This window comes from Caretta caretta, chromosome 15 (genome assembly GCF_965140235.1).
Source record: "Caretta caretta isolate rCarCar2 chromosome 15, rCarCar1.hap1, whole genome shotgun sequence".
Classification (NCBI taxonomy): domain Eukaryota; kingdom Metazoa; phylum Chordata; order Testudines; family Cheloniidae; genus Caretta; species Caretta caretta.
The window spans coordinates 14,447,946-14,508,893 of record NC_134220.1 but is presented as its reverse complement, the minus strand read 5'-3'; the positions used below and the strand labels follow the sequence as shown (position 1 = coordinate 14,508,893).

Genomic DNA, 60,948 nt, shown 5'->3' with positions numbered 1-60,948 from the left:
TGGTCAGGCAAGGGCCAGCACTGAGAGGCTGCGGGAAGGGGCCTTAGCCAAGGGAGGATGCCGTGATGCAAGCCCTGGGAGCAGAACGAGGAAGGTCTCTGCTAAGAATGCCACAAAACAGCCCCTTTGGCTTCAATCCAGAGAGCAGTCCAACGGTGCTGAGACCGCTCAAACATGTGCCATGCATGGAGCTGTGTCTGCCCCCGGTACTCAGGCTGTCCTGGTGATCTCTGTGCAGATCATGAAGCCAGCTCCAGGGACCACATGCGCCCAGTCACTTCAGTGGAGTTACAGCAGCCGTGTGTTGGATTACTGTTAACTGCAGCAGCTCATGTCACCTCCACTGGGATGGTGTAAAGACTGGAGGGGTTTTTTCAGATTGAATAACCGAATTCCCTGACAGGCCCCTGATTCCAGGGCCCTGCCACTTTCAGATGATGCGCAGATACCCACTGGCGGCAGAGAACTAAACCGACAGCACCCGTCTTGTGTGACACGTGCATTGGTGCTCACATCCCATCAGGGAATCCACGGGTGTTGACCCCTGCTGCGGTGGGAGGTTCCCCTGGCTGCATCGAGAGAGCTCCAGGCCAGCCTAGGACCTCCTCTGCTGCATCACAGAGCACAAGACTCAGCCATGCCTGTGCACAAGGGCATGCAGCCCTCAGACTGCAGTTCGGCCCGTTGGGGTGCACCAAGGAGCTGGGCCTACAAACCCCAGGCCAGCAAGCAGCTGAGGAGTGGGGGAGCCTTTTTCTGGGGCTCCCCGGGACACCAGCAGGGAGTCATGTAGCAGCAGCTCTGCTGCGAAGTGCCCCATTCCAGGGGTGGGGTGGGGTGGGCTGGGGCTGTTGTTGAGAGAAGGCTGAATGTGGGCTGGGCAGTGCTTGCTAGTGTGCTTTTTTTTTTTTTTTTTTTTTTTGGGCGGGGGGTCTGTGTCTCCTGAACAGGGGACTGTGCTGCTGGAGAAGCAGCTACCCAGTGACACATCTGTTTAGGACCAGAGACTGAAAACCCCATCCCTGGTGTGGGTGCGTCCTGCTGGCAGGCTGACCTGGAGCCAAGGCTCTGGGAGAACAGCCCGATAGGTCCAGGGCTCTGAAACTATCTCTGGGTGGACGCCTTCAGCCTGCCCGCCCCCTCCCACGAGGGTAGGCCACTTGGCATCACTGTCTCCTTGGACCAAACCTCAGTCTTCAGCAGCCCTGCGCTGTGCTGTGAGCTCCCTTTAGCGAGTTCACCTGAGTTGGACACCCGAGAGAGGCTTCTACACCCAGAGGGAGCAATGCATCCCCACTTCCCTTAACCGGGAGTGACTCTCCGCCAGCGCTGTAGAAGTGTGTGTGTGTGTGTGGGGTTATTAGAAGTCTGGAACACAGCAGAGAGAGTCTTTGGTTAGCACAGAGAACAGAAAGTTACAGCATGGGCCCTCTTGGTCAGTCCAGAGCCCTCTGACCCCTCCCTTGTCCTAATTTTCAAGAGTCTCCAGCTTCTAGCAGCCCACACTTAACACCCGTGCCTGGTCCCTCCTCTGACCTGTTCTGCAACTGGTCAAACCCAGCTGGCTTCCCGTGGAAAGTCAGCCATCCAGGGTCGTTAGTTGCTAGGTGCCAAATGTCCGGGCAATTAGAGTGGCCATTGTCTTCTTGGACTCTCTGTGGATTGGGGGCCCAGGCCCTAGACAGCTAGGCACCACTCACTCCTGAATCTCTGGGTCTCTGCAGAAACTTTTCCCACCACCTAGTTAACCAGGCAGCATGGGGGGGGGGGGAACTGAGGCACACACCATATATTCATACAAAATATTACAGAAAACTGCCCACTCCGGCCCACCAGCCTCAGTTGTTGGCTAACTGAGCGATGGCATTGCAGCATCAGGAAGTCCGAATCGCAGGCTTAAAGTGTGCTGGGACTTGGGAAAGTAGCTGTAAGGATGGCATTTGCAGGAGGCTAATTCTCTGGCTGGTGAAAGGCAGAGGGGGAGAGTCCCCCATTTGGGATGGAAGAGACAATTGCACAATCTCATGCTGGTGAGACAATAAAACCCTTTCCCTCTCTCTCTCTCTTCTATTTTGACAGCCAGCAGCAAAAATGAAAACTAACAAGAGCCAGCAGCCCTTGGGGAGGTGTATAAGCCCCTCCCTTTAAAGCCAGCTGCAGCTCCTGCATTTCCCAGGTCATTCCATGCTGGCATCGCTTCTCATCAGCCCACCAGGGAGCTGGGGTGAGCGTAACCCGCCGAGATGCTTCCTGAATGGCTGATGAACGCGGGAGGCCACTGGGGCATCGACAGGGGCGAGGTGAGCTGCTGGTGAATGTCAATCATCTCATTTGCCCTCTCTGCTGAGGACGGCTGAGCGTTGGAGTGGCACAGTCCCGGAGGGCCAGGCATGGGGCTGGTGCAAAGGGGAGGCTGAATGCTGATGAAAGGGGTCGGTCGGTCTGTCTGTCTCGGACAGCAGGTTGGGTTGTTCCAGGTCCAACCAAATAAACCTGCTTTATAGGAAAAAATCTGCCTCTTTCCCCTGACAAACAGGCGACTCTGAAGGGAGCAACGTTGGTTTAACTCCCCCCGGATCAGGGCTGCGGGCTGACGCGCAGCAGGAAGTGCGCTGTCAGTCCCAGTCAGCAGCCAGCCTCATGCTCTGCTGGGAGCATCAGGACCTTGCGTATCCCCACTGCCAGGTCAAGTCAGCTGGAGACGTTGGGGTTGGACCCCAAAGCAGGATGCTAAAGAAATGCTCTGCTCTGAGAGGCAGCTGCTGTTAGCCACGTGCTCAGATGGGACATGCTGCATGCCGCTGAAAGTGGGGGACAGACCTAAGGGGAGATTTTAAAAAACACTAACGTGGGGTGGCCAACCTGAGCCTGAAAAGGAGCCAGAATTTACCACTGTACATTGCCAAAGAGCCACAGTAATATGCCAGTAGCCCCCCCGTCAGCTTCCCCCACCCCCCTGCTTCCAGCGCCTCCCACTCACCGGCAGTCCTGCTGATCAGGGCCTCCCCTCCTTCCCTGCACCTCCCGATCAGCTGTTTCGTGGCAGGCAGGAGGCTCTGAGGGGGAGGAGCGAGGGCATGGCCGGCTCAGGGGAGGGGACTGGAAGGGGTGGAGTGGGGGCAGAGCCAGGGGTTGAGCAATGAGCATCCCTTCCCCCCCACCCCCCAGCACATTGGAAAGTTGGCACCTGTAGCTCCAGCCCCAGAGTCGGTGCCTGTACGAGGAGCCGCATATTAACTTCTGAAGAGCCGCATGGGGCTCCGGACCCACAGGTTCGCCAGCCCTGCCCTAATGGGGGTTTAGGCACCCAACCCTCCTAGACACTCACTGAAAGTTAGGCACCGTCCAGCCCTTTGTGCCACTGGAAACCTGGCCCAGCGTGACCCCCCGTGTGCCATGCAGGCCAGGTACGCTTTCCTGGGCATTTTCTGACCGAGTGGGGCTAAATGAGTCTGGCGGAAAGCCCTGAGCTGGATTTTATGGATTGCAGCTTTGGATCCCAAGCCCCAAACAGCATTGTCTGGTCATTGCAGGCTGAGCCGACCTAGGCATGCCAAGAATCCAGCAGCAATAACAAGTGCACGAAGGGCTCTCTGGAGGGGTAAATCTCCCCCTCCGAGGGTAATTTCACAGGCTTTGATGGCTTCTTCAGGCACATAAATCTCTCCCTCTCCTTGTAAAGCCTTGAATGTTTATTTCATAACTGTCCGTGGCTGTGAGTTGTGTGCGGTGGTGGTGTAGCCGTGTGAGTCCCGCGATAGGAGAGAGGCAAGGGGGGTGAGGGAATATCTTTTATTGGACCAGCTTCTGTTTGCGAGAGAGACCAGCTTTCAAGCCGCACTGAGCTCTTCAACTTCACAGCTTCTCTCTCTCACCAGTAGGAGTTGGTCCAATAAAAACTATTACCTCACCCACCTTGTCACGCTAAGTAGCCATCAGTGGCTCCTTTGCGACTGCCCCAGCAGGGTTATAGCTTCCCTGCCTTTAGACTCTCCGCTCCAGCTGAGCACACCCGTTCTTGTGAGGTGTCCAGCCACGTTTCTTGCCCACCCAGAGCAGCACCCCTAGTTCCAGCCCCTACGACGGGTGTTGTGCGGGGGCTAGGGATAGAAATGCAATTCCAGGTGTGTCTCTGGATGATGCAGGGAGGTGGGGGAGCAGATTGTCAGTCTGGGTGTTGGCAACATAAATCCATCAGCTGATTAGCTCTTGGTGGGGGTAGGGATGGACTATTCCATTTCTAGTGTGGTTGGTGAGCTGGGTTAGCAGAGTGCAGCCTCTAACTCACCACTCGCTTGTGTCTCAGCTGCAGACAGAAGAGACAAGATAATCAATGATCAGGTTTTTCTCATGCCAGGCTGGTCCCCCTCCAGGTTCCTGACCAGATGTTTTGGAGCAACTGAAGAAGATGCTGGCGGCTGTCCTGGTTGGAGACTGGGGAAGCACCAGACTGAGCAGTGATTTTCCTTGGGCTTGCTTCATTGGCTTCCAGGTCTGTGGTATGCAGGGTAGCTGTAGCTATGTCAGTCCCAGGATATTAGAGAGACAGGGGTGAGGGAATATCTTTTATTGGACCAACTTCTGTTGGGGAAACAGCCAAGCTTTCAAAGCAGAGGTGCTCTGCGGGTGTGGGAAAGGTACTCCGAGCGTCACAGCACAATGCAAGGTGGAACAGATTGTTTAGCAGAAGTAGCTAGCACGTGTTCAAAGGGCCCGTTCCCAATGGAGTGGCCCCTTGCCCCCTCTGCAGTCACAGGACAAAAACAGGGGTTACAGGTTGTTGTAATGAGCGATGAATCCAGTGTCTGCCCAGTCCAAGTGTTGGGCAGGTTTCCTCTGAGGCCTGTAGCCCCAGGGAGCATCTCTGCTATTTCATGGCTATTGTTCTCGTCCTTTCTCTTTATTTTTGGCTTCACTTGTGCCTGGACCCCTCCTAGGAATCTCCTTCCCCTCCTCCTCCTCCCCGCAAGTTTACTGGAATGAGCACAGCTTGGTTGTTCCTTTAGCACTGAAATAAACACATGCTACAGTGAAGGTGTGGGGTGGTTGCTTCTTAATGATGGCATCCTGTCTCCCTGGCCCCTAGCCCTCCTTGGCACACTGTTGCTAGGCAGGGCCAGGGCGTAACCCCCTGAGCCCATCAGGGGCGAGTGCGCCAGGCTGGGAGCGTTTTAGGTACATGGCTGTGCCTGCACCATCCATTCAGAGCCCCAGGGCGTCCGCACAGGGCTATAGATCCTTTGTTGGAGTGTGTAGATCCTCTACAGTGTGCATAGAGCCCTGAACAGCTCAAGGAGGCCCCTTATTTGCTTGTATGTGTGCGTAGGGGCCCTAAACTATTCTTGCTAGGCCCCCAGTGTGCTAATGCTGCCTCGGGGAAGGAATCGGCTTTTGCCCTCCTGTCAGGCAAACCCCTGCTCCTTGGGCACATTTATTCTCACTTGCCCATCCAAGGGCCAGAGAAATGGGGTGTCAGTCCCGGGAGCTCATGGCAATGTGCCGGCTCTAGCAGGGGCTATCCAAGCTCTGGCCTGGCCTCCAGGCAGGGCACTTGCTGGTGGGGAGGGGGTGGCGCTCTAGGCTACCCCGGCGTGCCCCCCGTTTAGCAAGAAGGGAGCCGATGCTTTGCACAGAGGCGTGGTCACCAGCATGGGGGACACGCAGCTGCCGAGGCCCTGGCCGTGCCCCTGATCAAAATAAGGCTGGTCCTCGGCACGGCTCCGGCGGCAGGGGCTCAGGAAGGGTGTAAGCCCCAGTTCCTTCAACCTCTCCCAGGGGCTGGCGGGCTAGGAGCCCTGCGGACGTAGCGGTGGTGGGCACAGGCCCCTGGCCGGCTGCAGGCGTGAGCGGCTTTGCCAGAGCCGGCGCGGGCAGGTGGGACCCAGGAGTCCTGGGGGCCAGGCTGCGGCTCTAACCACTGGGCACGGTAGCCCGGGGCCAGCAAGGAGCCGGGCTCTGGGAGGGGAGGCCTGGCCCGGGCTCCCTGCTTCCCCAGGGGCTTGCGCCCGCCCCGCCCCATCGGCCCTGGGCAGCCCCGCGGGCCAGCCGGCGGCGGGGCCAGGGGGGCAGGGCCGGGGCGCGCCGGCTGCCGCCGCAGGAGGCGAGCGAGGGGTTAAGCGCAGCCCGGCTCCCGGCGCTGAATATTTAAGAGCCGCGCGCAGGCTGCAGCGCAGCCCCGGCTCCCCTCGCGCAGCCCCGGCTCCCCTCGCGCCCCGGACCGCGGAGCCGCACAGCGCGGGGTGGCCCCGGGCAGCAGCCGGCCGGAGGATGCCGCGCCTGGCGCTAACTTTCCTGGCTCTGCCGCTGGTGCTCCGCGCCGCCCCGGGAGGTGAGCAGCCCTCGGGGACCCCCCCAGCGCGAGTGGCTCCGGGGTCCGGCCCCGCTCTCGCCGAGCGGCCGCAGCCAGGGGCGGGACCGAGCGGCTCGGGCCCCGGGGGGCTGCGGCTCTCTGGCCCCCAGCGCCCTGGGCATGGCCCCGCGCCGGAGCGGGACTCTGCCCGGCGCCCCTGCCCAGCTCGCGGCTTCCAGCCTCGGCAGCGACTTGGCCTCGCTCGCTGCTGCTTCTGCTTCCCCGGCTGGGAAAGGCCTGGGGGCCAGAGCCTGGGGCTTGGTCCCTCTCCTCCCCTCTGGCTGTGTGTGGAAGGGGGCAGGTGGGCTGGGAGGCTTTAGAGACCGTCCCGCAGAGCCGGGCTGGCTCCGTCTCCCCTCTGTCTTCGCGGGCAGGGTGGCACACGGACACCTGCATCGCCTGCCCTGCGACCTGCCTGCCAACAGCCCTGCCGGCTCAGGAGCCTTCCACCTGCTGCTCTCGGCCCCTGGCATCCCCGGCTACTCTGTGGGCTACGAACAGCCCTGCCCCTCTGACAGCCCGAGTGCCCCAGCATCCCCTGCCATTCGTAAAAGCCCCTGAGCCGGGGAGGACAGAGACGCAGCAGCTGGGGCGAGTGGCTTGCCCTCGCGTTGACGTGCTGAGCACCTACTGGCCCAGAGACTTGCCATGGAATTGCCGGCTGCAGCAGGCCGGTGGCACCCGGATAATTCCCATGGGGGGCTCATTTCCACAAAGCGGTGTACCCTTTGCTCTTGTCGGCACAGGTTGTTTCTTGCCTTAGCGAGGCTGTTTCCTGCCAAGCCGTGGAAAGGCCGTGGCTGTGTCTAAGGGTTTACTGTGGCTGGATCAAGTGCACAGCCAGTGGCCAGATCCTGCTCTCCCTGCCGTTGGTGTAAATTCACGGTAACTCCACTGATGTCGGTGAGGATCCAGGCCAGTTATGGAGTTCAGGGGTTTGGCTCCTTCTCATTATTAATTACAGCTGGCTGGAAAATGTCAGCAAAAGAGTTTCAGTTGGTCTTTCATTGAAATTTCATGGAAGGATTTGTGACCTTTTTCCATGTGCTGCCCAGCTCTGCTACTGGTAATAACAACACTCAGCAGGTGCCTGGCAGTAAGAGTGGTTACGGTGCTGGCCCGGGATGCAGGAGTTCTGGGTTCAATGCTACAGGTTTCCTTGGAGGCAGATCTTCTAAAGAGCTCTGCTTCTATTTAGACACCACAAGACACATCCAGAACTGAGTTTTCTGGCTCTCAAATTGCTGGAGACCAGGACTCCTGCCCCACCAGGTGAGGAGGCTTCCGGGGTGGACTGTGTCCTGCCAGAAGCTCCTGGTTTTCCGCCTGAAGCTCTCTTTTCCCCACGAATTGGGCGTCCTTGTGAGCACTGCTGGCTTCCCAGCTCTGGAGGCTGATTTGCTGCCCCCAAGTACCGCTTAGGCAGGGGCCTGGTGAGCCTTTTGCACTCCCACCAATGAGCCTCACAGCTGATCTGCAGGGACCATGTCTGGTGTGAGGGGGGAGAGCTGTCTCCACGGCCCAGCCAAGCTTTGGCTTCTCAGCTGGGGATGCCAATAAGTGTCTTGGTCGGTGCTGAGGTTACACAGACCTTCCTCCACTAGGAACAACCAGGCTCCCAACTCCTTTCACTTAAGCCACTGATCAGACCCCAGCTGCTAATACCTTTTGTTTATGGAACTACTGACCTGTGGGCCCTGTGCGCTCCAGGCGAGACGAGCCGTACTCGATTGCCGAGCCTCTGAGCCATTCGGTTCAAGGTCCGCTCCTTCTTCTCTTCTTCACATATGGACGCTTTAAGTGGTACAGCAGCTGCCGTTGGCCAGTCTAGCCTGAAAATCCACAAACCTTGATGTAGAGCAGGGATGGGCAAACTACAGCCCGAGGGCCATGTCTGGCCCTTCAGACATTTTAATCTGGTCCTCGAGCTCCAGCCGGGGAGCAGGGTTGGGGGCTGGCTCGGCTCTATGCATGCGAGGTCTCCACACAGCTCCTGGAAGCAGTGGCATGTCCCCCCCATGCCTCCTACGCGTAGGGACGGCCAGGGGGCTCTGCACACTGCCCCTGCAGCTCCCATTGGCTGGCAACTGTGGCCAATGGGAGCTGCAGGAGTGGCGCCTGCAGATGGGGCAGCACGCAGAGCCTGTGGGCTGCGCCTCTGCTTAGGAGCTGGAGTGGGGACATGCCGCTGCTTCTGGAAGCTGCTTGAGGTAAACTCCGCCCGGAGCCTGCACCCCAACCCCCTGCCCCAGCCCTGATCCCCCTCCAGCCCTCCAAACTCCTTGGTCCCAGCCTGGAGCACCTTCCTGCACCCCCAACCCCTCATCTCCAGCCCCACCCCAGAACTCTCACCCTCAGCCGAAGCCCTCACCCCCTCCTGCATCCCAACCCCCAATTTCGTGGGCATTCATGGCCTTACAATTTCCATACCCAGATGTGGCCCTTGGGCCAAAAAGTTTGCCCATCTCTGATGTAGAGCCTTTGCTCACCTACTCAGACTGCAAGATGGAGGGACCTTGCAGCCCATCACTGTGCACTGGGAAGGTTGCCTAGTGCAGGGTGGGGGGCTCAAGGGATCAGCAAAGAGATTTTTTGCCCCTTACTGCCAAGTGACTGGTTCCAAGCCATCCCAGGAGGTCCGTGAGCGACCGGAGCCAGGAAGCTGCTCTGTAGGCCTGTGGGAATGTATGATTGACCGCTCCAGTCCAGCTCCCTGGCTGACACTTGCTCCAGTCCAGGCAACTGCCTGTCTCCTGCATTTGGCACTTCCAGTGTAAGAGCCAAGAACTGAGTGGACATAAAGACTGAACTGCCCCTTCGGTACAGTCACTTACTGGTGGGGAATGGTGTGTGTGTGATGTAACACTGCTGCTACTCTTGCTGTGCCTGACTTGCACCCAGTTAGACAACTTCAGAGCCCCTTGAAATAGTGCCTTCAGCACCCAGCTGTGTCCTCGGTCTGTCTGGATCAGTGGCTCTTTGCACAGCACCCCTGCCGGGGGGTTCGGCCTGCTGCAGGCTCCTTGTTCCTTGCCCAAAGGATCAGCGGAAGCCCAGTGTCGCAGGATATCTGCAAACAGGGAAGCTGGCCTGCAGCACAGCTGTGCTCCAGTCAGAGCAAACTCAAGCCCCTCCAAAGCACAGGAGGTCACCCTGTCGGGATCCCGTCGGAGAACTGAAGTCACTGTTGCAGGAGCTCACAGAAGAACTTGCAAGGGCGATTGATGCTCTGCCACAGTGGGCAGCAGAAGGAACACAGTGGCCTCCCATGAATGTGCCAGCTGAATCCTCGGGTGAATTGATTGGCTAGTGAGGCTTCTGATGACCTAATCTGCAAATGCAAACGAACATTTTCATGCAGATGTGCAGGTTTCACCACATGCAAATGGAGATGCTTGGAAATGCTCTGAGTGAATTACTGGAGGTTGTTTCAGGTCCAGGTCATCTGAGTGCAGTGTGCAGAGGACCCGACTAGAATTTGAGACCCCACTGTTCTAGGATCTGCTGGAAATTGAGAATCAGATGGAGTTATAGACTAGCTCAGGCTAGGACAGGTGAGGTTAGAGGGCCTGATCCAAAGTCACTGGAAACCTTTCCATTGACTTCAATGGGTTTTGGATCACGTCCATAGAGTGTGAATATATGTGTGTGTGTGTGTGGTGGGGTGCTTGGGCCGAACGAATGAATTCTTAAGAAATTGTGAGTAACAGCACAAACGTGGGTGTTTGTAGCAATGGCAGGAGTGTGTATTGTTCAGTGCTTTGAATTCCTGACTAGACCAACCACTGTGATGAACTTGCTTTGCTGATTGAAGGTATCACAAACTGTCTACGGCCCCAAAAGCAGAAGGACTTTATCTTTTGGGTTATGGCGAGTCTTGAGACTCTCTGGCATCCCCAAGAAATGGATCAAGCTGATGAAAAACATCGACAGCAAGGTGATGAGTGTAGTGGGAGTAGACAAGAATCGGACGGAATGACTCAGGATGGCCGAGGAGAAAGGATGCATGTTATCACCAGATTTGTTCACCTTGGTACGGGAGGAGTCATGTTGTGTAGGAGGACAGTGGACTGTATTTTCGCAGATGATATGGACCAAGGAGGATTTACAGAGAACGGCTGACAAGGTGGATCAGAAAAGCAGCAAAACTCAGACTGAAGATCAGCACAGAGAAGACAAAAATTATGGCAGCTGGAAGACACGAGGGAGAGGTAAAGATAAAACCCAGAGACAAAGAACTAGAAGGAGTGGGAAAGAATGTGTGAACCTTGGAGGCGCTGAAGAATGGAAACTGTGAAGATGACATAAAAAGAAGAATTGAACTAGCTGCTACCGCATTCATAAAACTCTGACATCTGGAAGGCTAAAGATATTTCAATCAAAGCAAAAATCAGCATATATGAGACAGTTGTCCTGCCAATGCCGTTGTATGGGTTAGAATGTAGGAGAGTGAGGAAAGTCAGCGAACGAAAGGTGCTGGCTGCAGAAGGGACTGGCTGGCGGGAACACTGAGAGTTTCAAGGCAGCACAAAACAAAAGATGAAGTGAGAAGAAAACAGCTAAGCAAGGAATAACCCTGTTACAGAAGAAAGATGACTGTGGGTGGTTTGGACACATGGCCTGAATTGACCCAGTAAGTGTACTATACATGGGGAGACGCACTAGAGTGCAAGAAGCTAGATACAGGGGAAGGCTGAGGATGCGTTGGATAGACGTGGGGAAAAATGACACACAACAAAATGGTTGAAAGAGGAACAAAACTGTGAAGCTGGTACAAGACAGAATGTGGTAGAAAGACTTCATTTGGCCCCGGTGTCACTGTTGAGCTGGTGGACAGGAATGAAAGCCAAAGGCTGTCCCTAAAACACGAGTGTGCTTTCCAAATATCACATCTAGGTCTGGGACAGATGCCCTACAAGGCTCACCTGGGCTTCTCATCCTCCCGGATGTCGGTGTGGTTGGCATGTCCCATCAGAGTGCATTGGGTGGTAGGGGCAGGACTGATACTCTTAGATAACTCAGGTGTAGTTTAGTTGGCCTGTAGCTATGACTCTTTGCTCTACCTGAGCACAGCTGGAAGAGAGAGGCACAGTCAGCCCTATAGCAGGGTGCAACATTTCACGCTAATAGCCCTTAGAAGATATCGCATATTATTTATATTATCGTAGCGCCAGGAGCCTACTCATGGCCAGGACCCTGTTGCGCTAGGTGCTGTACAAACCCAGAACAAAAAGACAGTCCCTGCTCCAAAGAGCTCACAACCTAAGCAATGCCTGGGGGCTGAGGAAGGGTATTCTCTCCTGGCTTTCTTATACCCCCCGCACAGATACAGAAAACTTCACGTGCATCCTGGAGTAAATGTGCAAAGCTCTCCGATACCACGATGGGGGACATAGGATAAAATGCTGAGGTAAATGGCGGGATTCACTCCCCTTTGGTCCGACACAGCCTGAGTTTGCTGAGTTTCCAGGCCATGCTGGGGGAGGCTGAGGACAGGGTGTGGAGCATCCTTTGAGATGACTGGTGACTCATGATGTATCGCCGGGCGTGGCAGTGGGACTTTTGCCTGCATGAGGAAATGGGCCTTGAAAAAAACATGAAGGGCCTTTAGCTTTTCTCGGTGGGTAGAGCGGGGAGCAGAACCAATGGCAAAGGGTGGGGATGGAGCAGAGCCTGCACTGGGGCTCGGTGTGGGAGAGCCCTGGGGCGGGGCTCAGTCAGTGTGGGAGAGCCCTGGGGTGGGGCTCAGTGCGCTGTGCTTAGGGCGGGATAGCGCACAGCTCGGGGAAAGCGAGAGCGGGGAGCAGAAGGGGAGAGAAGAGTTCCCTGCTCAGGGTGTTTGCGGAACCTTCAGGAGCAAATTCCGCCCTGACGTACGTGGGCCTCACGCTGCCCTTGACTCGGGCTGAGTTACAGCAGCGTCTGCCAGGGCTGAGTTTGGCCGTCAGAGCTCAGAGGAGAGAAACTTCTCCGACATACACCATGGTGACCGTGTTGCCATGTGCCCTGCTCCCGCCCCCGGCTCCCGGGTGCCCCTTTCCAGGCACGTCCCGTCTCTACGTACTCACCACCCCGTGGAGCCTCTCCCTCCCCATCTGCCTCCCCATGCACCCTTCCTTGTATGCCCCCCAGCATGGGACACCTCCCCTCCAGCTTCCACCCCATACAGTCTCTCCCCACACGCCTCCCATCCTGGGTGCCTACCTAGACACAATGAACCCACCTAGGCCCCTACCTAAGCATTGAAGGGCAGGATGCAGACTGGACAGTGCTTGGTTGGGCTGCTGGTGGGGGTGAGGGGAGGGGAAGAGCTGGCTCCAGTCGCTTGCCTTCTTTTGCATTCCCGCAGCGTGAAGTGCTGGACTTCCCTGGCGCGCTGGGGCCATGCTATAAATGAAGCAAGCACTGTCGGAGCAGAGATAGGGGCCAGCGGGGCACTGACCCTTGTTCATGGCTCCGGTGTGTCTCGCTGGAGACCTGAGCAATGAAGAATGTGCCAGATGGGGTTATGTTAGTGATCTCGAGGCCTTGTCATGGCGGCTGGCTCCGGGCTTACAGGCAGGGGCCATGCTGTTGGCGAGGCGGGTGCTGCGTGCCCTGGTGCCCACCAGCTGAATGCCCTCTGCTCGGGCGCACCTAGGAACAATTGTTTCGCGGGGCTCAGCGCACGTCTCGGCCCTGTGTGCTCAGGCGTGGAAATACAAAATGAACTGTGACGGAGGGGGATTTTGACAGCTTTTGCATCCAACGGCTGATTTAACCTTTGGGAGGGGTAGTAGCATAGGCAGAGGGGAGTCTGGAGAAATGAATGGGTTGCGGGGGGTCAGCACAAATCTTACCTGGAAACATCAGCTGCAGGCAGGGCCGTCCCTAGGGGGCCCGGGACAACTCCCCGGCTCTGGCCCAGGCCCCGCCCCCACTCCACCCCTTCCCCAAAGCTCCCGCCTCACCTCTTTCCGGCTTCCGTGCCCTTCTCCGAGCGATGCCGGGAGCCGGCGTGGTGGGGTGGGCTGGGGCCGGGTCGCTCATTGCTGCTGGCCTCAGGACCCCTGCTAGCCCTCCAGGCTGCCCTGGACCCCACCTCCCGAAGCTTGGGGTCCAGGGTGGTTGCCCCGATCCGTCCTAGGGACGGCACAGTTCTGGCTGCAGCCAGGGTGAGGGAGGTGACAGCCAGCTGTGTGGAGCAGGAGGTGAGTGACCCCAGTGGGCCCTGGCAATCACACCCTGCACACTTATTAGCAACAAGCCTCCTCCATCCCGTTCTGCGGGGAGAAGCTGGAGGAGCCGTTGCTTTCCCTGGTAATTTGCCTTTGCTGGGTCTGGATGGTGATACTTTAATGGGGCAGGGTGATTTACAGACTGCTCCAGAAGGTGTGTGTGAGCCTCAGGGTGCATTGGAAAGGTTTGCTCAGTGTCCCAGTGTGCAATGTTTTTCAATGTAGGTTAAAACTATGGTCTGTCTTTGAAATTCTTGGTCTTCCTGGCCCTGCTTACAGGCTAGGGGGCTCCGTAGGGAAGCGTGCAATCAAAGTCCATTCTAGAGCAAGGTGGGGTGAGTTGAGATTCTGTTTTTAGGGAGCAGCCTATTCTAGCTCCCTCTGTTTTGGGGTTCCTGTGTGGTGGTGTTCCGAATTCTAAACAGCGTTACAGAGCGCCTTACGGCAAGCGTATTTCTGTTTTTAGCAGGCTTCTCTGAGTGTGTGCTGTAAACATAACCCAAAGCGCAGTGGGATTAGCGTCATACACCCTCTGCTGCAGGCTAGCCTGTAGCTCTGATGGGCTCTGGCCATACAGAGTTATGGGGGCAGAGAGAGAGAGAGGACTAGTAAATAATTACCTTTACAGTTCTGCAGCACAGTGCCTTCTCTTGGAAGTGATCAAAGTGATGAATGGGTTTAGCCTCACAACCTTCTGTGGAGGTAGGGAGGGATTGTTATCCTTGTTTGACAAATGGGCAAACTGAGGCACACAGCAGGGAAGCGCCACAGGGGACCTGGCCCTGTGTTCATGACATTCAGCTTTTGGAGACGGGCTGAGGTCAGATTTGTCCCTGGGTGATTGCACAGCAAGGCAGCATCAGAGATGGGAGTAGAACCCAGGAGTCCTGACTCCCAGCACCATGTGCTAACAACTAGCCAGCACAGGCTAATGCGTGAAGGCTCAGGCTGCCACTCCACTGCTGTGTGTTGAGGAGGGGAGGAGATGGCAAATCACAGGGGGCAAGGGCAGCTGTGTCTGGGAGGGGTGGGAGGAAGCAGAGCATGGGAGATGTTTGGTTTTGAGAAGGATCAGACTCAAAGCTCACACGGGCAGATGCAGAGGATCCAAAGGCAGGAGATCAACATTTCCCCAAACAGTTCCTTGCGCCCAAACTGAAATTCACCCCCACCTCTGGCTCAGGGGACAGAGGTCCGGGGAGCAGGAGAACGACTGAGTGCCAGAGAAGTTTCAGTGTGTCATCCCAGAGCTTTGGAGAGAAACAAATCAGCCGAAGTGACGCAGCTGGGGAAGGATCCATTGCAGCCTTGGGGACTGAGTGATAGTTTAGCTGCAGTAAATTAGGAAATGATGAATACGGGGCTGCCTGCTGCCAGCTCGGCAGTTTCTGAAAGGAGAACAAACAAATAACGGGTGGATTTCCTTGGAGACAGTCGGATGTGTGTGTGTGTGTGTGTGTGAGTTTAAGGGGGGCTAAGAAAAACAGCCAAGCTACCAATAACCAGGGCAAAGTGAGAAACAGAATCCCCTGATCACAAATTCCATGGGTAGTTTTGGGACAAAGACCCCAGGACTAGAGGAAGTGGCTGCGGGTGGCTCTCCTTTTTGGTGAGAAACGAAATCTGCGAAGGGGCACGCGGAGAAAGGAGGGAACCGGTTTGCTTTAACACGGCATCAGAAAAGGACAGCGTGGTAGGCTGGGTGACCCTTATCTCTTGCTGTAGGAGCCTCAGGCCAGGAGGTTTATTCCCCAGTGCCAGGGTTAGAAACGGGGACTGTAGGGTCTAATGACTCTGTTACTGATTGTGAGAGTTCAGCAAGAGAGCTTTCTCCTGGGGGGACACGGTACGCTGCAGCAGCCAAGGTGGTCACCTTGTTAGCCATTGAGCCGTGGCTGAGAGATAGGTGGGGTGGGTTGGAGAACCTTGAGGGTCGTGTGAGCCCATCGTTGCTGGATTTGAAATATGAAGGCTGGCGTGCTGTGACTGCTCCTTATTAAGTTTTAATCATGTCCATGTTACCTTGTGCTGCCCCGTCTGTTATAGCCACCTGCTCTCTCATTTTGTACTTAGTCCCTGCCCCAAAGAGCTCACAGTCTAGTGTGTGTACACACAGTACTTTGTGCAATGGGGCCCTGACTGAGGTCTCTGGGGACTACTGTAATATATGAGTAACAACAGTAATGGGACATTACAGAGACCCCATGGCCCAGCTGGCATGTTACCAGCATGGGAAACAGCCCTCCTGAGCCTTGGTCACATCTCTGCCACTGGCTTGCTCTATGACCTTGAGCAAGTCCATTAACTTTCTGTGCTGCCGTGGAAGGTGCTTTGCTGTCTGTGGATGAGAAGCGCTAAGCGTTGTGGGAAGGAGAAAAGGGGTGTCTGGAAATGTAATGTGGAAATATGTGAAATGAGCTGGGAGGGGACTGTTGCCGAGTTTTTCATCTTGATTAAATCCAGAGTAAACACACAAAAGGGCAACAAAGGCCAGTCTGGTTAAGTGGAGATGTGAAGAATAGGACAAGCAATTATAAGGAGGTTAAAAATATAATCAATCTGCTCAGGGAGAGGATTGTAGGAGCTATAAAAATAAACAAAAGCAGGTTACAGGGATAATTAGAGGAGCAAAAGCTAATATTGAATGCTGTATTGCAGCGAAGATCTCAGCTCCTAAGAAAGGTCTCTTTAGATCTATTATTAATAGGCAGAAGATAAAAGGGAAAATTGGTCCAGTAAAAATGATGATGGGGCATTGAACACAAGTGCTAAGGAGCGGGTGGATTTTATGAGAGCTTGTTGCTGTATTTATGGGGTGGGAAGAAGACAGGAAAATGCCTGAGACAGGAAGGTGTTTATTGTAACTGGACAGGAAGCTGTTGCCCCCTATACTTCCCCCTCCAGTGTGTCCTCCCCAGCTCTCCTCCTAGCCTGTCCCCTTCACCCTCTCTTCCCCCGCCATAATCTGTCCTCATCCCTTTGAAAGCAGCCCTCTGGCTGTCTCCCACCCTCTCTGTATGGGAGAATTCTTTACTAGCCAGAAACAGGGCATGTAAAGCCCTTGGATGCTGCCACATCCCTTTCACCTGGCATACAAGGGCTGGAGCAGGGATGAGGAGCTCAGTTCTGCCTCCCACCTTCTGTCTGTCTTGTCTACTTTGATGGTGAGCTCTTTAGGGCAGGGATCGTTCCTGACTATGGGTTTTCTTAGAGCCACTCACAATGGTGCCCTGACATCAGGTATGACATCTAGGCACTACTGTCATAATAGCGATGATGATCACTGGTAGATGATAATTAATTTCGGACGACATGTAAAATGAACTGTCCCTAAAGAACAAGTAGGGGACTAACTGGAACGTATGCAGATTGCTTACCCTGCATCACCAAACCCTGATGTGTTCAGAACTGACAGAGAGGATGATGCTGGAGAGTTGGTGGAAGACTGGAGAAAAAACATGGATAAAATGAAGCAGGAGCAATCCTGGCAATGACCAACCTGCAGATCTTCCGAGTAAAACGGCGCAACTATTATAAAGTGAGGACTAAATCATGAAACACCGAGAGACAAGAGAACCATAGTTTATGAGCACTAAGCAGGTTGGATTCAAGAACAGATCCTGCCCAATGAACTAGACTTGTTCCTTTGATAGCAGGACAGTGGTGTCAGTGGATGAAAGGCATGCAGACGATTGCCTTTTGTGTTTGACGTTCACTAAAGCACGCTGATATAGGGTCTCTTGAAAATTTGCTCTCACAATTAATTTCAACTGGACTGGCTAGGATTAGCGAGACAGATCAAAAACCATGGCAGCACTATAAACAAAGCAGTGACGAGTGGTAGCGTATCAGGCTGGCAGGCGACTCTAGAGCGGCTATTGCAGGGATAGAGGATAGATCCAGTCTTAATTAGCATCTTCTACAGTCATCTGGAAGAAGGGGTGAAAAGCACATGAAATGTACAGATGATGTTTGGGTGGTGTTGCAATTGCTGGTGAGGACAGAGAATTAACACAAAGGGATCTAGAGAGACTAGAACTATGAGCATGATCTAGAGAAATGAGATTCAGTTTAATCTGTATCTCCCTTATATGTGTGTGTGAAGGGCCTGGGCAGTTACTGTACGCTGTAGGAAAGAGGAGATCCACAGTCCCATGAAGTACAAGAAGGGCTCAAGCCCATCAGTGATTTTGAGGCAAAACTCCCCTGGCGGTGAATGGAATTAGGCCTGGGGAAGGAAGGCAGGCTACAGCCCAAAGTGCTTTTGGACTGAACCCTCTGGTGCTGCCCCGTGAGGCTCAAAAAGCAGCGGGTGTCCTGTGTGAGCACGAGAGGTGTTTGCTGTTGGATAGCTCAGTCCTTCCTCGGGCTGCGTCTCGGACAGAAGATGCTGAACTGTAGCAAGCAGAAGGCCAACGGAATGGGCCTGGTACTGGATGCACGAACAATAAGATTGAAAATGCTTGGTAATAAGGGACTCTAGTAGGTTTTGTTCTTTACATCCCCTGCAATGCAAACCCCACCCCCATGGGTTTAGCATCAGCTTTTCCTTTGAGCAAATATTTCTGGACGAAGGTAAGGCCCAGATTACCAATGTAGCTGATCCAATGCTAGTTATAGTAATGACCTGCAGGACAGACCTGCTCCATTCGACCTGCGTGGAATGCATCGGTGTGATGCTGGATTAGGGGTATTATGAACTGATTTTCAACCCTCTGCTCTACTGCTATAGGCCACAGGAGAAAGGGGGCAGGTATGTTCTTGCATGCTGGCTTTTGGGCTCTTGGGTGTGAACGTGGTTGGGGGATGAGCTTGGGGTGTAGCTAATCCTCCTCACAGCCCGGCCATGCCTTGGAGAACAGGGGCTACCATCATCTGTGATTTCCAAAGCCTTTGTAATCAGAAGGTCACCGAGGCATTCACAGAAATAATGGCAATAAAATATGGTGCTCATAGAACAAACTGTCGCCACATACAGGTCCTGTCCTGCAAACGGGCATGTGTTTCACTTCAGGGACTAGTCCGCTAGCAGTCAGTGGGACCACTCACGTTCTGGTTGTTGGCAGGGTTCAAACCTGCAGCCCCAGTCTCTGCCGCTGACGCTGAAGCAGAGCCCTTGTTGTTGTGCTCAGTAAGTGACAAGGTTTTATACTGGCTGGGCACCGCTGTGAGAGGGAGGCATGATCACGTTCACTATGCTAGCGTGTTACAGCCAGGTTCACGTTATTTAAGGGAGGCCACCCAGCTTTAGTGACAAAGGTTTTGGTAATTCAGCTAATTATTGGTCCAAATTTACCTCTAAAACTGCTGGTTTTAGCAAAATCCAGTGTCCGCAAAAAAGAAAACAATACCTCCTCCCACCCCACTGTCCTGCTGGTAATAGCTTATCTAAAGTGATCAACAGGTGGGCCATTTCCAGCACAAATCCAGGTTTTCTCACCCTCCACCCCCCCACACAAATTCACTCTCCTGCTGGTGCTAGCCCATCCAAAGTGACAACTCTTTACATAATCAAGTCGGGCTATTTCCTGCATAGATCCAGGTTTTCTCACATCCCCCCCACCCCCATACACACACAAACTCACTCTCCTGCTGGTAATAGCTCATCTAAACTGACCATTCTCCAGGTTTAAATCCAAGTTAAACCAGAACATCTGGGGGGGGGGGTAGGAAAAAACAAGAGGAAACAGGCTACCTTGCATAATGACTTAGCCACTCCCAGTCTCTATTTAAGCCTAAATTAATAGTATCCAATTTGCAAATGAATTCCAATTCAGCAGTTTCTCGCTGGAGTCTGGATTTGAAGTTTTTTTGTTTTAAGATAGCGACCTTCATGTCTGTGATTGCGTGACCAGAGAGATTGAAGTGTTCTCCGACTGGTTTATGAATGTTATAATTCTTGACATCTGATTTGTGTCCATTTATTCTTTTACGTAGAGACTGTCCAGTTTGACCAATGTACATGGCAGAGGGGCATTGCTGGCACATGATGGCATATATCACATTGGTGGATGTGCAGGTGAACGAGCCTCTGATAGTGTGGCTGATGTTATTAGGCCCTGTGATGGTGTCCCCTGAATAGATATGTGGGCACAATTGGCAACGGGCTTTGTTGCAAGGATAAGTTCCTGGGTTAGTGGTTCTGTTGTGTGGTATGTGGTTGTTGGTGAGTATTTGCTTCAGGTTGCGGGGCTGTCTGTAGGCAAGGACTGGCCTGTCTCCCAAGACTTGTGAGAGTGTTGGGTCATCCTTTAGGATAGGTTGTAGATCCTTAATAATGCGTTGGAGGGGTTTTAGTTGGGGGCTGAAGGTGACGGCTAGTGGCGTTCTGTTATTTTCTTTGTTAGGAATGTCCTGCAGTAGGTAACTTCTGGGAACTCTTCTGGCTCTATCAATCTGTTTCTTTACTTCTGCAGGTGGGTATTGTAGTTGTAAGAAAGCTTGACAGAGATCTTGTAGGTGTTTGTCTCTGTCTGAGGGGTTGGAGCAAATGCGGTTGTATCGCAGAGCTTGGCTGTAGACGATGGATCGTGTGGTTTGGTCAGGGTGAAAGCTGGAGGCATGCAGGTAGGAATAGCGGTCAGTAGGTTTCCGGTATAGGGTGGTGTTTATGTGGCCATTGTTTATTAGCACTGTAGTGTCCAGGAAGTGGATCTCTTGTGTGGACTGGACCAGGCTGAGGTTGGTGGTGGGATGGAAATTGTTGAAATCATGGTGGAATTCCTCAAGGGCTTCTTTTCCATGGGTCCAGATGATGAAGATGTCATCAATATAGCGCAAGTAGAGTAAGGGCTGTAGGGGACGAGAGCTGAGGAAGCGTTGTTCTAAATCAGCCATAAAAATGTTGGCATACTGTGGGGCCATGCGGGTACCCATAGCAGTGCCGCTGATCTGAAGGTATACATTGTCCCCAAATGTGAAATAGTTATGGGTAAGGACAAAGTCACAAAGTTCAGCCACCAGGTTAGCCGTGACATTATCGGGGATAGTGTTCTTGACGGCTTGTAGTCCATCTTTGTGTGGAATGTTGGTGTAGAGGGCTTCTACATCCATAGTAGCCAGGATGGTGTTATCAGGAAGATCACCACGGTAAACATCTGATGAAGTGAGCTGTAGCTCACGAAAGCTCATGCTCAAATAAATTGGTTAGTCTCTAAGGTGCCACAAGTACTCCTTTTCTTTTTGCGAATACAGACTAACACGGCTGTTCCTCTGAAACCTATCAAAACCATGATAACCTGTTGCCAAAATGACCACAGGTACGTTTCGGTGACAGCACGGCCCAGGACAACTTGCTCAAACTGGGCAGGAATCTGCTGTGAAAACAGTGCTGGGTAATTTCTGTGACCACCTCCTCCTTCCTCCGTCCCCCAACACATCAGTCACGGGCAGGTTGGGAAGCCTGACGCTCGCTTGGCCCCGGGGGCAGAGAACCGGGTCGGTGCAGTACCTCCTGCTTGTGGTGACTGGTATTCTGAAGGGTGACCACAAGAGGGCTCCATGTTGACCCTTCTCATTTAAATTCTGGGTTGCTAGGGAGCAACTCCACGAAGTCTCCTGGTGTGCTTTTGAGGCTATTGCTGTTCACTCCTGTATGTTGCCTCTGTAGAATCAGGCCCATGTCAAGGCCTGAGCATCTACCTGCGTGGTTTCCTGCAAACCCTTCATGGCTGTTTAGAATGATGGGTCAGGAAAAGTGAGAACGCAACGAGCTCTTTGCCCCTGCAAAAACCGGTGGATTTTAACACCTTTTTCCATTCCTACCAGCTTGTATTCTGAATTCTTCTCTCTCTTGCAGTTCCCTGGTGCTACGATTCACAGGATCCCAAATGTGGTGAGTACAGAAATTGTTTCAAGTGGGGCTGTGTGCAGACAGCAAGTGTGCTGGGGCAGCATGTCCGTGTGCACGCCCGTGTCTGAAGGCAGTGTGAACGTGCGTGGTGTGTGAATGTGCGTGCGTGGCCCCGCGGGCAGAGATCACGGTAACTGCAGTGCCTAAAACTGCCCTTGCAACCCTAGAGTTCAGAGAGATTTTTAAATTCCTTTTTGCAAAGCACCTACTTGGTTATTCCCATTGAGCCTAATCCAACTCCCTCTCCCCCCCAGGCTAAACCAGGGCTGTCTCCCCTGAAGTCAGGGCCTTTGCACTGGTGCAGGAGCAGAATACGTCCTTTCAGAGTCAGGCCTTTTTGATCTTTTTAGTCTTTTGCCTAAATCTTCTGGGCCAGGCAGAGCCGTGGAGCGAGTACTAGGACAACGTGTGATCTAATCCCCGGATGGAAACCCGACTAAGGGAAGGAGAAGTGAACCCGTATTGTGCTAACATGTGAATTATTTGAGTGCACTTTGAAGCCTAAATTGCATGCATGCTAATATATCAAAGAAGCAGATCGGTCCGAGCTGCAGTCAGTGACCTTAGGGACAGCTTGAGAGGCTGTTCGAAGGGGAGCCTCTGTTCTGCGTTGCTGTGGAGGCAAGGCCTGTGTGCTGGCCCTTGGGATCAGGAGGTTTTCCCTGTCACTTTAACACCGAAGTAGTGTGCATGTCCACCTCCTGACATGGCTCTGGGAAGAAGCTCAGCACGGCGTGTCTCCTCTTTGTCACGTCTCTGGCTCTCTTTGCTCTCGGCACAAAAGGATTTCAGGGCCTCATGAAATTCAGAGCAACAGTTGCATTGCCTTGCTCTGATGCGACACTGAGTCAGGAGCTACCGGCTGCCCTGCCAGGCCCCACTCATTTGTCACCCATCTCGCTCGCTCGTTTGGGAGCCCTTCACTTCCCCGAGGAGTGGGATTTGGTTTTCAGTGTCACGTTCAGAATGCTGTGGATGCGTGTGGTCAGAGCTTCCCTGGACAGCAGAGGGTGCATTGGAATGGGACCCCTGTACAGAGGACTGCAGGGCCAGGCTGAGGGAAAGGATCCATTTGCACTCGGCTTCCCCATTTTTGCTGAGGTCAAGATTTGATTTATAAATAGAAAATGGCTATTGAGCAGTGCGAATGGTGCCAGGCTCTCAGCAGAGGCCAGAAGTCGGCAACATTGTTCAATAGCCTGCTACCCAAAAGAGAAAACAGAGATGCGATGTGAAACGTCAGCCTGGCATTCTGACATGTAGGCTCACCGCCCAACTCTGTGCTTGGAAGAGCCTGGGAAACACAGCGTGGGGTGGACGGTTACATTTCAGAGGTGAGAAATGCCCTTCGCGATGTCACCAAGAAAATAAACGGATTGCTTTACCCATACTTAAATATAGTTATGCATTTAAAATGTCGGTCACGCTTGATATTAAAGGAGCAGTTATAAATAGTTTGTAAAGGGTTAAAAAGCTCAATAAATATGTAAATGAATGATTAATCAATTGTTAGAGTTCAATAGATCAGCAGGTTGTTTATAACCATGGCTTATAGCTATTTCTAATGGCTCTGAATGAGGTGCTGATAACCATCTATCACACATACTGTTCGTGTCTGTAACATACTTACAACATCTATGAATCATTTATTAATGCTTTATAAACTATTTATAAAATGGAGTCTTAATATAAAGTATAACTGAAATGGGTAACTTCTATGGGAATGGTACGTAAAGAGGGTACATTTTATGTGCCGGTATTGGACTTATACATGAGAGTGACTTCTTTGAGGACTTATATGTATATCTGTGCGGTATTTTATTTCTGGCATATATGTGGCCCTGTAAGGACTAGTGTGATTTTTGAAGCATGCCATTTAGTACATGTTACCATAAGAACGGCCATACTGGGTCAGACCAAGGGTTCATGTAGCCCAGTATCCTGCCTTCCCACAGTGGCCAATGATAGGTGCTTCAGAGGGAATGAACGGAATAGGGCAATTCTCGAATGATCCATCCCCTGTTGTCCAGTCCCAGCAGCAGCTGGCAGTCAGAGGCCTAGGGACACCTGGAGCATGGGGTTGCATCCCTAACCGTCTTGGCTAATAGCCATTGATGGACCTATCCTCCATGAACTTCTCTACTTCTTTTTTGAGTCCAGTTATCCTTTTGGCCTTCACAACATCCTGTGCAATGAGTTCCACAGGTTGACTGTGCATTGTGTGAAGAAGTACAGTACTTCCTTTGGTTTGTTTTAAATCTGCTGCTTATTAATTTCATTGCGTGACCCCTGGTTCTTGTGTTACGTGAAGGGGTACAGAACACTTCCCTATTCACTTTCTCCTCACCATTCATGATTTTATAGACCTCCATCCTATCCCTCTTGGTCGTATCAATGAAACACATCTGTACTGAGACAAATTGGCCTGCTCCTCACAGTCCTTCTATGCGTGAGCAGTAATATGGCCCAGTGGTTTGGGCACCAGCTTCGGATTTGGGAGACCATGGTTCAATTCCCTGATCTGCCGCAGATTTCTTGCGGGCCTTTGGGAAAGTCACTTAGTGGCTTTCTGCCTCTGTTTCCCATCTGTAAAACGGGGCTAAGAGCACCACTCCCTCTGGAATGCTGTTTCAGTGCCTGATGCTGATCACGTGTGGAGCAAAAGGGAAGGACCCAGCCGCTTTGCTCCATGGGTGTCCAAGTGCCTTCCTGACTGTCCAGTGACAGGAGTAAGGCCCTGACTCCCCATGCGGTTCAGAGACAGCCAAATCTCAGTGACCTCATTCCTGGGCTCCAGCTGACGTGGCGAGTGAGGGGACTGCTGATGTGTTGGCTTAGTGTTCTGCTTTAATTGTGGCATCTTCTCCTCCCAGACTCTGGGCCGCTGCAATAAAGCAGATGTTCTATTGTGCCACCCATTATAAAGTGGAGTGGCTGGATTTCAGCAGCCAAAACATTACCGATCAGGGAGACTGTCTGGCTTCCTTCCTCGTTACAAGGTTACGCACCTTGCAGATTAATGTTACTCACCATGGTTTCCACTGAAACGATCCCAGCTCCCTGGCAGCCTACAGCTGTAGACAGCAGAGCCAGCCATGTGCTGCCATTGGGCTTACCGGTGGTGGTGTGATGGTTCTTTGATCACCGGGCACCTGTCCCCTTTTGTCTCCACGTTCCATCGTGGTGACTGCGGTAGCCCAATGACGCTTTTGTGTTCGTGGCCTCACGGGGCGGCTTCGGCTCCATCTCGATGGCTTATCAGGGGAGTGAAGCAGGGACAAAGGCTTGCGGCTGCCTTGGCGCGAAGGCCTCAGGCTTACAGGTGACCATCGTGGTGGCTGTGGAGCATCCAAATGGCTGCTAGTGCATAGATCCAAGAGAATAGCCCCAACCAGCCAGGGCGGGGAGGCCTCCGTGTCCGAGGGAGCTGTGTGTGGCGGGGAACGACGGCCAAAGCAGGGCGAAGGGGTGGGGCTGAGATGGGCGCAGCTGGGCGCGGAGAACCTCTGCAGGGGAGACGTGGGAGGAGCGGGGGGAAGAAGAAACCAAACCCAGCGAGGAAGCTACTCGGGGAAGCAGAACCTGCTCTTCAGGGACTGTAACTACTAGCTCAGAGAGCAGGGGCCGCCTGTCAGGCTAAATATAGGCCCTGGCCCAGCGAGGAAATCCTGCTGAATTATGAATGAGGCTTGACTAAGACCCGGCTCATTAATATTCACGAAGGTCGGCTAAGCGAGCGGCCGTCTCTCGTGGGGGGGGTGCATGGAGGGAGAGGCTAATGAAAGCGCTGGCGGGTGCTGTGTCCTTTGCGGCCAGAAAGAGCTCGCGGGCGGACGGGCTGCGTTTACCAGCACTCGCTCGGTTAAAGCAGGAAAGCCAGGAGCCCTTGGCAAACCCCGCTCCATTTTAACACGCGCCCCAGGAAGCCTCCTCTTGCTGGTGTCCTCACATGACGACACCAGAACCCTTCACTCTGTGGTAGCTTGCCCCCATGTGGCCCATGTTTTACCCCCTTCCCTCTCCCCCCTTCCCTCTCTCTCTCTCTCTCCAGGCCCCAGCTACTGGAAGGATCTGGCAAAAGGCTGCGGGGGAGATAACCAGTCGCCCATTAACATTGACAGGAGCAAAGTGCAGAGGGACAGGAACCTAGGAGACATCCTCTTTGAGGGCTACGACCAGGCCCCGCCGGGCAAGTGGAAGCTCATGAATAACGGGCACACGGGTGGGTATTTGTGCCAGACTCCCTCTCTCCCTCCTTCCTTGGCCCCTCAAACTCTCTTTTCCGCAGGGAGCTGCACTGCCCAGGGCTGGATCAGTGAGCTTGACTCGTTGCAGGATTCCCTTCAGTATGATGTATTTATTATTTCTACTGTGGTAGCAGCTGGGAGCCCTGTCATGGCCCAGGACCCCATGGTGCGTGCTAGGTGTTGGACAAACACAGAACATGATCCCTGCCCAGAGAAGCTCACAGTCTTGCATCTGGCTCTGTTATTAACCTGAGAATGCATTGTGCCCGAGAAGAATGGCCTTGAGGTTTGCCCAGCTGCATGGAAATTATAGAGGTGTGAGCTGGCTGATTGGACTCTTTTATGTGCTCCTCCATTCACATGTATTCACTCCCACGCTCCCAGCCACCTCTACCCCATCTGCTTTGTGTACATGAGAGGTCACCGATGTCCTGGGTGAGGCTGGTGGGATTGCAGCCATGTGTTTTCCCTCTGTAACTTCGCTCTGGCCCATTTACAGCGATGATGAGACTGGAAGGCGAGTCTGTGAGCGAACATATCAATATCACCATTGGGATTCTTCTTGAGAAGTACCGAGCCCTGCAGTTCCACTTCCATTGGGGGACCCTCAAGGGGAACGGCTCAGAGCATACCATTGATGGAGACCAATTCCCCATGGAGGTAAGTGGGGAGAGGTGGTCATGCCTCATGGGAGTTGTATTTCATAGTAGCGGTAGTGTTCACAGCAGCATATTGCTGAGAACTCCACCTCTATTGCTGACAAAGATCATGATTAAGACTCTGCACTCAAACCGCAAAAGATCCCAGCTAAATGTGTATATCTTAGGTTCAGCAAACCCCAGGTGAACTCACATCTCTCTGGATTTTGTGTTTGGCAGAGCTGGTTGGAAAATATCCTCCCCCGTCCCCCTGGAAAATTTCAATGAAAAAACGAATGAATATTCATTTTCATTGAAGCTTTCCGCGGACAATTTCAAAGTTTCAGTGAATAATCGTAAACCAAAATATTTCTTTTCTGAAATGCCGCCACAGTGCCTCATGGGAGTTGCCGTTCAGGTGCCCTCATGCACCCATTCACTTTTATAGGCCTGGTTCCCTTGTCGGACGACACCTTCTGCAATGCAGCACGGTCTCCCCTCTGAGTGAAGGGAGGCCATGCGCCAGGCCGCGGCACATCATGGGAGACGTAGTTCGGGTGAGGAGCCCAGCCCATAGAGGAAAACCGGCACCTGTATGACAACTCCCATGAGGCTAAGCTGCTCCACACCGGAGTCTGTCCCATGAGTGGGGCGTGGGATCCTGCAGCTACAGAATCGCTGGGACGCATGCTCAGAATACATTCAGTATGGTTCATTTAAAAATGGCGACCTTTTCATGAGGGGCGAGTGTTTCCTCCCTATCCTTCCCACTTGACTCAAGATGCCCATCCTGTTTGGAGCTATAAGGTGATAAATATCCCTCCCTTCAAACTGTCTGACTGGGCAAACTGCTAAGGGCTTTAGGATACTGGAATGGACCTGTTTCCTGGTCATTAATGAGCCATTAGCACAGGGGTGGCCAACCCCAGCCTGAGACGGAGCCAGAATTTGCCCATGTGCATTGCCAAAGAGCCACAGTAATATGTCAGCAGCCCCCCATTAGCTCCCCAGTCCTGCTCCCAGCGCCTCCCACCCACCAGCAGCCCCGCCGATCAGCACCTCCCCCTCACTCCCTGCACCTCCTGATCAGCGTGCAGGAGGCTCGGGGTGCGGGGGGAGAAGGAGTGAGGGCACGACAGGCTCAGGGGAGGGGGCGGAAAGGGGTGGAGTGGGGGCAGGGCCTGTGGCAGAGCCAGGGGTTGAGCAGTCAGCTAAACCAGCACACTGGAAAGTTGGCGTCTGTAGCTCCAGCCCCGGAGTTTGTGCCTATTCTAGGAGCCGTATATTAATTGGTGATTATGAGGCTATGTACAACGGGGTGCATGGAATGAACACGGGTGTGTCTCTGCAGAGTGCATGCCCAGGGAGAGTAGGTAGCCAGGGAATACCTGAGCGCAACTGGTCATTCCCTCCAAGAACAGGAGGGTACTGGAGATTTTAATGCAGCCGTAAAACACCGAGGGCCTGATTCTGCTTTGCACTGAGAGCCCTTTATGGCACTCTGGCAGCGTAAAGAGGCCTCAGAGTGAGCGTGACTGTCATTGATACCTATGCTAAGGCCCTCTTGCACTTCCAGAGTGGTGTGAAGGGCCCCTAGTGTCAGGGATGTGGATGCCCACAGCGTTAAGGAGCTGTGTGCGCTGTTGGCTACAAAGGGCGCTGGAAGGGGAGAGCTGAGTGTCCGTTTGCTGTCCCTGTGACTGATGGGGTAAAATACCACAATGGCTTGGAACAGGTCTCACCCTCCTTCTGTGTGTCTTCCTCTTTAGCTGCACGTTGTTCACATGAACACCAAGTACAAAACCTTCAGCGAGGCCAAAGGGCATCCGAACGGGCTGGCTGTCTTGGGCTTCTTGTACAAGGTACGTCAAAAACGCCCTGCCCCTGGCTTGCACGTTCACTGCCAGGTTCCTCCGAGTTACCCTGAGGAAGTGGCAGAGAGTAGCCTGCATTCTAAGCCCTTTAATAAACAAACCCTCCATTGCTGGAGATCCCATCCTGTGCTGTGCTGAGCGGCCACATCACCAGCTTGTATCATTGGCATCAGTCTAGAGAGAGACTCGCAGGCTGGGGCATGCAGGTAGGGCATTGCCCGGAGAGTACCTGCTCTGTGTCTAAAGACCCTTGACCCTGCCAAGTCAGCCCCTTTAACCAGGACCAGAAATGGCACTTTGCCTCCAAAGCTGATGGAAACACTCCCACAGTGCCCTGGGGTCTGGTTGCCACAGCTCAGGGGTGTTGCAAATCCTCAGGTCACAGGCTGTGTGCCTGCAAGGCCCGAGAAACACGTCTGTGGCTTGCTTCAAAGTCACTGTGTTTACTGTACCCTAGCGGTAACTACTGGTTTAATCTCTGATTTGAGATTTTAATCCACCGTGTAACTGGTGCATCGAGTGCCGGGGGACAGGGGAAAATACAGCCCTCTGTGCCCAGTGCATCCAATGGAATGCAGCAGGGAAAGGTTTGAAATTCACCCCAACGGAAGAATAACCCAAGAACACGAACCCTCTGGACAGAGTAGAAATCACTACTGAATTGCACTGCAGCTAAACCAAATGTGGCATCTTGAGGCAGTCACAGGGGTTCCCTGTTTTTGTAAAGCAAATGGACAAATGTGTATTTTATCACAGCCTGATTCACCCAGCTCTCCCACCAACGCTGTGCTGCTGTCGGGAGCTGCCTAGAATGTAGTCAAGTTCTCATTTAGTTCAAAGGCTGTTCCATCCCGAGAGCTCCCCCATTGCTCATTCCAGCGCCAGGCCACTTAGAGTGCAGAAAGTCACTGACAACATTCACCTTCTGGCTGTCATTGCAGCTCCTATGAACCATGTGCTTTTTGCTGCAGTTTGATGTGCCCAAGAGTGAAAAATGACTTAGAATGCATAAAGAGGGATCAGATGGGGCCGTGGGGTTAGATGGACCCTATTGATCATTTCCTTCCAGAAAGAATAGGCTTGAGCACACACACTTAGCCTTTTCTGGGTTGCAAGTAATGTTCCAGGCTCAATAAAGCACTTGAACCCTGCAGGAGCATTACTGTATCTGAGTTCTGATCACTGCAGGTTTTGGTCCATTAATTACATAAGTTATGTTTTCCATACACCGAGTATCGACACACTTATAGTCTACTTCTGATTTTTTTATTAAGAAGCAGCAATAAAACAAGAAAGAACAAAACTAAAGTCTCCAGGAGAGAGCACGGTGTGGGTGTCTCTTGTGCAGCTGAATGGAGCCCAGCAGATGTCTAGAAATATAAAGGTGCAGTGCACAGAAGACAAAACCTTCTACGTTGCCACATGTGCCGTAACAGAGATCATCAGCCAGTCGGATTGCTCTCTCTGTCCAAAAGATTTTATAAACCTTAAAGAATACTATTGAAAGACTAAAAATTAAAGTTAAGCAGATAGGTAGTGGGAGGTCAGCTGGGAGGTTATAGGTTTGCGAGACCATTGCTGCAGCTGGGGCAGTGCTCTCTTCCCCTGCTCCCCTGGATATGAACTGTGCAAAGCCAGGGTGGTTGGAGTCCGGGTCACATTGGAACCAGCTCTCCAAAGTACAGGGGAATGGTGAGAGCTGAATCAGACTTGTGTGAATCAGTTATATGATATCCCCCTCCTGACAATGGTGTTAGCAGCTGGGGTTCCAGACACCTGTAAACACCATTGAAAATAGCTTTCCTGACTGCCCATTATGCCGCTTATGAAAGAAAGTCACACGCAATAGCTTAAGGGTTCTGGGAAAACTTCAATTAGCTGACGTGGCAGCGAACCTGTGTGGTTTATGTCAGTGCAGAGCCATTCATCTGGAGCTAGGAGTGTGTGTGTGAGAGATAAGGGAAGAGGAAAGGAGTGCAAATATTTACGTACAGTGACTGCACTTAGAAAGCTGCTTCTGTTCTCTCCAAGGGGAGAACGCAAAGCATGGAAAAAAAGTCTTTTTAATAATAATAAACCTTGTGTTTCTATAGTGCTCTCTGTCCACAGACCTCAAAGTGCTTTGAAACACTAGTGATGAAGGGGATTATTATTCATAGTTTATAGGCAGGGAAACTGAGGCCCTGATCAGCGATGTGATTTGCCCAAGGTCACCTTGTGAATCAGAGTTAGCAATATAGAAATAGAACCCACGTCTGTTGACTTGCAGTCCTGTGCTATAACCAGGAGATCACCCTTTCTCTCAGCCTTGTTGGCTTTGTTTTGAGCCCATGACATTTGGCTGTACAGCAGGTGCATAGGAAGAGAAGTGTTTTGGTCCCCTACTGCTCTCTCTCTCTCTCTGCCTCTCTGCTGGTAGCTGTGACCCTGTTGTGTACCGGTGAGATGAAAACCAGCATCACGTCTCACAAAGATGCTTAACCCACCAGCTATCCTGACAGCATGCCAGGGTGGGAGCTTCATGTCTGCTGGGGGCCTCCCTAGTCACCTACTTTGCTGTTTGCTGGGATAGGATAGTAATCAGGATGTTGTCTGGTACAGTGACCTCGCCCGCCCTGCAGAGGAGCTTACGACCTAGCAACCTGAGATTGGTTTTGTGTTGTGATCAGAATGAGATCCTTATCCCATCATAGCCTTTGTCTGCAGTTTTGTCTGCAATGCATGGTTGCAGGAGTGTTCCCCCATTAAGCTGTCACTGAAAAACATACCGAATCTTGGAGATTTAAAAATACCCCCCACATTCCGCTGTTGATCAGGGCAGAGAAAGGGCAGTTTTGACTGACAGCTTGAGCAGACAGCATTCAACTACCATTTAAGAACTGAAGTTGACATCCCAGCTTTCTATTGTATCGCTTCCCCTTGCAGAATAGCAGCTCACTGTGGGCACGGCTTAGGGAGCAGTAGTGAAATCTACAATAGGCATGTAAAGGAAGTTTTAAAGCATCCTCACTGGAATGTGTTACATAGCGAGGTGGTGGAATCTCCTTCCTTTGAGATTTTTAAATTCAGGCTTGACAAAGCCCTGGCTGGGATGGTTTAGTTGGGGATTGGCCCTGCTTTGAGCAGGAGGGTTGGACTAGATAACTCCTGAGGTCATTGCCAACGCTGATATTCTATGATTCTCATGTGGGAAATGTCACTAAAGATCCCACGGCATGTTTCATAAGAGGTGGGTGTTAACTCCAGTGCCATGGCCCAATTCACCCTCGGTATTGACATCAGCCTTCTTTGAACTCCTGCAGCGTCTGCAGGATGCTATTATTCACTGCTGGATAGAGTCGCTGCGTGTTGATGAGCAATGATTGCGCACACCTCGCAGGTGGCTGAGTTTCAGTGAAGGTGGACGTGAGCCAACTGTATAGTTCACACATTAGTTTGTAAGCACTTTGGATCCTTTGAGATTAGCAGATGCTGTAGAATAAAAATCTCCATTGTAGTCCAAGGTGGGGAAGCACAGCACAAGCATAGGTGTCCAGACACCCATTGCTCTCCACAAGAGCTGCAAACGCACTTGGGTTCCCAGGTACCCAGTTTTTGTCTGGAACCATTTGGACTCACCTTGTAAATAGAATCCTCGAGATCTGCCCTTGGCTGGTCGTTCATTCTCCCTCTGTAATGCTTGGCAGGTGTCGGAGGCTGATAACTCCAATTACAACACGATTGTAGCTGGCCTGAAGAACATTTCCCGTCAAGGTGAGTCCTCCTGCTCCTCTGTCATCTCCACTCCAGGGCAGGCAGAATAGAGGATAAGAGGAACCCAGAAGCAGGAGGGAAGGGGATATGCAGGGGCACCAGTCACTGATTTCAAGGACCTTTGACTCATTTCCATGCCCCAGTGTAACTGGGTAGTTCCCGGTGGGTTAACACAATGTGGGCACAGGTATGTTACTGCCATCCAACTACATGGCCTGCCCATTGTCTCATTCAAGGATGCTCTGCTGTGCACAGCGCCTTTTGAGAATCAGTGGGCTTCCTGGGGCCCATGCATGGTGTGGAAAGTCTGGAACCCAGGGCCAGTTTGGGGCTGTCTGAGCCAATGACCTGCTGATGCCGTGTTGGGTTCTCATTCTATGCTAGGGGAGGAGCAAAGCATGTCAGCCATGCCTGATGCCCTCCTGCCACATGCTCACACTGTTACCTGTTGACTGACTTGTGGAGGAGCAGTGAGGGCAGCCTCCACAGGGTCTGCCAGGCGGAGCCAAGATGCTGCTGTTGCACCTGGCGGTCTAGCAGCATCTGTGGTGGCAAAGGATGCAAGGGGGGAGGCAGGGTTGAATGGTGCCCACTGTAGCTTTAGAAGTGTCAGCTCTTCCAAGTCGTTCATCCCCCAGATGGGCTTTAATGTTGATGGTTTTTCTCTCTCTCTCTCTCTCAAGGGGATTCTGTGGATTTAGCATCCACATTTTGCTTGAACAACCTTCTTCCCAGCATGGCCAATCTGTCCAAGTACTACCGCTATCAGGGCTCCCTGACCACCCCGGACTGCGCAGAGGTTGTCATCTGGACACTGTTTGAGGAGCCCATTCTTATCAGCCAGTCTCAGGTAAAAGTGCGTCACAGCTCTCTGGTGAATCCAGCAGAGGGTCTTCAGTATGCAGAGTTCCTTCCCATTCCCAGCTCCTGGTCAGCGGTTCAGGGAGCAGAGATCCTGCTCAGGTTGTCTCCTCTTACCATCCGTGCCCACTGAAATACCACACAGGACCATCTGCTGCAGGTGCTGGACTTGAAACCCATTGCAGATGGGCACAAATAACAATTTCAAGTACATGTGCTCCCAAGGGAAATAGCATCCAAGCAATACGGGCTTTGCAATTCCGACCTGGTGCATCACCTCCTGGGGACGGTACTCTGCACCATTCTGTGTGTCAGGGCTGGGCAACCCGTGGGGAGTCAAACCCCGCCTCCCATGCGTACGCTGATTATCTTTGAAAATAAGAGCACGAAGTTCCTCCTGCTGTGATTAGTAGCGTAATATTATTTGTTCTTCAGTGAGTATCGGGCAGTTGCCAGTGTACCAAATTGTCAGTGTGCGTGTTGTGTCCCCAGAAGATGGAAGCCTGTCACAGCTCACAGTTGTTTAGCTCATGCTTCAAGCTCTGAAGGTCCCATGTCATTTTCACTGGTTTGTGCTGGAAAGTGAATACAGTCGTTTCTTCTCCTTAACTGGATGGCTGCAGCAACAATGATGTGACTTATGTAGCCACTTTTCGTTTTATTTCTTTAGATTGAAACAATAATAAATCACTTGCACAAGAAGCTCTAGGGGCCCTGACAACTAACTCGTTTTCTAGCAACTTAATCAATCATGACCACTAGGCAACATTAAAAAATCATACATGGATAGCGCACATTGCCTGCCAGCGGCAATCAGCAACCAGGAACAAATTAACTAAGCCAGACAGTAAATCAAAGGAACAGAAAAGCTGCTCTCCACCTCCAGTCTTTCCAGAAACATCCTTGCAACCTCCCCACCAAAACCCTGCTGAATAAACTGGGGATCGGGTAGCCCAGAAATTCCCAGAAGTGAGCTACATTTGCCACAAAGGTTGTTCAGATCAAATAGTTCAGCCAGCTGTGCTCCGGGTACACTGTCCTGCTGCCTGGCACGTTCCCTCTTAGGAACACTGGGCAAAGGCTGTATGGGCAGCGGTGCCCCAGATTACCTGCTGGTTCCTTTTCCTGATTCCAAGAGGAACAGGCAGACTGGTGGAAAGTCCTCCTCTCCTAGCTCAGTGCTGCTCTGCAAACCCAGCTTCCCTGAGGCAGGCACAGCCTGGCCAGCCAAGTGCGTTCCAAAGCCATCCGTTGGGCCTCAAATATAAGGAGATTTTCCAAAAACAATAATCTGGGGTTCATGGTGTTGGCCTGCTGGTTTCCAAGATGCTGGGTGAACTCGAGTCCTGTTTTCAAGGGTTTCTCCACAGCTGTGAGAACTAGATTAAACTTTTTTTTTTACCTGAAGCAAGATTCTCATGGGATCACTTGACTCCAGGAGCTTGGTCTTTAAGAAAAATGCCAAGTATCAGGAGCCTTGTCCAAGAATGAGCAACCCTGAGTCACAGGGAAGCACTGGGATGGATTTTGATGTCTGCCTAGGCCCCAATTTAGCAAGGCACATGCTTAACCTGAACCAGGTGTTTAAGTCCATCCGCGTTCAAGAAAGTCCTTAAATGTGCATTTAAAGATGAGCATGTGCTTAAAAACTTTGCTGAATCAGGGGCCTGAAAAGTATTTTGGCTGAACATAATGAAATGGCTTGAAATCTCTCTGTGTCTCTCACATCTGCAGCTGAACGCATTTGTCAACACAGTTCACTTCCCGGCCACTGGCGCGTCTCTGATGAAAATGACCAACAACTTTCGACCGCCACAGCCTCTCAAGAACCGAAAAGTCTACGCGTCCAAAGATGCCACGATCAGCCGCAGTACCATGCCCAGTGTCAGCCTCCTGCTCCTTCCTCTGCTCTTGGCTCTCCAGATTGTCCACTTCTCAGGCCCCTCCTAAAAGCCCCTCTCCCGACTCCCTCCCTTCTTTGTCATGAATGGTTTGTGATTATTTTATGATTTCTTCAAATTAGTGCTTCCACACTGTGATCATTTTCTAGCCACAGGACTGAAAATGATGAATGAAATGAAAGCAGATTGGCAGGGGGTACATAAGAATGGCCATACTGGGCCAGACCAAAGGTCCAGTATCCTGTCTTCTGACAGTGGCCAATGCCAGATGCCTCAGAGGGAATGAACAGAATAGGCAAGTCTTGAGTGATCCATCCCCTGTCGTCCAGTCCCAAGCTCTGGTAGTCAGAGCCTCAGGGACACTCAGAGCAGGGGGGTTGCATCCCTGACCATCTTGGCTTATAACCATTGATGGACCTATTCTCTGTGAATGTCTCAAATTCTTTTTTGAGCCCAGTGATCCTTTTGGCCTTCACAACGCCCCCTGGCAATGAATTCCACAGGTTGACTGTGCGTTGTCTGAAGAAGTACTTCCTTTGGTCTGTTTTAAACCTGCTGCCTATTAATTGGATTGGGTGACCCCTGGTTCTTGTGTTGTGAAGGGGTAAATAACAATTTCTTCTTCACTTTCTCCGCATCCCTCACGATTTTATAGACCTTGATCACATCTCCCCTTAGCGGACTCTATTCTAAGCTGAACAGTTCCAGTCTTTTTATACCTCCTCATATGGAAGCTGTTCCATCCCCCTGATTATTTCTGTTACCATTCTCTGTACCTTTTCCAATTCTAATAAATCAATTTGGAGATGGGGTGACCAGATCTGCATACAGTATTCCAGGTATGAGCATACCACAGATTTATCAAGTGGCATTATGATATTTTCTGTGTTATCATCTATCCCTTTCCTAATGATTCTTAACATTCTGTTCGCTTTTTTTGGCTGCCGCTGCACATTGAACAGATATGTTCAGAGAACTATCCACGATGACTACAAGATCTCTTGCTTGAGTGGCAACAGCTAATTTACACCCCATTGTTTTGTATGTATAGTTGGGATTATGTTTTCCAATGTGCATTACTTTGCAGTTATCAACATTGAATGCCATCTGCCATTTTGTTGCCCTGTCACTTGGTTTTGCGAGATCCCTTTGTAACGCGTCACCGTCTGCTTTGCGCTTAACTGTCTTGAATATTTTTGTATCGTCTGCAAACTTTGCCACTTCGCTATCTACCTCTTTTTCCAGATCATTTATGAGTATGTTGAACAGCACTGGTCCCGGCACAGATTCTTGGGGGGACCCTGCTATTTACCTCTCTCCACTGTGAAAACTGACTTTATTCCTACCCTTTGTTTCCGTCCCTTTAATCGGTTACTGATCCATGAGAGGACCTTCTCTCTTATCCCATGACAATCTACTTTGCTTAAGAGCCAATGGTGAGGGACCAAAGGAGAAGGAATGTTCATTGCTAGTTTAAAAAATAATAACTAAGACCTGGATTCTGCCAAGACTTTCACTTAACTTTAAGCACATGAGACCTCCCATTAACTCTCCCATTCCTCACATGCTTAAAGTTGAGCACTGGCGTTGCAGGACTGGATCCTTACATCCAGTAACGGCATATTTACAAATGTGACCCCTTTGGTTTTGCCAACTGCGCTATACTTGGAGTGACAGATGATATGACACACACAGTGCTTTCTATTGAATGAGAAGAAGTGTTTAAATGATGTCAAAATGCAATTGTAATAAATCTAGGGTTCTTACATCTCTGGTTGGAATCAGCTGGCTTTTTGTTTGTTTCCATTTGATACTTTGTGCGTCTCCATAGCATCCTGCCGAGGGGGGTTGCCCCATTTGGCTCTAGCTGATCGTCAGTGTTCGAGGTCTTGCAGGGGATGTTTCCATTAGGAGGCAAAATCAGTATGTGAGTCAGGTTTATTCTTGGGCGTGATCTTGTTTAGTGACAAAAAATGTGCCCAAAGTCCTTTCCCCTGAACCCAGTAGAAACAGACAGCCCAGGCTCCGGCTCAGAATTGCTTCTCCAGACTTCCTGCTGGCTTCCTGCCTCTACCATACACAGGCAGCAAAACCAATATTCTATTCTCTGCGGTTGCAACCAGGGAAACCCCTCAGCCCACACGGTTTAGCACCATCCTGCCATGTGCCTTGGGTGGTCTCTCCATTTTTTGTAGGTGTCTCTTCTACGTAAACAGGCTTAATTGCCCCCCTCATTTGAGTCTGTAAGGGTGCTTGGAACATCCATTAACTTTACATGGGCCTGGGATAGTCTTTGGATCAAAGACTCATCCGTTAGCACCTTTCAATCTAACAGGGGCTTATGCCTCCTCCCACCTCCCTTACTGTGATGGATTAAAAAAAAGACGGGAAGATTTTTTTATCCAACGTTTCATTTTTCCCCCGTGAAAATTCAGTTCCCCTTCCTAGAAGGCTTGGTGGCCTTATCTGGGCCCCTGGCACCTAGAGCACTAGGAATTTGTCATCCCCCAGTCTCGCTATGAACAGGTCTGGATTTTTTAGCCTTCGTTTCAAAGCACAGGACAGAAGGTTAGATAGTATCTGAGTATTCTCTTGTCGGAGAAATGGAACTGCAACGCAGCTGAGTTCAGGTGTAGACCCATGCGTCAGGGAGGAAGCCTGGGGGACACTATCCACAGATGGTTTGTAGCTTCTGGACATTCCCGCAGGGTGTTCCCCATGGGCTAAGTGTTCCCTACGGGTGATGAGGCATGAGACTTTGAGTTGAAGGGCCTGATTCCTCCTCTTGTTTACACCAAATCTACTGACTTAATTGGAGTCACTCCTGATTCACACTGTGTCAGTGAGAGGGGAATCCAGCCTTTCAGTCTCCCATTAAGGTACTGTTGGGAGTATAAGACAAATTGTCCATGCCAGCCTTCATCTTGTTTTTTATTGCTGTCAAGAGCTACATCTCTACATGGTGAATCCTGTGGTCCGGCAGGAGGAATGCACTTGGTCGCCCTCTAGAGGAAACTGTTAGGGCTAAAATGACTGAAATGCAATGAAAGTGTACCTGCCAAAACAGCTCTGGCTGCCAGATCTGCTCTTCTGTTCCTTGCTGCCTTTCGTTGCTGAGGACAGGGACTGGGGGTGCCAAGGGAAAGGGAATGGGGACGTTCATAATTTAAGCCCTGAAATTTCAGACTTTAGTCTTGTCTCTTCCTGAATTCTGGAAATAATAACCTAGATCACCTTCCAAGAGACAGAAAAATGGCTGGGGGCGGGAAGGAATGAATAGAAATTCTGTTTATTTTTAAATGTCCTGTCCTAACTAGCACTGTCATGCGTAGCAGCTGTTGCTTTCACCCCAGAGCTGGCTGCATTTTAGTGGTGAAGGAAACCCAGAGTATAGTTTGTGTGTCAGATTTGCAAACCTGTTTGGGGGATTCTTCAGAATGACAGGTACAATGGCTGGGATTTCCCTAGGAGCCTAAGGGAGCCCACTGACTCTCAATGGGATTTGGGCAACTAAATCCCCAGCAAATAAACCTAAGATTATCTGCATCCCTGTGTCTCTCTAATAGCCCCTTTCCTGTGCACTCCCCATAATGTAAATGTCAGAGCTGTTTAGAGCAGGAAAAACCAATTGAGATAAAAATCACCTGACCTCCCGAGGTTAACAGACAAAAAGGGCTGAGGTCCCTGGCTTTTCTGCAAAGAGCGAACCTGATCTCAGGAGCCTGAACTTTTCCTTTTATTCTCAGTAATTGCAGGTTTAAATTTAGAACTGGAGAAAAATGAATGTAGTCTAAAGTTTGCTCTGGAAAAGGTCAGCCAATTTTAGTGCATATAACCCAGTCCCCTGCACCCACCCAGTCCTTTCAACTGAGCCTTTTCCCTGGGGAAGGGCTTTCTCTTTCACTCCCTGCCCATCATTGGTTTTCACTGTTCAGAGAGCCCCATGATTTATGGAGGGGAAGCAGTCGGCTCTAAAAATGCCCATTGTCAGAGAGATGCTTCATAGCTTGAATGCATGAATTAGAGACCTGTAGGGCTGAGGCTGGTAGGTCTAGCACAGGTAAGCTTCCTTTCTTTTCATTTTAAGGTCCGAGTTCCAAACCTGGCTTAGGTCCCAGATAGAATGAGTCTAGAGGTCTCGTCTGAGCTTAGTGGACACTCGTCCACCAGCTGCGAAAAAGTCACAATGGTGCTGTGTGGGTTTATTAACGAATGAATACACATGCAGTACTTGGAGATCTTCCAAAGGAAGGTGTTAGAGAAGTGTAAAATTTTAACAATGAAAAGGGCAAGATTTCCTAAGTTGGATGACTAAAGTTAGGCAGCTACATCCATATTAAGACACGAAATAAATTGCTTGATTTTTTTGTTGGTGCTGAGCATCCATGGCGCCCGGGATTTCAGTAGCAGCTGCCGGGTCCTTCTGAAAATCAGGCCACTTCTTGAGGGGCTTAAATATGGATTTCTGCACCTAACTGTAGTAACCCAACTTTCAAAATGGGGACCACTGTTTATACATTGGTTAAAAAGCAGATTATCCAGAAGAATATGAGAGCTGCCCCTTCAAAGATCCCCTCCCCTAGGCAGAGCTTTGGTAAAAGTAGGGTGAAGATAGGAATTCATTTTGCCGTGGCTACTTACTCCTTGATCTAAGCATAAGACACAGACAGACAAACAGACGTGGGGGGTACGTGGAAATGATGAGACAATATCAGTGATAGGCAGTGGTCGCTGAACACCAGTGGCCTAACTCTTGTCAAGTTTTTCTGAAGGCATCACAGCAAAGGAGAGTTTTGCAGAAGGAGTTGATGGAAGATAATGAGGCAGCTTTGTGGATGTTTATGGGGAGCCCCTCCCAAGTGTGAGGAGCAGCATGGGAGAAAGCACAAAGGTGCTTGTTTGAAAACGTAAGAACTAGCTAATCGAGGATGGCACCAGGGGCCGATTGGAGGTGAGGGACATCTCAACAAGGAATGAAAGCTGATAGGGAGGGTGGGGATTGACTGTGAAGGGCCTAGAAAGTAGGAAAGCCAAGTAGCTTAAGTTTCATGTGATAAAGAAAGGGGAGCCCAGGGAGGGATGCAAAGAGAGAATCTGCATGGTATTATTAGTTAGAATCATAGAATATCAGGGTTGGAAGGGACCTCAGGAGGTCATCTAGTCCAACCCCCTGCTCAAAGCAGGACCAATCCCCAATTTTACCCCAGATCCCTAAATGGCCCCTGCAAGGATTGAACTCATAACCAGAGGGATGACGCTATCACAGTGACGGGCTATGAAAATGATCTTTCCCATGCTGTTCTGAAGACAAGATTGCATTTGCCAAGGGCAGAGAGAAGAATGTTGCAGGAGTTGAGATGTGAGATGATGAGAGCTTGGATGAGAATTTTGACTGTCTGGATGGATAAGAAAGGCCGCATCTTACAAGTGTTATTCAGAAAGAATCAGCAAGGTTTGGTCATAGCCTGGACCTAGGGGAGAGGTCCAAGTCGAAGATGACACCCAGGTTACAGGCCTGAGTGAGAGGCAGGAGGGTGGTGGTGTCCTTAATGATTCAGAAAGGAGGTAGCAGGGAGGACTTGGAAGAGCAGGGAGATTGAGAGTTCTATTTGGCCATATCGAGCTTGAGTTGATGGCTAGGCATGTACAAGGAGATGTCAAAGAGACCGGCCAAGATTTTAGTTTGGACAGGAGGTGACTGGTCTGGAGCAGAGAGGTAGATCCCTGAGTCCTCAGCATACAGATGGCAGTTTAATGTGTGTTTGAGGATGAAATTACCCAGAAACAAGCCCAGAGACGGGGGAGGGGAGGGGGACCAAGGACAGAGCCTTGTATTTGGCTGACAGTGGAATATTTTGCAGTAGGTGTTCCCCTCCCCCCCAGTTTCATGTGTGCAATGACTGATAAATGTATCTGAACATTCCTGTGACATACACAAAGTTTACTGAGAATTATAAAAATGCCATAGCCAAGGAAGTTTTTCTGAGCACCTCCACCTGCCTCTGTGGCTGAAGGTGTCAGCTGTCTTAGGGAAAACCATAGACAGATTAGGTTTAATGAGAGAGCTGTGACATTTCAAAGAGCAGTCATTGTGCGACAGCAGGAGAAATTTACTATTGTCTACAACATTTCAGGAAGTGCTTCTTAGTGATTGCTGTGATGGGATCCCTAAGGTGCAGCCTGGGACTCTGGGACAGCTGTGGCCCCTTAGCTCTCCAGCCTGGGCTGTCTCTCTCAATGCTTTGCTCCTGACATGCAGCAAGCCCCTCCAGGCGCTGTGATCACTCAGCACAACTGTACGTGGAGCCCCACAGCCAGCTAGATTGCATGGGATGCTCCCGGAGCCACTCATGAATCACACACAGAAAGTCACCAGAGCCAAATCCCCTCCAGCTCCCAGCCTTGTACCTCAGGAATATAAAGATGAGCAGTGCAAATGTATTAATTGCTTCACCACTTCGATGGAAAGTGGATATACTCCTGCCTTTGTAATCCTGAGCAAACGCCCTTACCAAACACTTTAGGCAAAAAGAAACAGTGAGACAAATTTATTGACAACAAAAGGTAGATTTTAAGTGATAGGCAAAAAGTCAGAGTTAGTTACCAAAATAAAATAATATGTAAGCACGCAGTCTAAACTTTCGACCCGATTAGACTGGGCAACATATAGATGAAGCAGTTTTTCCTCACCCCGCTAGATATTGTAGTTCAGAGTACATAGGTTTCACCCTTGAAACCTGAGCCAGTCCCCTCTGTTGGAGTCTTCAGTCTTCTGAGTGTCCTTGTTGCTTGCAGTGTAGGTCGGGGAAAGAAAAAGGGCCAGCAGGTGGCCACTGGGTTCTGTTTTATACCCTTAGTCCATGTGCTTGGAGAACACACGTCCAGGCATGTCTGGGGGGCATTGCTGAGTCCCCAGGCAAGGTTCAGCAATTCCCCTGGGCTGGCCTTGTGCAGGTGAGTCATTGACTCCCTTACTGGACAATGGCTGGTGATGTCTGTTCAGCACCCACCCAGGGGTTGGTTACCTCTTCCCTTGTCGTCGTCTCTGGAGAGCTGGGATCTGGGCGCTTCCCAAACCCACAGCATATTTTAGTGAAAACCATACAACAGAATTCTTACAACTTCATATGCATTGATGGTATACATATTTAGATAGAACAATGGCTTTCAGCAGATCATAACCTTTCCCCTGATACCTCACATGGCCTGCTTTATATGCAATATCACAGTTGTATAGAAATGAGGAATATGAGGTTTACAGGGCACTCCCCCGAGGTACAGAATGTCACAATTACATCTACCTGAACAGTGAGGCAACCCAGGCCCTTCTCCTTCAAGTGGCTCCGTGTATGGGAACCGCTGAGTGCTGCAGGGTGCTGTGCGCTGCGGTTCTTCCGCATGGGACATCTTGCAGGAACAGGGCCTTAGTGAAGACAGAGATGGATTAAATCTAGAAGGTGTCTGCACCAATGTCCAGTTTGTGTTGGGAACTGCAGGTCGTATTCTGGGGAAGGGCTTGGTTCTACCCAGAATACGACCTGCAGTTCCCAACACCCCATGCACAGAACCTACATTTGGTTCTGATTGTTTAAAACACAGAATGAATCTCTTCCATAAGTAAATGAGGGAAACACAGCAGGTCAATAACGGCAGAGAACACTGAGCAACTGCCCTCCCCAGAATCCATCTGTGAAAACCATTACACCCACATCGTTAATCGTTCGGTACGAGGGAAGGGATAATGATGGAATGGAACGTTGTGACCACAGACTTTTGTCTGGCACCAGGAGCCTTTGCTTTGTGGCTCTTTGGTCTTCTGCCATTAGCTCATAACGACAGGATTTTTATTGTAAAAGAAAAGGTTATTTTTTAAAATAGTGTTTGTTAAAGGGCATCAGGAAAACGTTCTGTGACGTGAGCACATCAGTAAATTCTACCGTCTCTTTTTTTCCCATTTTTAAAAAATTGAAATAATATTTAAAGTAAGTAAATACTCTAGTAGAACTCGGATTTCAGTAGTCTGTAAGGCAAAATACTCTTCTTCTACATATGTAGGACATATGACTTGTGGCACTATGCTAAATCAATAACTATAATTTAATAACTTCAAAATAAATAGCTGTCAGACCAACATCAGTCAATGGATTAGGGCAGTGGCTCTCAACCTTTCCAGACTACTGTACCCTTTCAGGAGTCTGATTTGTCTTGCGTATCCCCAAGTTTCACCTCACTTAAAAACAACTTGCTTACAAAATCAGACATGAAAATACAAAAGTATCCCAGCCATGCTAGTACTGAAAAATTGCTGACTTTCTCATTTTACCATTTAATTATAAAATTAATTGATTGGAATATAAATATTGGACTTACATTTCAATGTATAGTATATAGAGCCGTATAAACAAGTAATTGTATGACATTTTAGTTTGTACTGATTTCACTAGTGCTTTTTGTGTCGCCTGTTATAAAACTAGGCAAATATCTAGATGAGTTGATGTATGCTGTGGAAGACCTCTGCATACCCCAGGGATATGTGGGGTTGAGAACCACTGGCTTATAGTGGTAAATATAAAGATTAATTCTGTAGGCCCTTATTCAGCAAGGTACTGAAGCACATACCTAACTTTAAAGTAAGTAGTCCCATTAAATCAAGCTCATGCTTAAAGTTATGCATAGGCTTCAGTGCCCTGCTGAATCCGGGCCAAAGCTGGGTTAGTTTCATTCAGTTGTTGCCATAAAAGTTGCTGGGACTGTATTTCAGTATTTCTTGTTATACTTTTGGATTTTATCATTTATTTCTGGCCACAAAGAATGCCAAAAAGATATGTAGTGTGTGCTGTTAAGGGCATCTCCTCAGAGTTAATTACAGATTTGAAGTCATCACTGCAACACAGATGCATAGGCCCAGCCTAGGGGTCTAGAGGTAGCATTTTACGCGGTAGTCTGGAGTCTACTGGAGCAGAGCAATCAATCCACAACGAATAATCTACCGGAGAAATCATGCCTTTTGCCTGGAAATTGTCCACAAACAGCTTGTGGTGGTCAGTTTTTGGACTGAATCATTGAATTCTGGGCCATAGATTGTTTCATTACCTAAGTGGATGTTGCATCCAGCTCAAGGCTAACATGTATGATTCAATAGTCTGAATGTCCATCCTCCCCGGAGAAAGGGGTAGAAAGTGGACAGGAGGCAAATAGATAACTGAGCAGGACAGTGGGCCTGAGCCTTTCAAAAGTGACTAGTAATTTTGGGTGCCTAGCTTGAGACACCTCAAAGGGCCCTGATTTTCCCAGGCTGAGCACTTTCTGGAAATTAGGCCCCTTTATGGGGTCTCAAACGGGACACCAGAATGGGGAGGGGCCCAAATTCACTGGTCACTTTTGAAAACCTTGGTCTGGGTTTTTAAACTGGGTGCCCCAATGAAAGTCCAATTTCTGATCTTTGTGATGCGCCTACAACTCCCCCTCATCCCCCGATTTCAGTGAGAAAGTTGCAACCAGTTCTCTTTTGTCTGGCTGCAGTTCTTCCTCTCAGGGGAAGCGAGAATGAAAGAAGCAGTAAGTATTTTGGTTCAAATATCACTGCTTTGTTTAGGAAATAATTAAGTGGGGAGACTGAGGGATATTGCGTTTTAGAAAACGTACCTTCAAGATACTGACACATCCCAGATCCAGAGCCCAGTGAGCGAGAGGACTGATCAAAATATTAGTTCACTTAATGGAAGCAGAGCATGAAGAGAGTTTGAACCAACAGGATTCCATGGTCAGACAGCCGGCCTGATTTACTGCACAAGGCGCTCCATCAAGGATGGCAGAAATTCCCCCGTGATCAATTATTCACCAGACGGCGCTCGTATGCGCTCACCGATGTAATAGTAACATATTGACTCCAACAGAGACAAATAATTAAATGCTTTGTACAAGGACTGCAGAGTTTAAACAACTTGTCGATTCTCTGGCTTATGCCACACGCTGGATGTACGAACAGTACCTGGAAAATAAAGCAATTCCCCAGGGGCCAGATTCTGGCCTTCTTACTTCACCTGAGTAGGGTCATACTCCACAAGCAGTCAGCTCCACTGACGTTCAGTGGACTCAAGAGAGGGTTTTGCAATCAGAGCACAACACCAGCAAGATTTCCTTGCTGTGGGCCTGATCCAAAGCTGATTGAAGCCACTGGAAAAGCTCCCCCCCCTCCGCGATTTCAGTGAGCTTTGGGTCAAGCCCTGTTTCTATAGCCGGCACAGCGGGGAAAGGCTAATCTGCACATGACAACAGTGTCAGCGGGCGAGTAGAGAGAGAGCCATCATCTGTGGCATCTGGAGCTGGCAGGCTCAGCGCCCTGCAGGGTGGCTGGACAGTCAGGCCTGAATAGAGCTTTTTTAAATTGCTTAGAATCGCTACTGTGAGTCTCAGCGTTTATTTATCTTCCTTTCGCGCGTTCACAGACGGTAGCTATAAGATACAGCGGGGACTGGGCACCTGGCTGTCAGAGACGCCAAGTACCCATTCTTCCTAATGAAAGCACTGGGAGCTGCTGATGTGCCATACCTCTGTCAGTCAGGGCTTTGAATACAGTTTCCCTGCCTATTTGAGTAGCTGGTGTCTAGATCCCGTAGATCAGTGGTTCTGAAAATGTGGGTCGGGACCCCAAAGTGGGTCATGACCCTGTTTTAATGGGGTCACCAGGACTGATGTGAGACGTGTTGGGGCCCGGGGTTGAAGCCTGAGCCGCTTCAGCCCTGGGTAGCAGGGGTCAGGCTTTGGCTTCAGCCCTGGGCGGCGGGTATCAGGCTACAGGCCCCCTGCCAAGGGTTGAAGACCTTGGGCTTGGGCTTTAGCCCCCACACCCGGGGCAGAAGGGCTCAGGTGGGTTCTGGCTTTGGGCCCCCCTCGTGGGGTCGGGTAGTCATTTTTGTTGTCAGAAGGGGGTCATGGTGCAATGAAGCTTGAGAACCGCTGCCTTAGATCTAGGTTGGACGTAGATTGGCCCTGCCCAATGATGACCTCATGACCATGCCCCCTCTACTAAGCCAGCGAGGTGGCTTGGTCTCCACCTACACTGCTCAGTGCTAAAGCATCTGAGAGTCCCAGCAAAAATGTGAAATGTTCCGGTAGCTACTGCCTCTCCCTGCCCTGCAGTTGGACTGATACCCAAGGATCCCAGAAATCGGTTTGCCAGGGGAAGATGGAAAAAAATGCTGAATTTGCGTTTTTAGAGAGAATCTTTACTTTTTACATTTTGTGGAAAAAATAAAACCATGTATTATCTTCAGTAGAACCCTGTTTATCAGAGCCTCCATTAGCCAGCTCTCCATATTAACCAAACCGGGGCTGTTGGCTCTGGTTGTGGGGGCTGACAGCCCGAAGCCTGCTGCCCAGGGCTGATGCCCTTTGCCCATTCTCTGGATTATCCAAATTTTTCATTATGTGATATGGTCTTGGTCCTAGTTATATTGGATAAACGGGGTTCTACTGTATATCAATAAAACATTATGTTCAACCGATACCTATATTTATATTAGGGCTAGGGAAAGTAAAGTTCAGCATTTCATTTTAATTGTGGAAAAACAGATTTTTATATTTTTTTAATCAGAGAATTTTTTTTTTTATCATGGAAAACTAGGATCCCTGCTGGTAACCCTCAGCCACTGGTAAGGCAAGCCAGGGTTTATCTCATGTTATGGGGCAATAGGCATAAATGGCATCAAACGAGGGCTCCCTTTGTCCAGTAATTGAAAAATCATCCCAGCATTTCATTAAAATAGCAGAGGGGAGTAGGTTTAAAATGACATCTGCAATGAGAGGAAAATACCCAGCTCAGTTGTATGTTACATTCACAACTCATGCTATATGCACAGAGAAAGGCCTGTCGGTAGGATCAGATCACACCCAATGCAAGCCCCTTAGTGATCTTGTTTCAGGGCATGATGTACATGCTGGTCCGAAAGGCCCAGAACCTCAAAGGTATTTAGGCGCTTATCTCCCATTGAATCAACCGGAGTTGGGCACTTGCGTACCTTGGAGGCTCTGGGCAAAAGGGACATATGGAGTGGTTTAGAATTAAGGAAGGAGGAAGGTTTGATTTCCTTGCTGTAATTGAAATGGATGTGTCCTTGCCCCATTTCATTTTCAGGCATGTTACTACAGACATAAAGCAACCTACTGAGCTCCCATCTAACTCTGCGCTAGGTGCATCTGCAGCCTGATCTGTAGCTACCAAAATACCTTATACTCTGTGGTCCTCTTACTCAATGCCTCTTAAATCAAGCTATCCCCTGGGCAGGTTATTAATGCATGAGCAGCACTGCTGAGCTACCCACCCCACACCACATGCATACGGATAATAATATATATGAGGGATGGGCTAGGCCACAAGATTTGAATCCAGATCTGGATTTCAAACATTCTGAAGTTTGGGAGTATTCAGATCTGTCTTTCTAGCTGTTTCTAAGGTGCCTATCATCTTAGTATCTAAGCACCATTTTGGTTTGGCTCATTATTGAGTTTGACCAATCTAGGGTTTGGTTTGGCCAGCTATAGAGATGAACCGTTCAGCTCTGGATCCTGCCCCCGGATTTCAAACATATGTTAAGGTTCCAGAGTTTTGGTCTGAGCCCACCTGTACTCTATATTCCTCCTGTTCTGGTATCTCAAACCCGCCCCCCCAAACCCCTTTCACTAGGTAGTAACAGAACATCCCCAGTGAACCATAAGCATTGTGATTTAAGCATTACACGTCTATGTTTACCATCTCTCATTTCAGCATAACATTTCCCCTTCAACTGCTGCAGCCTCGAGCAGTTACTAGGTAAATTACACATCATTTACACAGTCTTTTGGTTGCGTTACATAGTGTGATCTGCTCTGTAAATAGTAAATGACACATGGGAGCCCTCACCTTTCAGGAATCTGGACCCAAGGAGAAGACTGAAAGCTACTGTTGTAATTTAGTAATTTGCAGGTCTACCAACTCTGTGCTGTCCCTGGAACATTTCTGAGTAATGTGCCATATTATTACTTATCATTAAATACCTGTCATAGCATCAGCCTTTCTTTGCTGTAAGGTTGTTGGGTTTTTTTAAGTGTCCATCGCTTTAACAACCAGCTAATTAAAAAAATTAAAGACTATACTGATTATGCATCAGACTCCCCATAAAGGGGAGCTTAAAAGCTACTGCTCTGGCTTGGATGGCCAGTCATTGCTCACTGCCACTTCACAGAGAGTAGCCCTGTAAGGAATCAAAGACAGCATTTCTGTGCTGGCTACGGCATAGCCATCTGGAGAACACCTAGGCTTCCATGCAGAGAGTGCAGCTGTGGCCAGACTCTGGGTGCTCCTTCCCTGTAGGGCACCACGGTGTGCAAATTTCCTGGCGATTGTGCCAGTTACAGGGTTTGTGCTCTGCAGTGATCTCTACAGCCCACGAATTCCATGCTCATGCCACAGTGCTTGGCTAGCTCCCTCTCCCAACATCTCCATTCAGATAGGATTGGGGGGGAGGGAGGCTGCTCTGTTAGCAGAACAAAAACCCATTGACTGTCCTCTCCCACGCCTGGCTCGCTCAGTGGGCTGTCATACGGTGCTGTCATACGGTGGGTGAGGTATTACTATTCTGCTGGCCATTTTGTGGCCATGCCACACTTTCCTGTCTCCTGGTGGCCCCTGGCAGTTGGAGGTGCCATGATCTTTTTAGGCTGCTTCTTGCCAACGGGTTTCAGGTTTGCAGGGGGTAGAAAGGTGCTTTTCGGCTGCAATGGCTCCACAGGGTCTGAGTTGGATCTGGGCTCCAGTTTACTAGTCAGGGCTTTTTGGGCTGTGACCAGGCTCATGGCTCGGAGCAGGACTTGGTTTCTGTTGGGGCCTGGCAGTGGGCAGAGGGAGGGCACCGAGCGAGCCTTGAACTCCTCCTCCAAGGTTGATGGGATCCTGGCCCCCGGCTTTTCTCTCTGTCCAGCCCTGTGGTAGGGGCCTTTCAGCTGGCCAAATGTAGCCTCCTCCTGCTTTTCCAGTGGGCTCAGCTCTGAGGGCAGCGGAGCGTGATGCTCACCGTAAGCTTGCAGGGTCTCACGCAGGCTGTTCAGCTCCTCGGCCACATCCTTCCTCATGGCCTCGATACTAGCAGTAACCTCCCCTCTCAGTGCTGCCAGCTCCTTCTGCAGCTTCTTCTCCACCTCTGCAGGAAGCTCCCCGGTGTAGCCAGCAGGGTCGCTGTGCGGCCCACACGCTGCACAGGCACTGTCTGCTGTGCCCTCGGGGCCTGCGCTGCCGTTTGGAGAGACAGCTCCTCCATCATCCGCCTCCCTGTGAGTGATTTTCTCTACCAGCTTCATCAGCCGGCTGCCTGGGCTGAGGTCCTCCTGCGGCTCCCTGATGGACAGCTGGGCTTGCAGTTGGCTTCGGAGCTGAGCCATTCGCTCTTTGCCTAGGCTCTCTCCCCTGGAGTCTCGGGGGGTAGGGGTCTCCTCCTGCTGTTCGTCTCCAGTACCCTGGGCTTCGCCTGTGTCTGGGCTCACTGAATTGTTTGTTCTCCTCTGCTGCTGCTTCTCTTTGTTGTGAGCAGACGCCATGTTGGGATCGGAGGGGGAAGCAGGGAAGCTGACGGAATGAAGCAGACGCACATTGTTCCAAGTTTTGTTAGGCTTAGAGGCCATGTTCCGGCCCTCCGAATTGCAGCTCAGCCTGTGCACAGCCGGCTGAGTGTTTGAGAGTGTGTAGCAGCTCGTCAGTGTTGACTAACCCTGAGCTGAGACCTGGGGGGATCCCAAAGGGAGAAGGAAGAGACTGGGGAGGTGCCAGAAAACCACTGCTATAGCTACCGATAAGTGGAACCTTAACAACCGCCAACTTAGGAACACAGAAGAGCTGAGTGCAGGGAATTCCTCTGTTACTGTTTTCTCACCCCACTCTTGGGCCTAGGCTTTTCTACCAACCCAGATGGGGAGCTGAGATTTTAGAAACAGGGAATGGAAGTAACCCCCTCACCCGCAGGCTGCAATCCTCTGCACAAAACCCATCATCTCTCCAGCAGGGAACGCATGGCAGCGACAATAGTGAAATAATAGTAACGTTGGGTACAAAGGGCTAATGGGGGGATCTCCTGGGAAGAAGCTATCTGTGCTGTAGACCACCCTGGAGAAGCAATGCTGGCCGTACTCGAGAGGTCCAGTGCATTCTGGGTCAGGGAATTATAGATGTAGTGAAGTTCAGCCTGGATGGTTCGCAAAGTGGGACACCAAAGTCCTTAATGAGGCATCTGAATAACAGTGGCCTGATTTTCAAAGGGAATTGTCCAACTAAGCAAAAGTGCTCTCTGGCCCCTCCAGATCCCCAGGGTCATTAGCCAATGCCTGAGGGAGGGGCTCAGACCCATCCCCGCAGCACAGGGTGCTGAATCCGCACGGCCGGGTCAGGAGGAGGGTCGGGCAGCTTGGCACTCAGCAGGCAGAGCGTTGCGCTTACCCTGAGAGTGTGCAGTGGGACAATGGATTTCCCCTCTGGGGTGAGGGAATGTGCTGCTCTGGTACCGTGTGTGCGGGGCTGGGGAAAGGCATTGTGGGCCACCTGCCAAGCTGCTCATTGTCCCCCCATCTGGCAGGGCCCAGGTCCTGTGTGCAGCCTCCCCTGCCCACACCCGACACCTATGGCTGCTGGAGTGGGCTCTCCGGCCTGTGGGGAGAGATCCTGTCCAGACTTGGTGTGCGGGAGTTGGGGAGTGGTCACGGCAGTGACTGGTAGTTCTCCTGTTTGCCTTTGCATTGGGTTCCCTTGTCTGTTTGTGCCGGTTGCTATCAGCAAAGCAACACCGAGGGCCTGATGTCCGCCACACCTGCCCTGCTGTTGGTCTCGCAGTTCCTCGCCAGGTGACATCACACGCAGATCAGTCCCAGCCTCTCCCCCCAGTCCCGAGGGTGGCGGCAGATGCCGCTGTGAGCAGTTGGGCGGAGGTGACCCACCTCATTTTCACCTGCAGGCCTCACGGTATAACCTACCAAAGCTCCTGGCAGATTGCCGCTCCGCGGGCCCCGGGGCTGAGCAGTCTGGTATGTGAGGCCATCGGAAGGGCCTGAGTCAGGCTCTCACTGCTCCAGGAGGCCCCGAGGGGACCTCTCCTGCCCCTGGGCAGAGCAGGGCCCTGCTGAATTACAGCTCCTGCTGCGACTGATCACAAAATCATTACCCACTCAATCTGTTGTTTGCACCTCAGGTGCAGGGCCATTAATTGGGAGCCCTGGTGCTGTTTTCACTCTTTGCCCTACCGCAGGTTCATTAAGGGTCCCTTGGTGAATTCCTTCAGGGCCTTGGCGTTGTCACAGCCCATACAAATAAATATCAACCATCGAGCCCCCGCTCCAGGCCTAGAATAACCCTGGAGTTCTCTGGCACTGGGAATATGCCGCAAATTCCAGTTTCCCCTGCAGTACAAGAGCCAGACTCCAGATCAGATGCTGTACAGGGGCTGGATAATGCCTGCTCATTCCCCCCCCCACCCCCCACCCCCCCGACTCCACAGGAGGTCTGTGAGTTGTGTCCCACGTGCAGCATTTGACATCCATATTGGCAAGACTCCCGAGAAGGAAGGAGCTGCTCTTTTTTTCATCTGTCCTATTGGACTCTCCTTTATCCTCACAGTCCCTGGCTGAGTGTGAAGGAAACATCCAGCAGGTAAAAAGAAAAGTACTTGTGGCACCTTAGAGACTAACCAATTTATTTGAGCATGAGCTTTCGTGAGCTACAGCTCACTTCATCACGAAAGCTCATGCTCAAATAAATTGGTTAGTCTCTAAGGTGCCACGAGTACTTTTCTTTTTGCGAATACAGACTAACACGGCTGTTCCTCTGAATCCAGCAGGTAAAGACTGATTATACAGCTCTGGCCGTTTTACCGACAATAGCAAATGCTCTCTGAACTACCAGAGCAATTAGAGCCCCTGAGTAGCCACAGCAGTGTCCAGATCGAATGAGAAGAGGTAGCACCCATACTATGGCAGGCTGGGCTCTTCTTCCTGGGTGCCACGATTCCTGGAACACTGCGGCATGGAGACCGCTCGCAAGACAGGGCTGCCGGCTCGGCAGATTTGCCAGTTTTTGAAATGCTGTTTTGTGAGTCACCATGCAGCCATTTACTGCCTTATTCTTTCAACGGATCAGCCATAGCATGTGCACGTCTCCAGACTGGATGGTGAACCAGCATCTGCAAGAAGTTTTAAGCAGGGAGGGATTGTGTACAGAGAGGGTGCATGAGTGGGATTCTCCACCATGACAGGCTCAGTGCTTTGCTCTCACACCCATTTTCCCTTGACTCTGATCAACAGATTTTCTTCCCTTCTCCCTAGTCAAATGGCTGATTGCTCAGGCAGTGATTAGATGGTGGAGCAACAGCGGCAAGTTTGTTCTTCGTTGTTGTTTCTTCTTTGCACCTTTTAATAACTTGTTCAGGTTGGTGGGTGGGAGAGGGGACTTTGGTGATTACCCGGTATTATCACTGGTTTTCTAAGGTTCCCACACCAATTGGCAGTGTAATACATTTACTTGCAATGTACTATTCAGCCCCGAGGTGAGCTGTAGAGGCCCCTCAGACAAGGTGACTTGGTGGACCTGGTGAAGAAGGGAGACAAAGCTGGAACTCAAGCTGTGTGGAGGTCTTTTTGTTTGTATCTATAGTTTGTCACTGTTTTCTTTAATAATGCCCCCCCACTATGCCATGTGATGTTAGAGCTTTGCTTCCATAACCTGGACACGGTCCTTCAGATGGGCCAGCAGCATTTCTTTTCTTTTTCTTTTTTTTGTTTTTTTATCCTCTCATTTGGAGCGCCTAGAAGAATATGCTTTGTCCTCCTCCAGCAGTTGTTAGGTCTGAGGCTCAGGGGATCTGGACTGCCAGTTACCACTGTGATTCTGACATCTGGTGCTCCTGAAATGCTCCTGTGGCACATGTTGAAAGTTCTGTCATTCTGGTTCTTGGGCTGACTCCTCAGCTGCTGCAAATCGGTGTGGTTTCATTGACTGGGAGGGAGCTATGCCTAACTGCCCCAGCTGAGGCATTTAATCTCTTTGCAGATTGTTCGCAGGAAAGAGGAATGGTTCTATCACTAAGATTCAGTAGTGGAGGAAATTCACCCCCCATGCAAATGTCCTGTGCACCATATAAGTCTCACTTAAAACCTATTTTGAGGGCTTAAGTGGTGCAGACTCTCTGCACAGGGGTGAATTTCACCCTAGTGCAATGATAACCTTGCATTGCTGGCCAGTACTGACATTAAAACCCATGACTCTAAAATGGCATTTGTCAGGTTCCTTCTACGAGCTCCTGAAACACTTGGCAGAGGCAGCGTGGCCTTCTAGCTCAGAGCCATTGATTGGGGAGCGTTGCAGGGGCCAGGGCTCTTACCTTTCTCACTAGGTTTGTGTCCCCCTGGAGCTTGGTTCCAGGCCAGTGCCCCGAGATACTGAAGCTGGTGAAACTTCGGAGAGAAACAGGAGAAGGCAGTGGTGGCTGGGAAACACCAGCAGGACTTCTTGTGGACTCTGGAAAGAGCAGCCCCGCCATGTTAGCGAACTCAGGTGAGTTGCCAGCAGCTCCCTGCCCCAGGGAATTAAAAGGGAGAGGGAAACATTAAGGAGGCAGTGAAACCGAATAGTACACAAGGTTGTGTGGTGTCAGCATGGCTGTTTCACAGGTGAACAAGTCCTTCAGTATCCTGATGATGCCCTACTTAGCTCCTTTGACCCCGAGGCTGGCAAAGGCCAAGGAGAAAGGGTCCCACCAGAGACCATCAGCTGAGCAGCGTGGGAGGCACCAGGGTCCCTGTCTCCCCTCTAACAACCAGAGCGCAGGCTCATGCTGAGTCACTCGCTGCTAGAGATGACTTGCAGCTATGTCGGTAATACTGCTCCCCTAGAGTGTTAATTAAGGTAGACGCTATATTCTCAGCCTAATCCTAATTAAAATGAGTCCCTCTAATAAAATACGTGCAGCCTAACGGGGGTGTACATCGCTATGAATCAGGAACCACTTTCACCAGCTTGTCAGTGGAATGACAAGGCGCTTCCCAGGGCGAGATGAGGAGCAGGGGCTGGAGAAGCCAGGGAGAGCAGTGGGAGGGGAGAAGCTAGAAGGAGAAGAGGAGAAAGAGACACACGTTGCTCTCACTGGGATCCGACCCTGGTCCCACTGAAATCAGTGGCCAATCGCTGGCTTCAATGGGAGCAGCAGCGGGCTTGGAGCGCTCTGTGGATTTGCTTGCTGATGGCTCCTCTTCTTCTTGATGGGCGGGAGATGGCACACAGCTCAGCCAGGCAACACACCGCTTGCCCCATCCGTCATGCCAAGGTGCAGAACATCCCCAACCCAGCAGGCTGGCGAGGAAGAGGCGGGTGGCCCAGGAGACAGCAGAGAGCCCAGACAACAGTCAGTCAGTCGGCTAGACAAATAATCCATCGGCTACAGCTCTGCTTCCCAGAGAGCGAGATGAAATCCCTGCCAGAAGCCAAAGGGGACAGAGAACTGCTCATTCGTTAGTATCTGGTTCTTTACATTCTTCCTTCAGGAAACACAGAGGGGTCGCTTGTGCCCGGGAAGGCTGCAGGTCCAGCTGCCCCTGTAACTGAAGTCATTTCTGTTCATGCACAGGGCGGGGCTCCCTTCACTGAATACTGTGTAAACCTGACCTGTTGGACCCACCATCTCTAGGTGCTGAAAAGTCCAAAGGGCCAATTTCAGCCCCAGTCCAAATGGGTGAGGCTACACTGAAGTCCATACTTGCTGACACCAAGGCTGAATTTGCCCCTTAGTCTCTGGATCAGCTAATTGCTGGGCCTCTCTGAAGGCTGAGGTTGATAGCTGTGCTGGACTGCATGTGGTAGAGGTTTTTATTTCTGCTAGGGACTGAGCTGAGATCCATCAAGCTCTTGGCACTCAGGACCTGAATCTGATTCCCCAGAGGTGAACGCCGAGTGCTGTAGTCACTAGGCCTCCTGAATGTGGCTGGGAAATGGGCTTTTGATTAACAAGGAATCAAAGAAATAAAATGCGGTTTCAGGGGGGTAGCAGCAGCGGCATGGTGCAGAGGGTGAAGCGTGAGAGGGAAAAGCTAAAATGCCTCGCATTAGCTCCTGTGGGGAATTGTAGCGAGTTCCCTGCACTCGGTTAACAAACCACTGATGGACTGTGCCCGTCCCACATTAAGGACTCTCTCTGGGCCAAGTTTTCAGAGTCAATGGACCCGTAGACTAGTTTAGATCCGTCACCTGCCTTCAAAACCACTGATCCTGAGGGAGCGTGGACACATCTCTTATTCCTAGCCAGAGGAGAGGGAACCGGGCGGTTCCTTTTGAGGGGTCCCAGAAACTAGCACTTGATAGCTGCTCAGATTGCTCTGCCGGCTTTGGGGTACCACAAGGTCCTGTCTTGTCATGCTTGCTGTTCAATGTGTATATGAGGAGGGGTGGGCTGGGGGCCTTCAGCACACGGATAACACCCAGCTGTATTGGCCAGATTCAGACAAGCCCAGCTTCCATTTACACACCAAAGTAAGTGGCTGGATTTCCAAGAATTGGATGCCGAGCACTTGAAACTTGGGCCCCATGTTGCCATCTCATCCAATCCACCTGATGCAGCTGGGTGACTTACAAGTGCCTGAATGAGGCTGGGACTTGAAGGATGCCTCCACCCTCTGTGCCTCAGTTTCCCCATTTGTAAAGTGTTGCTCTCCTTTGTGCAGTGCTTTGAGATATCTGGATGCAGTGGGCTATTTGGGGGTGCAGCATATTATATCATTATTATTCTTCCATGCCCTGAGCCCTTTGTCTTTCCCTCAGCCAAGCTCTTTGTGGAGTCGCTGTGGGTTTTGTTTCCATAAGGACTGGGCGAGACCTTCAGGGCTTGGCGTATTATTTATGGCTGTACCAGGCTCACGGGGCAGAAACCTTTTCAAACCCTTTCCAGCATCCCAGGTGTGAACGCTGTAAGAGGATCAAACCGTGGGTCACACTGCCCTCTCCCAGGGAGGAAATCTGCTGCTGGGGGTCAGGGTTTGCCTCCAGCGAGGAGGAGGCCTTGGGACCTGCCCCACGCACTGTGGATCCTTGGGGATCAATGGGAGACCAGGGCCACTCATGCAGAGGCCTGGTGCTTCCGCATCAGCCCTGCCCCCGCCCTGCGGCAATCTAGCGCCAGAGGAGCCGCGCCGACAGGGACGTGCTTTGGCAAACGCTGCCCCAGGCAGCAGCTGGAGGGAAAAGACCATCCAGAAAAACAAACCCAACCCAAGCAAAGTGCCTCCTGCGAGGGTTATAAAATAACGTCCCGGGAGGAGGCCGGCCGGCTGGAGCAGCCGCCCAGAGCTGGTTTGGACGAGCCCGGCCTGGTGCTACCCTTGTTCAGAGCTGAGGGAAGGATAGGGCGTTTGAAGGCCACCCTGTTCATCTAATTTTAGCCCTCTTGTTCTCCTCTCCTCCACCCACCCCCACACCTCCCAGGGAGTAAGCCGTCGAGCTGTTATGAAATCAGTGGGTGCTGAGGCTCTCTCTCCACAGCCCCTTTGACGTGCTGGTGCCGTTCTGCCTCCTTTCTCTCTTGACAAGGCTCCCGCCTCAGGAAGCTCTTGGCTCGCACAACATCATAGACAGCAAAAGACCCTTAGCGAAGGCTGCGAGAGGTTGGTGCCTGGAAACCAAGAGCCAGGTAAGACCACGCAGCAGTCCCATGGCTGAATTCCTTGCTGGAAGGCTCTCAGATGCCATGGCGATGGGTATGGGATAAGCACTTGTACAGAATAGAAATGTGCCTGATTTGTGGTTTTATGATGTAGCTAAAACACTCAGACTTGTACACACCTTCAAGTAGACTAGAATCCCATGGAAGAAACCCCCCAGCTTCACCCATCCTGCCCTCCTGTTAGGTCATCTAGCCCCATACAATGTATTTTCTACGGCTTTGTCCTTTCTAGTTTTAAATGTCTCCAGCAATAGGGCTGGGAAGATGCCCCTGATATAAAGCTGCTTCCCTGACTCTACGAACAGCCACGTAGAACTGGAAGGGTAGCGTTAGCCAGGCATATGGCAGAAAGGGGGAGGTTGTGAGGTTCATTTTGGTCCCGTCTGTGAAGTGCTCAGAAAGCCCATAAACAACACGACATAGCAGCATCCCCTTCCTGCCCTGCCTGGCCTCTGGCTTGTCACAGGATGGCGGTCTCATGCCAAACACTAATAAAACCTCGTGACTCCAACCCAGTGGGTTCTTCAGAGGCCATGAAATGAAGCGTCTGCAGAAGGACAAGTGGCTGGACTGGGGAAGTCCAAGTGGGCGATGCTCACGTTCAAAGCCGAGGGGAGGAAAAATGATACAACATGGACGCCACTGGACTCAGCGTGGCTGATGTTGGTTCCCCCTCGCTCGCTCAGGACCGGCTCTAGGCACCAGCAAAGCAGGGACGTGCTTGGGGCGGCGCGATTCCAGGGGCGGCCTTCTGGCCACTCTTTTTTTTTTTGGCTTGGGCACTTGCACTCTCGGAGCTTGGGGTAGCAAATTTTTTGCTTGGGGCGGCAAAAAACCTAGAGCCGTCCCTGCGCTCACTCATCCACTTCGCCTTCCTCTCAGAGCTCTCTGTTCAACAGGGAGCCCGCTAAAGCATGGGCATTTCACTCCAAGCACTTCCTAAACGTTGGTTGGGTTATTACAGGAAGGAGCTTGGCTGGCAGGAAGCAGGGCTTTGCCGGAAGGACACGGCAGCCCTCCGATCCCAGAGCGCGGCCTGGATTCTCAGCCATGTTGTGGTGGATGCACTACACCCACGACTGATCGGCACGTTCCTGTTCCCCTGAAAAGGAGCGTTCAGGGAGCTCGGCATAGCCCTCACCTCTTTCCTGTGGGGAGAGCCGTAACCCCGTAGCAAGGCAGCTTGAGGGAGCGGTGAAGTCTGATAGTGGAGGACCAGGAGCTCATTTAGCAGGTTGCCATAGCCCTCTCCTTTGTTCTCAGCTCTTGGGCAGACCGATCCATGCATTCTCATGGCTATCTTTGGGACAGAGACTGTATGTCGAAGATGGGGTAAAGATTTTCATGAGCATTTCTGCTTATGAATGCCTGGTTCCCTATTCTAACAGCTACCATTTCCCCATTCCCTATAGCTGGGGCACCCATGTTTTGCCCAGTGCAAAAATGCAGCACTTCCTTCTTCTTAGGTGCTGCCCAGTGAAATCCCCTGAGGGCTAGTGTTGGTAATTACTCAGCTGCCTAATTACCACCAAGTTCTGGCTGCAGCTGCTCCTGCAAATGACCTTGCTTGGAGGAGTGGAGGGGATTTGCATGCTTGACCTTTTCTTAATTATTTCATTAGCTCAGGTAATGGCCTTTCCCGTGTTCCTTCCATAATGTTCTAGGCTGGGAAATAGTTCATTACATGAAGGGGCCTTGTAGGGCACTTGCTCCTGAGGCAGCTTTGGTACAGATTACTGGGTAGGGGTCTGGTGGAGGGAGAACTCCCAGACTTGTTTGTAAGACCATGTTTGTAGCACAATCAGCTGGTTTTCTCTAAGGGGGTGAGGTGGCCTTGGGAGTGGAACTGTGGCTGGAATAGACCATTCCAAGCTGCGGTGCTGTGGGGCGGATGTGTGTTCCTTGGTGCTGTGGAGAGAAGGACCTGGAGGGAGGGCCCCTTTGTGTTGTGAAGGATGAGGCAGGGGTGGTGGGGGTGGGTGAGATGCAGGATGCAGACCTCTCTTGTCCAAGGTTAGAAGAGCTTGCATGTAAACAAATGAGCCCACAGCACGTTTGCCCTGAGCATGTTAGCGACAGAACATGAAGGCAAATGAAAGGCCAAGTGGTGGAGGAGCATAAGGCTTATGGGATACTGAGCAATGACAACGAAAGCAGGTAAGTGACTGAACTGAAATTAGGCAGGAGCTCCGAGGGGTCCCCAAGGTCTGTTCTGGAGACCCTAGGTCATTGGATTGCTCAGGACAGGGAGTGTTCAGCTGACAAGAATTACGCATGCAGGAATCCCAATGGGGCCTGCAGGGCTGCAGCTGCAGGGGCCTGATTAGAAGGGCTGTTAGGTGAGGGATAATTGCTGGCCCTGAGGTTAATTGCCCAGGTCACACACTCCTTCAAGGGCTGGCTCGCTGTAGAGGCACGGAGCACCTGACAGACCCACAGGGCAGCTTTCATGCAGCTACAAGGAAACTCATTCAGGTGCAAAGGGCTCCAGCTCAGTTCACTGGTCTCTGGAGAGAAAGGGAGCCTCCTTATGGCCCAGGCAGGCCCGGCTCCCAGCTGCAATGGGAGGGGGAGATTATTGATTAACCATCTGAGAGGCTCTGGGGTGCACCAGCTATAGCCAGCAGTGACCCAACCTCAGCGGGGCGGTGGATGCCGTGTCTTCATGTCAACGTTGTTTTTGAATGTAAAATTCCTTGGAGGTATTTGACCTTCTGTCTTGGGGCTGGCTCCAGGCTTGTGCCCACTTTACAGTATGCCCAGTCCACCCCTTTGGGGACCTCTGTTCCATTAGCCCCCCCTCCCACCTGCACTCCCCCAGGCCCTACACACTGCAAGGGGAACTGTGGGATTTCCACCCTCCTGGGCTCTGCAGGATCCAACCCTCTGACTAGACGCCCAAACCCTTGATGGATTTTGAGGGAAAAACAAGCTGCTCCTGCTCCCAGCTTGGGCTGTGGGAGGCTGCTGGAGGCTTCTTTACCAACACCCTGAGGAATCCAGGCCTGGCTCTGCCTGTCACCATCCCAAAGGCCAGAGCTATTGCTCTTATTCTAAGGGAGATTCCTTTAGGAGACAATTCCATGAACTGGGTTCTGTCAGATTTGCAGCTGGGTGGGAGTGATCTCCAAAGGGCCCCATGCTGGGCTCCCCATCAGATCTTCTCTCAGACATGCAGGGTTGGGAATGCACTCCCAGTGTCAAAGTAAAGGCTGCAGCAGTCAGGCTGAAAGCCTTCTGGTTCTTTGTTTGCTACTTCTGCTCTTCTAGCTTTCCTGTTGCTTAGGGCCATCACCCAGGAGACAGGCCCTGAATTAACTGACACTACAAATGGCTTGGATTTTAAAATTGCTTCCCAATACAGAATAATCTGCCAGCATCAGCCAAACAACACAGGGACAAGCTGATTACAGTCCCTCTCCTCCTCTTCGTGGGGGCTGCTGGGTCTAGTCTGGTGGTGGATGTGCAGTGTTCTGCTCTGCCCACCCTACTGTGGCATTCTGTGTCTGCCATGATTCTTGCATCCTCTCTGCTCCTGGGAAACAGAGCCACAGAATGACAGCATCGGTGGGCAGTGGTCCAGCCCCATTGCAGCTGGAGGTGGGTAGATAGCCTGTGGCCTGTGTGGGGAGCAAAGCAGGACACAGAGATCTTGCTTTGTCTATCTCAGGCAGATGCAGAAAATCAATAGCTGAGATTTTGGCCTGTGCTCTGCAGGGGTCAGACAAGATGATTGTAATGATCCCTTCTGGCCTGAGTATCCATGAATCATTAAAGAGCAGATTCTGCTCTTCCTAGTGTGAGGCACTAAGTGCTGAGCTGGGGCTGAGGGGAGGCTCCCTGAGCCAGGCTGTCTGCACGGAGCAGGATGGCGGAAGGAGGCCAAGATGACCTGCACTTTGGAACAGCCCCTTTTGTTGCTCCATAAAGCAGCCGTCTGCGGTCTATGTGCGCGGATCTGAACCATGGCTACTGTACCTCCTGCGAGCCACTGAGCTCCCCCTCCGCCCCTCACCAAACTAGGGCCAGTCCATATCCTAGATCCATCCTGTGCCGGTACCAGGAATGCGCACAGACTGGGTGCCTTTCAGCACTCGCTGTGCCCGCAGGTTATTGCTGTGGCAGTTCCTTCCAAGATTCTCGAGGGTGACAGACAGAAAGAGAGAGAAAACCAGACAGAAACACGTGTCACAGCAGCTTCTGACAGGCCACCCTGAAAACACCCGGCCCCCTGTCTGCTTCAGAACGCTGCTTCAAACGGTGGCCACCCACTCCTCTGACCTCTGCACAAGACACTCCACAAGATAAAACCGAGACAGAATGCCAAGCTTGTCAACTCCCGTTGAAATACCCCGGGGTGTAAGAGTTTTACTCCGATAAAAGACTTCACTTGAAGCATTAATTGCTTCAATTACTGAGCCATAGCCCCAGGGGCTACCTTTCCCCCAGGCTCCAGCCAGTCATGCCACGCTGAAGTCCTAGCAAGCCACACGATGGCCCCTGGGGGTACACAAAAGTGGGAGGAGATCCAATGGGG

The 60,948-nt window shown here is 51.2% G+C and overlaps 1 protein-coding gene across 2 annotated transcripts; it reads left to right on the top strand.

The window, feature by feature from the left end:
- The first annotated feature begins 2,239 nt into the window (after positions 1–2,239).
- LOC125623019 (carbonic anhydrase 15) lies at positions 2,240–36,473 on the top strand. Of its 2 annotated transcripts, none has more exons than XM_048821824.2 (8): positions 2,240–2,300; positions 21,365–21,400; positions 25,470–25,640; positions 26,165–26,325; positions 28,073–28,165; positions 31,864–31,930; positions 32,614–32,780; positions 34,526–36,473. In XM_048821824.2, exons 1-8 carry the CDS (start codon positions 2,255–2,257, stop codon positions 34,739–34,741), a joined length of 957 nt encoding a protein of 318 aa, XP_048677781.1. In that variant the 5' UTR covers positions 2,240–2,254; the 3' UTR covers positions 34,742–36,473. The 2 variants fall into 2 exon arrangements, with proteins under 2 accessions (XP_048677781.1, XP_048677780.1); XM_048821823.2 differs by lacking the exon at positions 2,240–2,300 and adding an exon at positions 6,160–6,328.
- The last annotated feature ends 24,475 nt before the right edge of the window (positions 36,474–60,948 follow it).

Bases quoted from the DNA above. Each gene is read 5' to 3' on its own strand.
- LOC125623019 (XM_048821823.2), top strand. From the start codon at position 6,268: ATGCCGCGCCTGGCGCTAACTTTCCTGGCTCTGCCGCTGGTGCTCCGC. The intron at 25,641-26,164 runs GTGGGTATTTGT...GCCCATTTACAG, and splicing joins CATGAATAACGGGCACACGG to CGATGATGAGACTGGAAGGC. The intron at 31,931-32,613 runs GTGAGTCCTCCT...CTCTCTCTCAAG, and splicing joins GAAGAACATTTCCCGTCAAG to GGGATTCTGTGGATTTAGCA.